Genomic DNA, 60,948 nt, shown 5'->3' on the forward strand with positions numbered 1-60,948 from the left:
ATCAGTTCTGGGTTTGCTTTACACAAGAAGCATAGCCTGATGTGAATGATGCCTTGCACAAAAAAGAGCTTTCAGAAGACCTACGATTAAGAATTGTTGACTTGCATAAAGCTCAAAAGGGTTATAAAAGTATCTAAGCCTTGCTGTTCATTAGTCTACGGTAAGACAAATTGTCTATAAATGGAGAAAGTTCAGCACTGCTGCTACTCTCCCTAGGAGTGGCCGTCCTGTAAAGATGACTGCAAGAGCACAGCGCAGACTGCTCAATGAGGTGAAGAAGAATCCTTACAAAAGTCTCTGGCATATGCTAACATCCCTGTTAGCGAATCTATGATACGTAAAAAACTAAACAAGAATGGATTTCATGGGAGGATACCACCGAGGAAGCCACTGCTGTCCAAAAAAAACATTGCTGCACGTTTACAGTTTGCACAAGAGCACCTGGATGTTCCACAGCAGTACTGGCAAAATATTCTGTGGACAGATGAAACCAAAGTTGAGTTGTTTGGAAGAAACACACAACACTATGTGTGGAGAAAAAGAGGCACAGAACACCAACATCAAAACCTCATCCCAACTGTGAAGTATGGTGGTGGGGGCATCATGGTTTGGGGCTGCTTTGCTGCGTCAGGGACTGAACGGATTGCCATCATCGAAGGAAAAATTTATTCCCAAGTTTATCAAGACATTTTGCAGGAGAACTTAAGGCCATCTGTCCACCAGTTGAAGCTCAACAGAAGATGGATGTTGCAACAGGACAATGACCAAAAGCATAGAAGTAAATCAACAACAGAATGGCTTAAACAGAAGAAAATACACCTTCTGGAGTGGCCCAGTCAGAGTCCTGACCTCAACCCGATTGAGATGCTGTGGTATGACCTCAAGAAAGCGATTCACACCAGACATCCCAAGAATATTGCTGAACTGAAACAGTTCTGTAAAGAGGAATGGTCAAGAATTACTCCTGACCGTTGTGCACGTCTGATCTGCAACTACAGGAAACGTTTGGTTGAAGTTATTGCTGCCAAAAGGAGCTTCAACCAGTTATTAACCCCTTCACGCAACATCACGTACATGTACGTGGGTGAATGTGGTGCCTCACCGCATCCCCACGTGCATGTACGTGATCGGCTTTCTCTGTCAGCGCAGGGAGCGAAGCGCTGAAGGTTCAGTGAAGCCGGCGTGCTGGGGTTGGCAGGCAACCAGAGAAGCCGGCAGGAACTGCATCGGCCGCGATCGCTGCGATTGGTCCAATACTGCAGAGGGACCAATCGCAGCGCATCGGGGCAGGTAAGGGGGGGTTAGGGAGGGACTATGTGCTTCTCCTTCTCTGATCGTCCCAATTCCTGTCAGGGGGGCGATCAGAGAAGGAGAGAGTGTGAAAATCTGCCGTACATTAAAACCCCTTCCCGTCCTATGACGAGTATACACGTCATGGAGCACTGCTACTTAGCGCTCCATGACGAGTATACACGTCATGGCATTAAACTGTCACCATGTCTGCAGACATGGTGACAGCGCTGAGATCCCGGCTGTTACACACAGCCAGGCACCTTGGGTCAATGCCGAGGGGGGTCCTGTGACCCCCCCCCTATCAGCGATCGCTGCAAACCGCAGGTCAATTCAGACCTGCGGTTTACAGCGCTTTCTGCAGTTTCTGATCCCCGCATTCCCTGACCGCGGGGATCAGAAACTTTAGTATGCCCAAAATAAATATTTTTCACCCCCCCTGCACCCCTGAATGATTTTATGCCGGAGGGTGGTGCAGGGGGGGTGTTGCAGGCGGTGCGGCAGGCGGGATCGCGATCCCCCGCCCGCCTCCTCTTGAATAATCATTGGTGGCCAGTGGGTATACCAGGGTGTCAGCACATTGCTGACACTCTGGTATAAACGGCTGACATCTGTGCTGCGATGTCAGCCGTTTAACCCTTTCCATACCACGGTCCGTACGGACCGCTGTATGGAAAAGGTTAACAGTCAGGGAGCTCCCTCCCTCTCCCATCGGAGGGCTGCTGTACCTTTGCAGCCCCCCGATGGGAGAGGGAGGGAGCCCCCAGACATCCCCCCTCCTTCCCAGTCTGCTCAGTTGTGGCAGACGCGGAAGGTTCCCATGGCAACAGGACGCCTTCTCAGGCATCCTGCTGTCCATGGTGCTGAACAGATCTGTGCTAAAGGCATAGATCTGTTCAGACAAAGTGTAAGTAAAATACAGTACAATACACTATATAGTGTACTGTGCTGTATTATACAGACATCAGACCCACTGGATCTTTAAGAACCAAGTGGGTCTGGGTCAAAATTTTTTTTTTAAAAAAGTGAAAAAAGTAAAAGATAAAAAAAAAAACAAAAAAAAAAAACACATTTATCACTGAATTAAAATTTTAAAAATAAAATACACTACACATTAGGTATCGCCGCGTCCATAACGACCTGATCTATAAAACGGTCATGTTACTTTCCTCGCACGGTGAACGCCATAAAAATAAAAAAATAAAAACTATGAGGAAATTGAAATTTTGACCACCTTACTTCCCAAAAAAGGTAATTAAAGTGATCAAAAAAGTCGCATGTACGCCAAAATAGTACCAATCAAACCATCACCTCATCCCGCAAAAAATGAGCCCCTACATGAGACAATGGCCCAAAAAATAAAAAAACTATGGGTCTCAGACTATGGAGACACTAAAACATGATTTTTTTTGTTTCAAAAATGATATTATTGTGTAAAACCTAGATAAATTATAAAAAGGTAGACATATTAGGTATTGCCACGTCCGTAAGAACCTGCTCTATAAAAATACCACATGACCTAACCCCTTAGGTGAACACTGTAAAAAAAAAAAAAAAAAAAAAAAAAAAAAGGTGTCAAAAAAGCTATTTTTTTGTTACCTTACATCACAAAAAGTGTAATAGCAAGCGATCAAAAAATCATATGCACCCCAAAATAGTACCAATCTAACCGTCATCTTATCCCGCAAAATGATACCCAACCTGAGACAATCGCCAAAAAACTGAAAAAACTATGGCTCTCAGACTATGGAGACACTAAAACATGATTTTTTTGGTTTCAAAAATGATATTGTGTAAAACCTGAATAAATAAAAAAGTATACATATTAGGTATCGTCGCGTCCGTAAGAACCTGCTCTATAAAAATAGCACATGATCTAACCTGTCAGATGAACGTTGTAAATAATAAAAAATAAACAGTGCCAAAACAGCTATTTTTTGGCAAATTTTCCATTTTAATCCATTTTTTCCCATAACAAAGCAAGGGTTAACAGCCAAACAAAACTCAATATTTATTGCCCTGATTCTGTAGTTTATAGAAATGCCCCATATGTGGCCGTAAACTGCTGTATGGCCACACGGCAGGGCGCAGAAGGAAAGGAGTGCCATATGGTTTTTGGAAAGCACTTTTTTGGAGTTTCTACTCTAGAGGTGCATCAGGGGGGCTTCAAATGGGACATAGTGTCAAAAAAACCAGTCCTGCAAAATCTGCCTTCCAAAAACCATATGGCATTCCTTTCCTTCTGCGCCCTGCCGTGTGCCCGTACAGCAGTTTGCGACCACATATGGGGTGTTTCTGTAAACTACACAATCAGGGACATAAATAATGAGTTTTGTTTGGCTGTTAACCCTTGCTTTGTTATGGTAAAAAATGGATTAAAATTGTAAATTTGCAAAAAAATGAAGATTACACTTACCGGTAATCGGATTTTCCAGACCCCACGACAGCACCATAGAGAGAGGGATCCACCCCCAGGGACAGGAAACCTACAGAAATAAAAGGGTGGAGCCTCTCCTCCTATTCAGTGGATTACAGAGCAAGAGAGGGACTCCTACGCCATTAATTAGTCTGAGCTTAAACAGCAGATATTCGCATAAACAATACAAATCTTGGAACATAATATATACATATATATATTTTTTTTTTTTTTTTTTGGAAACCACCACCAGGGAGGGAATTAGGAAGGGTGCTGTCGTGGGGTCTGGAAAATCCGATTACCGGTAAGTGTAATCTTCATTTTTCCCCTCCCCCACGACAGCACCATAGAGAGAATTACAGAGGAAGAACCCTTCCTAGGGAGGGACCACCGCTTGCAAAACCTTTCTACCAAAGGAAAGATCAGAAGAAGAGTGCAGATCCAAACGGTAGTGATGGAAAAAAGTAGAGGGAGAAGACCACGTGGCTGCCCTACAAATTTGCTCGATAGAGGCCCCTGACCTTTCAGCCCAAGAAGTGGAAACAGAGCGAGTAGAGTGAGCTTTCACCGAGACTGGAGGAGAAAGACCCTCCTCCAGGTAAGATTGTATAATGCCCAGTCTAAGCCACCTAGACAGGGTACTTTTGGTAGCCTTCTTCCCTTTATTTGGTCCTGAAAAGAGGATGAATAAAGCAGAAGACTTTCTCCATTCTTTTGTAATTTCGAGATACTGAATTAGGCATCTCCGCACATCTAGAGTATGAAATGTCAACTCTCCAGAGTTCTTGGGATGGTCACAAAAGGAGGGAAGAATAATCTCCTGAGACCTATGAAATCTGGACGACACCTTGGGTAAAAAGGCTGGATCGGGCAAAATAATAACTCTATCCTCCATAATTGTAGTGAAAGGGGGGTTAATGGAAATGGCATGTAACTCGCTTATCCTTCTAGCAGTAGTGAGGGCTACTAGCAAGACAAGCTTGAAAGTAAGAAGCTTTATGCTTACAGAATTGATAGGTTCAAAGGGTGCTTTTGTTAAGGAGTTAAGCACAACATTAAGATCCCACGGGGGAACTCTAGGGGATGAAACTGGCGTCATCCTATCTACCGCTTTAAAGAATCTGGTGATCCATGGATTGGAGGCAAAGTTCTGCTCGAATAGAACTGACAGGGCAGAGACTTGTACCTTAAGGGTACTCTTAGCAAGACCTAAGGAAAGGCCTTTTTGTAGAAATTCAAGAACCTGGGAAATAGGGACAGACAAGGGTAAATGTCCTGGGTTCAGATTACTGAATTCAATAAATTTCTTCCAAGTTCTGGCATAGATGGAAATGGTAACAGGCTTTCTGCTTTTAAGCAAGGTCGTAATGAGCTCCTGGGAGAAACCTTTTTTGATCAACAGGCTCCGTTCAAATTCCATGCAGTCAGATGTAGACCACTGACCGCCTGATGAAAAACTGGACCTTGGGACAACAGATCTGGCAGGTCCGGCAGAATCCAGGGTTCTGAGATCGACATCGTCCTGAGCAGGGTGAACCATGCCCTCCTGGGCCAAAAGGGGGCAATAAGGATGACCCTTGCCCTGTCCTTTTTGATCTTTTTCAGGACTGCTGGAATCAACTGGAAGGGGGGAAAAGCATATGCTAGGGGAAAGTCCCATTTCAGTAGAAAGGCATCCACCCCATATGGGGATTCTCTTGGATTCAGGGAACAAAAGACTTCCACCTTCTTGTTCTGGCTCGTGCTGAAGAGATCTATGACTGGCTTGCCCCATGACGCACTGATTCTGGAAAATACTGAGGAGTTCAGGGACCATTCCCCTTGTTTTAGAGGATGTCTGCTGAGAAAATCTGCTTGAATATTCTCCTTTCCCTTTATGTGGAGGGCTGATACGTGACTGACTTCTTTCTCTAGCAGTGCTAACAATTTTCCTGCCTCCCACCTTAGGGACGCTGACCTTGTCCCCCCTTGATGGTTCACATATGCCACCGTCGTTTGATTGTCTGAAAGAATTCTCACGTGGCCTGTGCCTAGTAGTGGCAGAGCTGCTTTTACGGCTAGCCTTACAGCTACCAACTCTTTCCGGTTGGAAGAGAATGATTTTTGGACTGGGGACCAAAGACCCTGAAAATTGTATTGTTGAATGTGGGCTCCCCACCCCCAAGGGCTCGCATCCGTGGTCAGGACCATAGGATCTGGGTAGGACCATGGAATCCCCTGAACTAGATTGTCCCTGTCCAGCCACCAAGATAGACTCCTTCTGGTTGTGTCTGAAATTTTTATCCTGACATTTAACATACCCTTGTGTTTTTTGAAAGCCGTCAAGATCTCCGACTGTAACTGACGGGAATGAAGTTGGGCCCACTCTACTGCCGGGATGCAGGAGGTTAGGGATCCTAGAACCGACATGGCCTTTCGAAGAGTCAGGGATGTGGAAGAGAGGGATCTGACTTGATTCCAGATTTTTGTAATTTTTTCTTCTGGGAGATACACTTTCTGAGTCTCTGAATTTAAAATCAGGCCAAGGAACCGCTGAATTCTGACTGGTTCTAACTTGGATTTTTTGTAATTCACTATCCAACCTAGTTTTTGAAAGGTCTGAATGACAGTCTGAACATTCCTTTCGCAATTCAGCCTGGAACTCGCAATGATCAGAAAGTCGTCCAGATATGGAACTATCAAAATGTCCCTGAGTCTTATGAACGACATCATCTCTGCTACCACTTTTGTAAATATTCTTGGGGCCATGGTCAGGCCAAAGGGCAATGCCTGGAACTGGAATTGCCGAACCTGACCATCCATCGGAATCGCCACTCTCAGGAATTTTTGAAACTGCTGGTGCATTGGTATATGGAAGTAAGCGTCTTTTAAATCCAACACCGCCATGAAACAATGAGGAAAAAGAAGCTGGATCGTATTCCTCATTGTTTCCATCTTGAACTTTTTGAACACCAGAAATTTGTTCAAATCCCTGAGATTGATGATCGTCCTGTGTGTACCATCCGGTTTTGGAACCAGAAACAGGTGGGAGAAAAACCCTTTGAATTGCTCTTCTGGAGGAACAGGAATCAAAACATTTTTCTTGATAAGGTCTGAAACTTCTTTTATTATGGGAAACCGACCTTTTACACAAACGCTTTTTGTAATGGTGAATTTTTGCGGAGGCAAGGAATGGAATTCTGGTTTTAGACCTGAACAAACAATATCTAGAACCCATGGCCCTGCAATCCTTTCCCAGGCTTCCTGAAAGAATTTCAGCCTTCCTCCCACCTCTGGCCTGGCGTCATTGTTGGGGTTGTTTCTTATTAGCAGAGGAAGGATTTCCGAACAAGAATCCTTTGCCCCCAAAATTTCTGGATCGGAATCTCTGATCCTTATCTCTGCTCTGCCTTCTGCCTGCATAACTTCTATAGGGACGAAAGGACTGCCTACCTCGGGAACTAAAGATAGCAGCAGGATTAGGGACTGGAAATCTTTTCTTTCTATCAGCTGCCTTTTCTAATAGATCGTCTAGCTCTGGCCCAAACAAAAATTCTCCCTGACAGGGGATATTACATAACCTCTGTTTGGAGGCCATATCACCCCCATTCCAACTTTTTAACCAAAGAGCCCTACGCGCAGAATTGGTGAGGGAGGCTGACTGTGCGTTAAGTTTAATAGAATCCACCGACGCATCTGTCAGAAAGTCAGCTGCTTTTTGTAAAGTTGGCAATGAGGATAATATTTGATCCCTAGGGGCTCTTTCTTTTAACTGTACTTCTAGCTGCTGTAACCATAGAGCTAGGGTCCTAGCCGTGACTGTAGCCGCTACAGCGGGACAAAAGGACAAGGTAGAGGCCTCCCAAGCACCCCTAAGGAAGCCCTCCGCCTTTTTATCTAAGGGCTCTTTAAGCATGCCCGTATCTTCAAAAGGAAGAGAAGATTTTCTAGACACCTTAGAGATGGCCACATCAATTTTTGGAGCTTTCCCCCAAGAGGAAGAGGCCACTTCTTCAAATGGATATTTCCTTTTAAAGGCCTTAGAGGCAAATACCTTCCTGCCTGGCTTCCGCCATTCTCTTTGAATCAAAGACATAATGCTGCTATGTACAGGAAAACAGCGACCCTTCCTTTCCTGTAACCCCTCAAACAAAGAGTCTGCCACAGATTTATCCTCCTTAACATCCTCAATGTTCATGGTGGATCTTATAATTTTCAGCAATTTGTCTGTATCTTCTGAAGGAAAAAAGGTGTTGGACATAGATTCATCTTCCGATGATGAACCAGACGAGGACGACCCCTGAGGTGTGTCACTGTCGTCTGGAGAGAAGTCCTGAGGCAGGCTAGATTTTGTCTTTTTATCTTTAATCAAAGTCTTTTCCTTCTTGCCTGATTTAAGGGTATTTTTAACCTCCGTCTTAATAAGCGATCTAATGCTTTCCAATAAGGATGGGGATTCGTCCGAAATGGTCCTGTCTATGCATTTTTTGCACAATTTCTTTCCATAGGAAGAGGATAAAGAAGTCCTGCACAGCGCACACTCCTTGTTTTTTCTCTTTACCAGCATTTTCTTTGGTTTAGGCTGGAAAGGAGAGAGCACAAGGCATAACTTTAATAAAAAACCCCAAAAACGGAGCCACTTACCCCCTGAAGATCAAAGAACTACCGGGATGGGATCCACTTCACCCTCAGCAGATTCAGGTCTTCTCTCTTCCTCCATTGTATCAGGATGGAGGAGGCAGGGAGTCTATACACTTATGGAAAAAAAGGTTTATAATTAGACTCTGATCCGTAGCTTTGTTATAACATAACAACTGCCAGGAGGCCCCTACATGTAGATCAGCACAGACCGTCTTGTATAGGCTCACTGACTGGTCTGGCCATCTCTCTTAAATACCCCCGGGCGTTCGCTCATTTGCCGCTTTTGAAAAGCGCGCCCCATCCGGTATCCGAAACCGGAAGTCGCGTAATATGCGTTCCACGCCTCGATGGAGCTCTTCAGGGAAACCGGAAGTGCGTCATGCATTTGTCGCGTACCGGAAGTGACCAATCTCCCCACGTGTCCGGAAGCGCTCCAACAGAAAAACCAGTGGCAGAGCCTTGTATCCAAGGATAACCACTCTCCAGCCGCCCAGATGGCGCTTCCATGGGGCAGAGCTCTCCCTGAGAGTTACCCACATGCCTGCCGCAAGATACGGAGAGCCCCCTGGAGCACCTCCGCATCCTAGGGTCCTTTCAGCCTGCCCAGCAGCGCGATAGACCCCGGCAGCGACCGTCAGCCCTCTAGGAAACTCCTAGGAAACAAAGACCAACGGTAAGACCTAAAGAAAAAGGAAACTGTAGGTCTCCCACTCCAGGGACAGGAAACCACTGAATAGGAGGAGAGGCTCCACCCTTTTATTTCTGTAGGTTTCCTGTCCCTGGGGGTGGATCCCTCTCTCTATGGTGCTGTCGTGGGGGAGGGGAAAAAATTAAATTCTGAAATTTCATCTCCATTTGCAAATAACTCTTGTGGAACACCTAAATGGTTAACAAAGTTTGTAAAATCAGTTTTGAATACTTTGAGGGGTGTAGTTTCCAAAATGGGGTCATTTTTGGGTGGTTTCAATTATGTAAGCCACACAAAGTGACTTACATACAGACCTGAACTGGTCCTTTAAAAAATGGGTTTTTGGAAATTTTCAGAAAAATGCTTCTAAACTTCTAAGCCTTGTAACATCCCCAAAAAATAAAATGTCATTCCCAAAATGATCCAAACATGAAGTAGACATATGGGGAATGTAAAGTAATAACCATTTTTGGAGGTATTACTATGTATTATAGAAGTAGAGAAATTGAAACTTGGAAATTTTCTAATTTTTCCAAATTTTTGGTAAATTTGGTATTTTTTTATAAATAAAAATGATTTTTTTTTTACTCCATTTTACCAGTGTCATAAAGTACAATATGTAACGAAAAAACAATCTCAGAACGGCCTGGATAAGTAAAAGCGTTTTAAAGTTATTCACACATAAACTGACACTGGTCAGATTTGCAAAAAAATAGCCTGGTCCTTAAGGTGAAAAATGGCTTGGTCCTGAAAGGGTTAAATCCAAGGGTTCACATACTTTTTCCACCTGCACTGTGAATGTTAACATGGTGTGTTCAATAAAAACATGGTAACATTTAATTCTTTGTGTGTTATTAGTTTAAGCAGACTGTGATTGTCTATTGTTCTTACTTAGATGAAGATCAGATCACATTTTATGACCAATTTGTGCAGAAATCCATATCATTCCAAAGGGATCACACACTTTTTCTTGCAACTGTATGTATAAATATATCAGGGGTCAGTAGAGAGATCTATCCCATCATCTATTTATCCCCAGGACTGTGACTGTGACGAGGGGACATCCTCTGCGTCTGGAGGTAAGAAGGTTTGTACACAAACATAGAAGAGGATTCTTTACGGTAAGAGCAGTGAGACTATGGAACTCTCTGCCTGAGGAGGTGGTGATGGTGAGTACAATAAAGGAATTCAAGAGGGACCTGGATGTATTTCTGGAGTGTAATAATATTACAGGCTATAGCTACTAGAGGGGTCGTTGATACAGGGAATTACTATGATTGCCTGATTGGAGTTGAGAAATAATTTTTTCCCCTTAAGTGGGGAAAATTGGCTTCTACCTCACAGGTTATTTTTTTGCCTTCCTCTGGATCAACTTGCAGGATAAACAGGCAGAACTGGATGGACAGATGTCTTTTTTCGGCCTTATAAACTATGTTACTTAATAAGATGGATAGTAAATATGGTTCTTTCTGGGACTGATTGTTAAAAACAGACGAAAAACATTTACAAAAAAATTAAACTTTAATGTGCTAAAATATAGAAGCCATTCTTTCGGAACACATTTGGCTTTTATAGTTGCAGCAACGTAAACCAATAAAACATGTTACACGCCATGAAATCTGAATTCTGTTCTGATTTTTTCATTCATTTATTAAGTGCCAGCATATGGACCAGTTATTACAGATGCCAGTATTTGGTGTTCTGCAGACATTTTCATTCTTCCCACACATCGCCGTATTTGTTCTTCTTTACTGGAACACAGAAAATGTCATTTTGTAGTTTGAGGATAAGTGCACTCGCTTGTGTTATAGTGAAAAGTTATAGTATTGAAGCTTCAGCTCAGCAATGGCGACCACTGGCAGAATAAGGCCAGACAATAAAACCAGTTAGGCTGAGGTCACCCGGTGGATTTTGTCTATGGCAAAATATATAGTGGGTAGGGGTGCACCGAAATTCCGGCAGCCGAAAATATCGGCCGAAAATGTACCTAATCCATTTCGGCCGATATTGTTACATATCGGCCGAAAATATGGGGTGTGGGATTTGTCACCCACCAAGTAGCTCACCATCTGCGGGCGGGCGGTTTACTTTAAGTCACTGCATCTTTATTTTACCTTACAATCGTGACGCTCCAGTAACAACTCTGCAGGCAGAGCGGAGAGCGGCGTAACGTCACTTCATTCACTTCATTCATAAAGTGGGCGGAGCAGGTGTGTCACGTGAGTAAGTGACGTTACGCCGCCCTCCGCTCTGCCTGCAGAGTTGTTACTGGAGCGTCACGATTGTAAGGTAAAATAAAGATGCAGTGAGTGATTAGTCTGCTGTGAGCAGCAGGGCCGGGGCTGTTATGGGTAGGGGGATCGGTCTATGGCACTGCTATGGGGAGGGGGGATCTGTGCACTGTTATGCCCATAACAGTGCACATATCCCCCCCCTCCATAACAGCACCACCCACAGATCCCCCTCTCCATAACAGCACCACCCACAGATCCCCCTCTCCATAACAGAGCCACCCACAGATCCCGCTCTCCATAACAGAGCCACCCACAGATCCCGCTCTCCATAACAGAGCCACCCACAGATCCCCCTCTCCATAACAGAGCCACCCACAGATCCCCCTCTCCATAACAGCGCCACCCACAGATCCCCCTCTCCATAACAGCGCCACCCACAGATCCCCCTCTCCATAGCGCCACCCACAGATCCCCCTCTCCATATATAATATGATTTATTAAATTCATGAAAAAGAATTATTAATAAAATCATTAAAAAAAAAAGTATTTTAAAAGCATTTGGGCAAAAAGGCAGTTTCGGTTTCGGTTTTCGGTCAAGGGCATCCAGAATTTTCGGTTTCGGACCAGAATTTTCATTTCGGTGCACCCCTAATAGTGGGGGAGATTTATCAAATCGGTTTAAAGGAAAACCGGCTTAGTGGCTGAACCTGATTAGTTGCTATGGGCAACTAATCCAGTTTGATATATCTCCCCCAGTGTAATCTGCAGTTTTGCACTTTGAATGCAGCGGATACACCCGCGGCTACAGCTCCATTCAATGGGAATAATCTACGAGTGGACACCCACTGCGCTTTACAGCAATGTCCACACAGAAACTGCACCAAGAAAGCTTATGATCTCTCAGCGCAGTCTGGAAAAACACATTGAATAATCTGGGGCTTCATAAACAGCATGGACTCCCATTTTGAATGAAATCCACGCATAAAAATGTCAATGTGAACAGACCCTTTAAATTGTATTAGCTATTGGTTATGGCATTAGCAAGTGTAGATTTTCAATCTGGGGATCTTGGGATATAAACCAAAACCAAAATCTTTGTTTGGCTGGGTGACAGGTCTTTGACTTGACTTAGGTCTGGGGGAATAACTTGGAGACTGCCAAGCTGGCACAGGAGTTGTCTAAGGGCTCTTTCACACCTGCGTTATTGTCTTCCGGCATAGAGTTCCGTCGTCGGGGCTCTATGCCGGAAGAATCCTGATCAGGATTATCCTAATGCATTCTGAATGGAGAGAAATCCGTTCAGGATGCATCAAGATGTCTTCAGTTCCGGAACGGAACGTTTGTTGGCCGGAGAAAATACCGCAGCATGCTGCGCTTTTTGCTCCGGCCAAAAATCCGGAACACTTGCCGCAAGGCCGGATCCGGAATTAATGCCCATTGGAAGGCATTGATCCGGATCCGGCCTTAAGCTAAACGTCGTTTCGGTGCATTGCCGGAGCCGACATTTAGCTTTTTCAGAGTGGTTACCATGGCTTTCAGGACACTAAAGTCCTGACAGCCATGGTAAAGTGTAGCGGGGAGCGGGGGAGCAGCATACTTACCGTCCGTGCGGCTCCCCGGGCGCTCCAGAGTGACGTCAGGGCGCCCCAAGCGCATGGATCACATGGATCACGTCATCCATGCGCATGGGGAGCTCTGACGTCATTCTGGAGCGCCCCGGGAGCCGCACGGACTGTAAGTATACCGCTCCCCTGCTCCCCGCTCCTACTATGGCAACCAGGACTTTAATCGCGTCCTGGGTGCCATAGTAACACTGAAAGCATTTGGAAGACTGTTCCGTCTTCAAATGCTTTCAGTACACTTGCGTTTTTCCGGATCCGGCGGGCACCTCCGGCAACGGAAGTGCATGCCGGATCCCAACAATGCAAGTGTGAAAGAGGCCTAAGCTAGGCAACCTATAGCTGATGGTAATGTTCCACAGACAAATACTTTGTTTGTCAATCCCCAACATCCCCAGTATTGAATATGAGCATTAAATGAGTGATATCAAAGCTGGTGCAAAGGGAAACATTGGAGTAGTCCATGGCAAACCAAACTTCACCTTTCAAAGGCACGAACTGGAAGAAACAACATGACTGGATGTCATAAGGAACTACTCACTTTTTCCTTTGGACCAGTTGGGATTCAGTTCCTACATGTGTTTAAAGTGTACAGATGATCTCTGCTGCCTAAAGCTTCATGCACACATCCGTATTTTATCCCGCAAATCACTAATCTGCAAAATACAGATACTTTCCACATGCATTCTGCATTTTTCTCACTCACAAATAGAAATGGCTATTCTGTCCACAATCTGGACCAGAATAGGACATGTTCTGTAATTTACAGAATGGACATACGGATGCGGACAGCACACTGACTAGATCTATATGCTGTCCGTGTGCTATCTGCAAAAAAGTGGATTGGATGCAAAATACAGTCATGTGCATGAGCCCCGATATAAGAGCAAGATATGTTAGAGAGAGCAGGTTTATATGGTCTGGAGTAGGGTTTCTGAGTAAAAGGTAGAATAAATCCTTAGAGAACTCCTAGGAGAGACCGTGAGAGTCCTTATTTCCCTGTCCACAAAGTATGACCGACAGCTCGCCCAGTATCAATGTGTATAGAGAAGGCAGTGATATCTGTGACAAACAAACCAAACTATGGCACCTTCTTTCCAAGGCTTCTTCTCCTGCACGGGTGCTCTAGAAGACGCTAAACCCGCCTTGTGGTAGGAATCTCTATTCTGGTCCCTCAGCTCATCATATGTCAGTGGTTTCTGTTTAGACGCTTCTTCTAGGAATGGTTCAGGTTCTGTATAATAAACCACATTTAAGTTATGCATTTTGGAAATTGAACCCGAATTTTAATTTTGATAGATGAGGCTAGTTTAGTATAAACCACTTCTCCTGAAGTGAACATTGACAGGTAGATTTTTCTCCATTAAAATTTGTTTAGGGCTGTTTCACACATGGCTTTTCTGGGGGGGGGGGGGGGGGGGGCAATGCGGCAATTTTGTAAGCCAAGACTAGAAGTGGATTCAAAATGTAGGGGAAATATAAACCAAGAACTTTTGCATCCTGCTGGATCCACTCCTTGCTTTGGCAAAAAAAAAAAAAAAAAAAAAAAAAAAAAAAAAAAAAAAAAAACAGACCACCACCAAATAAAAGAGATGTGTGAAATAATCCTTAAAAGGGTTTTTTCCGGACCCAATGGGCCCCAATAACCAAGCTCTATTACTCATAACTCGCCTGTAGAAGAAAGTTTGTAATATACTTACTGTGTCCACAACTTAGGGGAGGCACCATGGGTGGGGCCAAAAATATGTCTCCCTGTCGCAAATGCCTGAATTTACCTCATCTGCGCAATTTCCAGGTAGACAAATAGTTCTGGCCCAGTCCACAGCACGTCTCCTGTCCTGGGCTACAGGAGTAACATCCTGTCCATAGTCCAGGCAACAAACCTGACAAAGAACGTGATGTTAGCAGATGCAGGATTTTCAAAAGAATCCTCACAACTTTACTGGTATATTAGAAACTTTCTTCTATAGGTGACCTATGATTAAAGGTGGGTTTGATTGGGGGGGTCCGTGAAGTCCTGAAAACCCCTTTAACAAAGTAGATAGAAAAACTTTTCTGTACATGCGCCCACCCAAACATTGTGATATCCTTCAGTAGGGCCATTATAACAAACTGTCTTTACCTAAAGAGGTTATGCCATGAAAATTACTTATCGATCCTGAGAACGGAGGGTCTTTGAATCCCCTCTCTGAATGGAGATACTTCTACTGGGGCAACACACAGTGCTCAGAAGTGAATGGAGCGCATTACCACTCTAAACTGAGACCTCTCATTCTCCAGGTTCACAGTATTCCCTGTGGATAGGCGATCATTTTTATGGGATAATCGCTTTAAAATGCCACTCTGTCACAGAGCCTGAGAGATGCAACTGCAGGCTGGAAAGAATAGCTACCGAGGCAACTAAGTGCACTGCATATCATGCAAAGGTCCTATAAAACAGTAGGCATTGTGCACTTGTCTCGGTCAACTTTATCGCCCAGCTACAGTTGTGTTTCTCCGTGTATGATGTCAGATTGTGTGGGAGAGGATGATTGGAGGTACACATCAAGATCATGGGACTAAGACAGACGAGCAGCAGGTATTTGTCTTCTTCATGTACGGTATTTCTTCTTTTGCTTGTATTACTAAACAACACTTACCTTTTAAAACATTATCTCCAATTCCAGTGGGTGAAGACTCACTCATGGATGAGCTAAAAGGCACTTCTACAGCCATGGACTCATGCTTGCTGTTGTACACAGTGGATGGAGGTTTAGCCTCTACTGGGGCAAAAGTCTGCTGTGGGGCTGCGGTCTCAGCATTGTCTGTACGCTTGGAAAATCTGGAAAGTTATTCATAAAACACTAAAGACAAGGTTAAAATGTAGAAATAAAGTAACCAGCTCATTTCCATAGCGGAAACTAGGATTAAAAATAAATAAATAAATAATAAAAATAAATAAAGCTATATTAAATGGAACCGGTCACCTGGATTTTGTGAATAGAGCTGAGGATATGGGCTGCTAGATCGCCGATAGCACATCCACAATACCCAGTCCCCATAGCTCTATGTGCTTTTATTGTGTCCAAAACACGATTTTATAGATATGTAAATTAACCTGAGATGAGTCCAGCATAGAAACATAGAATGTGTCAGCAGATAAGAACCATTTGGCCCATCTAGTCTGCCCAATATATCTGAATCCTATGAATAGTCCCTGGCCCTATCTTATATGAAGGATAGCCTTATGCCTATCCCATGCATGCTTAAAGCGAACCTTTCAAAAGGATTTCACCTAATAAACTATTACCAGTACCTTCTAGATTATGCTCATTCTGTTTAAATGCATTCTTGTCCCGCTTTCCTGGGATGTATATTGATGAAAAAAACGACTTATAAAGTCCTCGTCTCCAGCTCCTGCAGTCACGGTGGAAGTCAAGGGAGTAGCCCTTTCCTCACTCCAGGCTGTACCTCCCCTGCCCTAACCCCTCCTCTAACTAGTGTAACTGACACCCGGCTCAGTCGCCGGGACCGCGCTTGTACTGGCGGCGCATGCGCCGTTGGTCTCAGTAGCAGCGCGATCCCGTCTATCGCGCGACTGAAACGCGATCCTGTAAGTGAATTGCGCATGCGCCGTCCGTCCCCGATGCCTCCCTGTCTTCTATTCAGGCGCGCGCCTGAAGAACAGAAGACAGGGAGGCATCGGGGACGGACGGCGCATGCGCAATTCACTTACAGGATCGCGCTTCAGTCGCGCGATAGACGGGATCGCGCTGCTACTGAGACCAACAGCGCATGCGCCGCCAGTACAAGCGCGGTCCCGGCGACTGAGCCGGGTGTCAGTTACACTAGTTAGAGGAGGGGTTAGGGCAGGGGAGGTACAGCCCGGAGTGAGGGAAGGGCTACCCCCTTGACTTCCACCGTGACTGCAGGAGCTGGAGACGAGGACTTTATAAGTCGTTTTTTTCATCAATATACATCCCAGGAAAGCGGGACAAGAATGCATTTAAACAGAATGAGCATAATCTAGAAGGTACTGGTAATAGTTTATTAGGTGAAATCCTGGTGAAAGGTTCGCTTTAAACCCCTTCACTGTATTTGCAGCTACCACTTCTGCAGGAAGGCTATTCCATGCATCCACTACTCTCTCAGTAAAGTAATACTTCCTTATATTACTTTTAAACCTTTGCCCCTCTAATTTAAAACTATGTCCTCTTGTAGCAGTTTTTCTTCTTTTAAATATGCTCTCCTCCTTTACCGAGTTGATTCCCTTTATGTATTTAAAAGTTTCTATCATATCCCCTCTGTCTCGTCTTTCTTCCAAGCTATACATGTTAAGGTCCTTTAATCTTTCCTGGTAAGTTTTATCCTGCAATCCATGTACTAGTTTAGTAGCTCTTCTCTGAACTCTCTCTAGAGTATCTATATCCTTCTGGAGATATGGCCTCCAGTACTGCGCACAATACTCCAAGTGAGGTCTCACCAGTGTTCTGTACAGCGGCATAAGCACTTCACTCTTTCTACTGCTTATACCTCTCCCTATACATCCAAGCATTCTGCTGGCATTTCGTGCTGCTCTATTACATTGTCTTCCCACCTTTAAGTCTTCTGAAATAATTACTCCTAAATCCCTTTCCTCAGATACCGAGGTCAGGACTGTGTCAAATATTCTATATTCTGCCCTTGGGTTTTTACGCCCCAGGTGCATTATCTTGCACTTATCCACATTAAATTTCAGTTGCCAGAGTTCTGACCATTCTTCTAGTTTTCCTAAATCCTTTTCACCGCCCCGCATACTCCGAATCTCCTCCTTGCTCTCCGTTGTCACAAAGCTAGAGCGCCGTAATCTCGCGATGTGCGAGCTAGCGCATGCGCAGTGTCGTCATAGTGTTCCTTCCCTGTGCTGGCATCAGCCTCAGGGAAGGAACTGCGCATGCGCTAACTCGCGGATTGCGAGATTACGGCGCTCTATCTTTGTGACATCGGGGAGCAAGGAGGAGATTCGGAGTATGCGGGGCGGTGCTGGGCTCCTTCAGTGGCGTGGCTGGGCTCCAGAAACGTTAGTAGCTTCATTTATATTTATATATAAATATATATATATATATATATATATATATATATATATATATATATATATATATATATATATATATATATATATATATATATATATAATTTTTTTTACACATGGTATTGCAGATGTGCTAGCGGCCATCTAGCAGCCCATGTCCTCAGCTCTATACACAAAATCCTGGTGACAGGTTCTATTTAAAGAGATCATAAAAGAAAATGAGCTGTAAAAATCAAGCTTTTATATTAAACTCTTCCCCCTTCCCCCCCCCCAATATCAGCATATAAAAAAAAAGTTCTGAAATCCTGTAGATTTTACACTGGTAACTGAAGCCCATAGTAAACTTCTAGTACTGTTCTGTAGAGATCACTTCTCAGCAGTCATCTCGTCATCACAGGCAGGATTGCATTAAAATACATCACCTATATATGGATCCACCATTCACAGTAGGTGATGCTATCATCTTATCTACTCCTTCCTGACTTCTACAGAGGTCACATAGTAGGTCTAGAAAACTTTCCTACAGAAATTAAAATGTCATGTCTAGACTACAGGCTCCTGCACATGACTGTATTTTGCATCCGATCTGCTTTTTTTTCTTGGTTTTCACAGGGTCCCATTCATTACTAAGGGTCTGCAAAAACTGACAGTACACAGATGAAATACGTGCGCAATCCGCATTCTTACGTCCGTGTCACAGTCCCGTTTCAGATGGTGGCATTTAAACTGCAAGACTGACCACATGCAGTTCTAGCATCCTATGGTAGTCTAAATTTATTTCTACAGTTTAGCAGAGTTAACCTCTTTGCGACACCTGACGTAATACTACGTCAGCGTGGTGCGAGAGGTGTATGGAGCAGCACCATCAGCTCCATATGTGGCAGGCAGGGGCGGATTGGCCATAGACCTTACAGGGAAATCTCTGGTGGGACGATGCCCAGGGGGCCACCTGGGCTCTCCTCACAGCCAGTCAGTGGAAGTTTTTGGGGATGTATTTTGTGCTGCTGGCAGTATTTTGTGATGGACTGAGGTATTTGGCTCTGTTGGGGTGGAATAATGTGCCACAATATGGTATTCCTGGCCCTGCCTTCCATCAATTTGGACTCCATTACAAAACGGGGCCACTTTTAGGCCTCTTTCACACGGGCGTCCCGGATTTGCTCCGGATGCGTCGCGTGTGCATTGCGGGAAACCCACACGAGTGCGCACACAATTTCAGTCAGTTTTGAATGCGATTGTGTTGCGTTCAGTTTTTTCTGCGCGAGTACAATGCAATTTGCACGCGCGTGATAAAAAAACTGAATGTGGTATCTAGACCCAAACTTCACCGAAGTCTGGGTTCGGTGTTGTGTAGATGATATTATTTTCCCTTATAACATGGTTATAGCATTCCTAATACAGAATGATTACTAAAATGTTGATGGAGGAGTTAAAAAATAAAAAATAAATTAACTCGCCTCCATTCACTTGATCGCGCAGCCGGCATAGTCTTCTTTCTTCTTTGAGGACCTGCGACGTAATCGTGCTCACCACGTGGTGATGTCAGCGCAGGTCCTGCTGAATGAAGATAAAAGTTCCTTCTATCTTCATTCAGCAGGACCTGCACTGACGTCAAAATGTCCTTTCGTAGGTCCTCAAAGAAGAAGAAAGAAGACAGTGCCGGCTGCGCGATCAAGTGGATGAGGGGAGTTAATTTTTATTTTATTTTTTAACCCCTCAAGCCACATTTTAGTAATTATTCTGTATTAAGAATGCTATTATTTTCTTTTATAACCATGTTATAAGGGAAAATAATACAGTAAATTGACTTTAATCAATTTACTAACATCATCTCCTAGCAACCATGCGTGAAAATCACATTGTATCTGCACTTGCTTGCAGATGGTTGCGATTTTCACGCATCCCCATTCATTTCTATGGGGCCTGTGTTGCGTGAAAAACACAGAATATAGAACATGCTGCGATTTTCACGCAGCGCACAAGTGATGTGTGAAAATCACTGCTCATCTGCACAGCCCTATTGAAGTTCACCTCACGCATTGCACCTGCGCGGAATTCTCGCCTGTGTGAAAGGGGCCTTAGTGTTTTTTTCCAGGGCCACTTTAAATTCCCAGTCCCCCACTGGTGGCTGGGACCAGCTAAGTAATACAGCCAGCACCTGGCCGCAATGACCAGGAATCAGAGGTAACGCCGATCGATCCCAATTTAACCACTCAGATGCTGCAGTCAATTGCAACCACAGCATCTGACCGGTTACACAGAGGGAGGAGGCTCCCTCTGATCGGAGCCCCCATGAAGAAAGTAAATGGCTCCAATCGGTTGCTGTAACAGGCTGAGGCCTTATGAAGGATTGCATGCCGGTCATAGTGAGCCGCCTGTAAAGCTTAATGTTGCCAAAAATGGCATACCCTGCAAAAATCAAAACCTTTTTTCAGAGTTTTATTTTTTTTAAAGTACTAAACAAAATAAATACTATATAAATTTGGTATCGCCGTAATCGTACTGACCAGCAGAATAAGGCTGTCATGTAATTTTTAGTGCCTAGTAATCACCATAAAAAAAAAAAAAAAAAAAAAAAAAAAAAATTATCCGTCTTAAAGGAAATGTGTCACCAAAAATGTTAAAACCAGATTTATTCTGTTTTCTGAACGATAGCTGTTCTTAACATCATTTAGAAAGAATTAAGAAAATTGCTTTACGGCAGCAACTCATTGACTTCCATGAGTTTTCGGGGCATGCTCTGTGACCTGTGCAGGTTTCATTGTACTAGGTAGGAATAGATAAGCCCCGACAATCACCTATTGTGAATTGAGAACCCTGTCTTATCTGTCATTCTTATTATGCCTCTGTGTGTAGATAAGCAGATAACTGCAGTAAAGTGATCTGTACAGACCAAGAAATGGAGCAGATTATTATTTTTTTTTTTAAATAGATATTAACATGGAAAATTAAAAATATGTTAAAACAAGAAAACATGATTTAAACAATAGGTCATTTTCTGAGGACACATTTCTTTTAAAGGGGAGGTCCCCAAATGCTAAAAGGCAGCCATATTGCAGCCATTGTGAAAGCAAACTTTTACAGAAGAGTCACCAAGTCATAAATTGCAAAACTTTCTTTTGTTTGGTAGAATGACAGATATCTTACTGTGCTGGATTCTTTGGTCCCTGACGAATAATCTCTGCCATCGGGGAATTCTCCAATCTCAGAAATTTCTCCCTACATTCTTTAATGTACGAAATCTTTCCAGCTATGTATCCAAAGACACCAGCAACTTCCAGACAAAAACAAAAACACAATACGGTCACATTGGGTCTTTCAGGCTGATTATAGTCTTGTGAATCTGATAAAGGCTACAGGTATATAACCTATAGTGATACATTTCACTGGATTATTACTGCAACAGGCTTTAGACCCTTTGGAGCATTTATTTTACTTGATTTAGATTAGGGCTGCACGATATGGGAATTTTGTGCGATTGCGATTAGGGCCCTAAAAACTGCGATAACGATATGCGATGCAATATTTTAAGGGAATTGTGCTAGAGGTCTATTTGCACTGCTATGGAGGGGGCGATCTGTGGATGACACTGCTATGGGGGGGGGGGGGATCCGTGGATGACACTGCTATGGAGGGGGGGATCCGTGGCTGACACTGCTATGGAGGGGGGATCCGTGGATGACACTGCTATGGAGGGGGGATCCGTGGATGACACTGCTATGGAGGGGGGATCCGTGGATGACACTGCTATGGAGGGGGGATCCGTGGATGACACTGCTATGGAGGGGGGATCCGTGGATGACACTGCTATGGAGGGGATCTGTGGATGATGCACTGTTATGAAGGGGATCTGTGGATGATGCACTGTTATGGGGGATGTGTGCTATGACACATAGGGCCATGAGGGGGGCCAGCATAAGATGCTATATTTGTGAATGACACACAAAGCATATTATGCTGGTCCCCCTCATGGCCCTATGTGTCAAAGCATTACTTTATTAATGTTCCCTCATGTGTCCTAAACCGCGCACATAACTGTCTTTGTATGCAAAGTCTTTCTTTACTGCTGAAACAATCCCTCTCCTATTGATAAAATCACCAGCCTCTGTACGCACTATGAATGCACTGCAACGAGCGGGCCGGCCGGCGCATGACTAACGTCACTCAGTCAGTCACGCTCCTCCCACTTCATTAATGAAGCAGGAGCGCGACTGACTGAAGTCATGCGCCGGCTGGCCCGCTCGTGGCAGTGCATTCATAGTGAGTACAGAGGCTGGTGATTTTATGAATAGGAGTTTCAATAGGAGAGGGATTGTTTCAGCAGTAAAGAAAGACTTTGCATACAAAGACATTTATGTGCGCGGGGCCCACCACTGCACTGTGCAGCATAGCGGCCGGCGATACATCAGTGTCAGCCGCGTAAAAAGTCAACCATCGCTTTATGAGACGCACAGTGTGTCTTATAAAGCGAAACATAATCGCAGAATTAAACAACGGAACGCAGTCGCAGACAAAACTAACTAAAATTGCGTGCCTACTCTCGCGGGTTTCCCGCAATGCACCCTGAACGCATCCAGCCCTCACCCGTGATTCCCGTGTGAAAGAGGCCTTAGTCTGAGAGGACAGATAAAGAGCAGCTGGGTGACTAGTCAATAGAAGAAAAGCAATCTACTTGCATTGACAGTGTAGAAAAATAAACCAATGAAGTAAAAGGTATCAAAATATCTTTTAGGTTATGTACACATCTCCTAAGGGCTCATTTACATAGCATTTTTTTACACTTCTTCTGATGTGGAAGCCATGTTGGAATCAGCGTGAAAGAAAATGCCTCAAATCAGCCTCACACAGTGACTAGTGCTTGGTTTTTCAGCATGAAAACAAAACTCCTCTTGCTGTGGCCATACACTGATTAGCCCCATCGAATAGGACTAATCAGTGTGCAGACTTTCTATTGCAGGTTCCACAAGTAAAAATAATTGTTAGATTTTTTCAAAGAGTATTTCGCCCTTGTGAACATACCCTTTAAGGTTACCTGCACACGGTACAGGTTCTTGTGTGGGAAAACCGCAGTGTAATATACTAACAGCAAAGTGAATAAGATTACATGAGACTTAGAAATCCGCAGCATGTTTAGGTTTGGGAAATTTGTGCGGATCTTCTGCATGTTTACCTGCACATGGTGAAGATTACGCACGGTCTTTCCATGCGGGTACTTGTGTGGAAAAACCACAGCGTAATACAGTAACAGCAAAGTGTACGAGATGCGTACGTGACCCCATCCATGCAGAAGTTAACAGATGGGGACCAAAAGGTAGGGAGATGGAATGGAGCGGCGGGCTATAGGTGAGTAATGATTTTTACACTTTTTTTTTACATTTGCAAAATAAAAAAATAATAATAATAATAAGAACCTTTAAAGAGCCCCTGATGCAGATGTGAACCTAGCATTCATTATACTGCCAAAAAGATGACAGAAGTATGAAATAAATCCACTTACCGGCTACTTTTGGGAAAGAACCGAATCTGGTGGATGTTGTAAGTATACCTGCAACAAATAAACTGTGTTATCAAATAAAAGTGACATGAAATAATGGAGAGGACAACAGCGCTGCAGATGAATATATGCCCTAAGTATTCTGAAACATGTATATTTGCAAGTGTGATTAGTAAGTTGTCCATGCAATATTAATTATTAAAATGGGTTTTCCAAGTGTTTTTTTTACCGATGACCTATCGTTGAGATAGGTCATCAGTATTTGATAGGTGGGGGTTCGACACCCAGGAACCCCACCGATCAGCTGTTTGAGAAGGCAGCAGTGCTTGCAACAGAGTTGTGGCCTTCTCGCAGTTTTCCCCAGGCCACTGACGTCATGTTCATCGGTCACATGGCCTAGTCCAGGTATCAGCAACCTTCAGCAATCCAGCTGTTGTGAAACTACAATTCCCAGCATGCTCCATTTCTATGAGAGTTCTGAGAAGAGCAGAGCAATTATGCATGCTGGGAGTTGTAGTTTTATAACAAAATAACAAAGATAGGTGCACTCTGCAGTCTCACTAAACCCTCAAACGGATTTTAAAATTGAGAGATTAGTCAACATGTCCTACGGTGTAGAGCATGTCTAAGCCCGGGCACCACGCCAAGGTTTCTCAAGTAGCCCGGGTTTTACAACAGCTAGAGTGCAGGAGGTTGCCCACCCCTGGCCTAGGCACACCTCAGCCCCATAGAAGTAAATGGAGCTGAGCTGCGATACCAAGCACAGCCGCTATACAATGGACGACGTGGTTGGTTTGAAAAGCGAAGGCTGTGGTGCTACTGTGAGCCGATTCCTTCTCAAACAGCTGATCGGCGGGGTCCCAGGTGTCTGACCCCCACTAGATACTGATGACCTATCCTGAGGATAGGTCATCAGTAAAAACAGTTAAAAAAACCTTTTAAATCGTTATTATTCCATATTGACCTGTTGGCTTATTTTTCACCCTCAAAGACATTCACTATAATGCCACAATTCAGATGTAGAGGAATTGTCCCCGACTTTGGAATAAATCAATTTCAAGGGGTACTCCAAGACATTGAAAATGTTCCCCAATGGCGTGCAAATGGTGAAACAGACATAAGCTGAAACTCACCTTCCAATCACACGCCACTGTCATGCCAACGGTACACGGGTCTCCGTTGCACTGCACTTCTTGCTACTGTTTTCAACATGGCAGGAGTGCTACTCACTGGCTACAGCAATGACCAGTAGGAGAACCCCCGCACCGTCTGAAGGGCAGCAGTGGGGAATGAGCCATGTGACTATATTTATTTTATTTATTTTTTTAACTTTGCTGGACATTGGGGAGCATTTTTTATGTGCTGATATGACCCTTTAAAGAAGTTGTCCCATTAAAACATAGGGGGTAAGTTGCCTTAATGGGACAACCCCTTTAAAGAAAATAAATGCACAAGTGTAATAACTGTACCTGTATAGAATGACCCTGAATGTTAAGTAGACAGGTTGTCAATAAGAAATAGCGATCGACCGATTATTGGATTTACCGATATTAACGGCCGATATTCATGATTTTTAAAGTTAACGGTATCGGCATCTAACCTTGCTGCTCGCTTATGAGAAAACATGGCCGTGTTCAGTGGCCAGAGTCAGTGGAGAAGGAGAGAGGGAGGGAATCCCTCCCTTCTATGACGCGACCGCCACAGAGCCCAATAAAATGAGCGGGCTCTGAAGTTGCCCGCACCACTGCCACCAATGAATGTGTTACTAATATTAAAGCAGGAGGAGGGACAGGAGAGGGTTTACCGCTGCGCCATCTTAGCTAGTGTGCTCGGCGAACGGCAGCAGCCTCCTCCTCTTCCTGAGCGTCCTCTCCAGAGTCAAGCAGCCAGCATAGCAGGTGCCTGGCTACTGTGCCACCAATGATAATTTTAATACAAATACAGAAGGCGGGTGCTGGCTGTACCCGCCTCCTGTATCTGTATTAGAAGTGTCAGCTAGCCAAAATAGGCCAATTTCCTATCTTGTCCCAGATAATAAAATATAACTTTTAATAGATGATAGATTAAAAAGCAAACAAGTAAATTCTAATACAAAATACTAACTGAGCACAAACTAGTGAGGTTAAAACTGACTGATAACCATTGAAAGCGCAAAGGTATTGTATGGCTTGCAATTGGCAGCCGGGAGTGCACTTCCCTATGCTGGCTCGCTGCTTATAGCAGAATTTCTACATATACTGTCACTTTAAGCAACTGAAAATACGCACTATTAAAATAGTGACCAGAACTAAAAACCTAACTCATGCCACCCAACATGTCTCGCCAGCTAATCTGGCTTCATCAGGGATAACGGGCAGAGATGAATGAGGACGCCAAACACAATCTTTTAAAGGCTAATGCCTCGTCATTGACAGCTGTACAAACCACTAGGCACTGAGGGGATCAAATAGTAGGTAGACGTCACACACTTGTGACCCATTGCCACTCTGCATGTCCGAATAGTACATACCCACATCTTCCCAAACATGTTAATTAACGACGTGCTGCGTGCTGTTTCGCAGTGCAGACACTTAGCCTAATCCATTGCCGCTTGTGCTCATCGCGGCTGCGCTGAGACTTAGTATTTTTTCCCAGGTAGCGGGCTCAGTGTGTCAGTCTAGTGCGCGCCGCATATCTCCTTCTGCATCTGCGCACAGACTTAAGTCATTTTCATAGGCTTCAACGGCGCTGTGCGCCTGCGCGGATACTTAATATCATTCCTGCAACAGATAGATGACTATGGCTACACTTAAACTTCGTGCCAAATATGGTTGGAACTGTCCTAACATGCCTACACTACCTCAAAAAAGTGATGTTGGTACAAAAAATATATATACTGTCATTGTCAGACCTAAGTAACACTCTCAAGGTGGTATAACAATGTGACTAAATATTGTCACAAAATATTAAATAACTAAATACAGGATGACTCTGACATCTCTTAAAGGAGACGTTAAGTATATATAAAGGAGAAAAGGGACAGATAACTACTCGCTGTTGCAGAGGATACTTAGACTATCGCATTGAAGATGTATATTTTTCTACCATATAACTATGACTTCACTGGTGCCTTAAGTTTTTTCTGTCAATAAATTCAAATTCACATTCAAAGAAAGCGTGTGGCTATTTATTATAGCTTCCTCAAGGCTCACAAAAAGTCAAAGAAAAATATTGTAAAATTATTTAGATGATATATACAAGGTACATTGGTGGTACATCATAAAAAGGATGAAAAAGTGAAGCCTTCATTTAGACTGTCAAGGCGATAAATCCACCTAGTTTCTTCTTGCACAAAGAGATTTTTTAGTTACACCCCAAAATTTAAGACACCTAGCATCTCCATTGTAAAAAAAAAAAAATGACGTGTCGTGAAATTGTAGTGTCAGATTTAGTATTGATACTACTAATGTGCTGGCAAATCCGCCGGCGAAATTCTTGGGATGTCTTTCCAACATACAATTTGGAACAGGGGCATTGAGCAATATAAATAATTACCATAATTTGGAAGTTAATAAACTGCCTGACATCGTACTTTTTGTCATCTACAGGATTAGTGAAATCTTTTGTCTTTTTGATGGAGGGGCAAAAACTACACTTGCCACATGGAAAACTACCCACCACATTTGATTTGAGCCAAGTGTTCTTGGATAGAGTGGTACTATAAAAACTGTGAACAAGTGAGTCTTTTAGATTTTCACCTCTACGGTAAGGCTCCATTCAGACATCCGTAGTGCATTGCAGATCAGCAATACACCCGGCCGGCACTCCCAGAAAAATGCCCATTCTTGTCTGCAATTGGGGACAAGTATAGGACATGCTCTATTTTCTTGTGGAGCTGCGGACCGGAAGATCGGGGCCCGTGCTCTGGAAATGCGGAGAGCACATAGTGTGCTCTCCGCATCCATTCCGTCCCCATAGAGAATGAATGGGTCCGCACAATTGCAGTCCACACTTGCGGACGTGTGAATTGAGCCTTAGTGATACTTGGTTTAGGGTACTTTCCCACTAGCGGTTTTTTTTCCGGCATAGAGTTCCGTCACAGGGGATCTATACCGGAAAAGAACTGATCAGGCATATCCCCATGCATTCTGAATGGAGAGTAATCCCTTCAGGATGCATCAGGATGTCTTCAGTTCAGTCGTTTTGACTGATCCAGGCAAACTGCAGCATGCTACGGTTTTATCTCAGGCGAAAAAAAACTGAAGACATGCCTGAATGCCGGATCCGGCATTTTTTCCCATAGGAATGTATTAGTATCAAAATACCGGAATGCCGAATCCGTCCTTCCGGCCTGCGCATGCGCAGACCGGTAAAAATGTGAAAAAAGATACAAGACGCATGACAAGCGGAGAGACGGATCAGTCCTTGCAATGCATTTGTGAGATGGATCCGCATCCGGATCCGTCTCACAAATGCTTTCAGTCAGCGGCAGATCGGCGGATCCGGCGGGCAGTTCCGACGACGGAACTGCTTGCCGGATCACACTGCCGCAAGTGTGAAAGTAGCCTTAGGAGTCTACACCTCCCTGAGATCGTTGTCATCTTTTAAAATGTGCCAATACCTCTGTAAGATTTGATAGATCCTGCAGTTCTGTACATCAAAAGTACCAATACATCTGATGGTTGAGGGAGTTTTAGTACTTTTTGTTAATTTTGGAGATCACAATGGTTGGTTATTTTGGCCCTAGGGAAAACACTATGTAACGTCCTTTTTGGGTACCCTCTCTGATGAAAACGATGGTACAATGTCTTACATTCCTGGAGGAACCTAGAGTGATCAGAACAGTTTCTACGAGCCCGTATATACTGTCCTATAGGTATTTCGCTCCTTAGCAGCAATGGATGATAACTAGACGTTGGCTTTTGATACACTTCCGTTCTGATGCGGCCACCAGGGTCCACAGAGATTCGAAGATCAAGAAACGTTAGAGTGTGTTGATGTATTGTAAAAGTAAAGTTCATATCCATCTCATTATTATTGAGGCTCTTCACGAACTCATTAAAAAGTGCTGTAGTGCCATCCCATAAAATCAAATCATCATCAATATAACGACCCCAAAAGAAAATGTGCTTAGTGTATTTATCAAAGTGATCCGTGAAGACAATGCAGTTCTCCCACCACCCTAAAAAAAGATTAACATATTTCGGTGCGCATTTACTACCCATTGCGGTACCATTTGTCTGTAAATAAAATTTACCATTAAATAAGAAATAATTGTGTGTAAGTGTGAGTAGAAACTCATTGTGAGAGTGAAATTGCGTGCCCTTGGAGTATAGAAATGAAGCTACTGCCTTAATTCCTAGATCATGTATGATACTGGTATAAAGTGCTTCAATGTCAAGACTGGCAAGCTGAGTGTGCTCAGTAACCTGATCTCCTGACGTCTGGTAACCGCATCCTTGGTGTCTTTAATATAGGACGGTAAAGAAGAGACAAAAGGCAAAATAAACTCATCCACATATTAACTATTATTAATATTTTCTGTCAAACTGTTATTTCTTTCCAGACACTGTATCTGTATTATTTGTCAATTGTTTTTATTGTCATTTTCAAGAAAAGGTAATACAGGAACATATATTTCGCCATACATTTCTGTTTTACAATATAGATCAAATAATACATAAACAAAGGATAAAGGGGGAAGGGGAATACATAGAGGGGGGGGGGGGAGAAGGGGTGTAGGAGTTAGGGTTTCCTGTATGGTGAGAATATACGAAAGACGTTGCATATCCTGGCAGTACATTATCACATTACATTTCCCAAGTCATTGCTATAAGGCCTGAATGTGGGTGTCATAACTCGCAGTAGAACACTGATGTGTTAACCCGCCTAAGTATCCTAAATATTATTGGCTAGGACCATGCTCTGATAGGGTTCTTGCCCGCTCCTGTATAATATCCCATTTTGCCCACTCTATCTCATACTTGCTAGTTCTAGCGTCCTTATATGCCATCATTTTTTCGTAAACCGAAGTAGTTGCCACTAATTCAATTATTTCAGAGAGGGACGGTATTCTCCTACTTTTCCAGTAGGTCACTATTCGTAGTTTTGTAGCTAGGAAAATGTGCAAGCTTATCACTCTAGCTTCTCTGGGAATCTCGTTTAACCTTAAAAATAACAGGGCTAGAGCAGGATCAGGCGAAATTGGGGCTTTAGTCAGAAGCGAAATAGTTTGAAAAATTTGGGCCCATAATTCTTTGAGGTTGGGACAGTCCCAAAGGATATGAAACAAGGATCCTTTCCCTCCGCATCCCCTCCAGCAGGTATGTGATACCCCCGGATAAATTTGCCTAAGTCTGAGAGGAGTATAGTACCATCTCAACAACGTTTTCATATATGATTCCAAATGAGTAGTACAGTGCAGGTGGGACGAGGCTATACCAATGGCATTAGTCCATTGGGCAAGAGTATATGGTTGTCCTAGTTCCTTCTCCCAGGCTATGAATGGAGCAGTTTTAACGAAGGATAATTTGTTTCCTAGGAGGGAGTAAGTAGCCTTAATTCCTGAAGAGGATGAGTTGGGAAGGCTCCAATGCTTCAACATTTGTAAGACCCCATTGCCCATTGTCATAGGAGTATCATTAAGTATGTGTTTGATCCTTAGGTATCTAAATATTTCCCCATTCGGAATGCTATAGGCCTGTTGCAATTCCGCAAAGGGTTTGGTCTGCGAATTTATCAATAGCTCATCCACAGTAAGCACTCCTCTCTCTTTCCATACTGCCAGTTGCAGATCAGGGGTGAGCAGAGATAAATACTCTATTGGGGCTAAATGCGAAAATGATACCTGGCTACTTGCCACTTTGGTTGTATATGTTTTCCACAAGACTAGTGAAGATGAGACGAAATATGATTGAGTCGGGATGAGGGATTTCTTGCTTATATATGCTAACAGTAAGGCTTTAAGATTATGTGAGGGAGCTTGGGATTGCTCTATGTGAACCCAGTTTATAGACTCATCTCCCACCAACCACGCCTTTAGTAGGCTGATTGTAGAGGCTATATAATAGTCAAAGATGTTTGGTAGACTAAGACCTCCTTTCTTCCTATGTCTATTCATTATACCCCTAGCAATTCTTGGTGGACCCTTCTGCCATATGAACCTATTTAGCATTTTATTGGATAGCTTAAAAAAGGAGTTTGGAATGGGGATGGTCCGAAACAGATATAGCATTTTTGGGAGAATATGCTGTTGGAACGCAGCAATTCGTCCTATCCATGATATCTCCGTTTTTGCTATATTGTTAAGTTCAGATTGAAGTGTTGGTATTAACTGGGAAAAGTTAGCTTAAAAAAGATTATGAGGGGAGGAGCAAAGACGGATTCCTAAGTATGAGATGTCATCCGCTCTCCAATCTAGGGGAAACTTTCTCTGCAGGTGAGTTAGTTCGTCTGAAGGTAATCCCAGCGGGAGGACCTGTGACTTAGTCTCATTGACTTTATAATAAGACAGGGCACCAAACTCGCGTATTATCTTCATCGCCGATGATAGTGATTTATCAGGGTTAGTGAGTGTCAGTAGAATGTCGTCTGCATACAAAGATATGCGGTGTTGTCTATCGCCTATTTGAATGCCCGTTATCTCTGGGGACCTCCTTATCGCCTGGGCTAAAGGCTCTATGGATAAAATAAAAATAATTGGGGAGAGAGGACATCCCTGTCTCGTGCCGTTAGACAGAGCAAAGGAATCTGATCAAGTGCCATTAGCTAATACCCTTGCCGAGGGATCTTTATATAACGCCCCTATTGCTCTCATCATCTGGTGTGGGAAACCCATTTTCTCTAGCACCGAAAAGACAAACGACCAATTGACCCGGTCGAATGCCTTCTCAGCGTCCAGGGTGATGAAGAGTGCTGGTTTAGCAGTTCTATTTGCGTAATCAATTGAGTTAAGGACTCTCCTTGAGTTTTCCGTAATTTGTCTCCTTTGTACAAAGCCCACTTGGTCTGGATTAATTAAGGTCAGAATAATAGGGGCTAGTCTATTCGCCATCAATTTCGCATATATTTTGAGATCCACATTTAAGAGTGATATTGGGCGAAAATTTTGTGGAGTATCTGGTTCTTTCCCCGGTTTTGGTAGGGTCACTATGATAGCTTCTAACATCTCCCTTGGCATCCTTCCATCCAATGCGGCACGAGACAGGGAGGCTTGGAGGTGGGGAGCTAATGTTGGGGCATACAGTTTATAGTACATATTAGATAGGCCGTCAGGACCTGGACTTTTGTGGCTCGGGAGGTGGCGGATTATACAGAGGTTATGGGAGAAGTGAGAGATTTTTTACTTTCTATGTCAATAGTGGGAAGGGACAGCGCATCCAAAAATTTATCTATATCCGAGGAAGAAGGAGGGGTGATGAGGGGGTCCTGTTCCAGATTATATAGGTGAGAATAAAATTCACTAAATCGATTGGCAATGTGTTTAGGGTCATATATTTTTTGGGATTTGGCAGAGTTCCATAAAAAGGCTATGCAGGATTTAGAGGCTCTTGCTTTTATTCTGTTTGCCAGTAATCTACCTGCCTTATTAGCTTGGGAGTAGTATCTAGCTTTAGTTTTCTTCAGGGCATGTTCGTAAGAATGTAAAAGGAGTTCCCTTAGTTTCAATCTGAGAGACCTCAGGGTATGTGATGTATTCACGTTTGGGGCAGCTTTATTAGTTTTTTCTAACTGTTCTATTTGGGACAGTAAATCCCTCTGTATCTGTATTAAAGGGTAATTATCATTGGTGGCAGTGGCCACAGGGTTCCCTCTCCTCCTCATTGGTGGGAGTTCTGATCGGAGCCCCAGCAGTGTAATCCTGGGGCTCCGATTGGTTACCATGGCAGCCAGGACGCTACTGAAGCCCTGGCTGCCATGGTAACATCCCTGCTGCTGTGTGTACTATGCACAGGGCAGCAGGCAGAGTGTAAAGTCCTATTCACCCTGATAGAGCTCTATTAGGGTGAATAGGGAATATCAGTATAAGTTATCGGCCTGAATGTTCACAGATTATCGGTATTGGCTCTAAAAAAAAAATATATCGGTCGATCCCTAATAAGAAATACTGTACACAAATGCAACTGAATTATTAGCAGTCCACGCAGTGAAGAAGAAGGAGCCTACCTCTGCGGATGAGGGTCTGTGTAGCCAGCATGCTAACAACGGAAAAGGGGACAGCTGAAATACAAGAATATAACATTACACAAAAGCTACATTTAGGCTGGATTCACATTTTGCTTTGATTTTTGGAGCATTTGTAAAACTTTTATGTTTTTTTCATGTGAACCGGAGCGGAGCTGCAGTACCCCAGCATGGACACCACACCAGGGATGGCCAATCTGTGGCTATCCAGCTGTTGTAAGACTACAACTCCCACCATGCCCTGCTGTAGGCTGAATGCTGAAGGCAGTCTAGGCATGCAGGGAGTTGTAGTTTTGCAACAGCTGAAGAGCCGCAGGTTTGCCATCCCTGCACTACACAGTAGATCAGGCTTCTGCTTCCTGCTCCATCCACTGTCCGGTCTCCAGAGCTTCTGACCTCCTCAAACAGCTGATTGGCCCTCCACAAATCGGATATTCATGACCCATCAACAATATCTAGAAGAGTCCTTTAAGACTATCACTAGAATCCAAGGATGCTACAGACTACTTACATCTGTACCAAAAGCTCTCAGAATTACATTCTCTCAAGACTCTCTTCTCCTCTTCAGTGGGAGTGTAGCCACCCTGAAAAACAGAAGAAAAGTCCATGTTTATACAGAATGCTGCCATGTCACCACTTCTGGACGCCAGCGCTGGAGGGAAGATGAAAGAGTAGTTAGGAGGATGGGTCCTACTTTGGTTACATAAATGGACAGGTTTATATTATTTTAATTCCAGTTCCTTATTCTGCAGGCCCCAGAGGGACGGACATCAGGCTCTGTTCACACTTCACTTCAGCGTATATATTCTTGGGACGCTCATATCCATAGGGCACTACTGACTCCTATCAGGATTCAGCAACCTCCGGCACTCCGGCTGCTGGGAAAATACAACTCCCAACATGCTCCATTCATTTCTATGGGAGTTTCGAGTACAGCCAAGCAAGTGTGCATGCTGGGTGTTGTGGTTTCCCCACAACTATAGTGTGGGGGGGTTGCGGATCCCTGCACTACAAAATAAAACAGTGGGCCACATTTACTATAGTGTCCGCGCCTGTTTTTAGGCCTAAAAATACTGTTTTAGACTGTCTTATTATTTTAGTCTCATTTACTACTGAAACTGCATATGTTTTGGAGGCATTTGTGCCTCGTTTGTCTGTTTTGATGTTTTAGACTAGGGCCTTAATGCACACGAAAGGGATTTGGTTTCTGCATCCATTCTGGGTTTTTATGTGGACCGTATGCGGAACCATTCATTTCAACGAGTCCGAAAAAAAAAAAGGAAGTTACTCCGTGTGCATTCCCCGTTTAGGTATGTCCTATTATTGTAAGCATTACGGAAAAGGATAATACTGTTCTACTAGGGACCAGCTGTTCTGTTCCACAAAATACGAAATGCACACGGATGTCATCTGTATTTTTTAGCGGATTCGTGTTTTGCAGACCGCAAAATACCAACAGTTGTGTGCATGAGGCCTAATTCAGAGGTTTTCTAATGTTTGCACCTCTTTTCCAACCTATTTACGGTGTGTAGGTCTCAAAAACTCTCTAATTTCTACTCCACTCCAGGGATCGTGTACTTTTCTACGGCTACTTTCACATCTGCGTTGTGCTGTCCGGTTTTGAGATCCGGCAGAGGGTCTCAAAACCAAAGCACAAAGCTTCAGTTTTGTCCCAATTCATTGCTATGGGGAGAAAACTCAACAAACCGGAACGGAGTGCACCAAAACACATTCCTTTCTGGTTTGTTGCGTTCCCATGCCAGACGCAAAATTGCTGCAAGGACGAGGGAGTTCCACACATTGGACTTGCAGCGTCTGTCAGCGACAGCACCAGTCCTGACGTGGTCGCATAGCATTATATTAATTTATGATGCTATGTAACCCTTAGGCCCCTTTCACACGGGCGAGTATTCCGCGCGGATGCGATGCGTGAGTTGAACGCATTGCACCCGCACTGAATCCCGACCCATTCATTTCTATGGGGCTGTTCCCTTATAACCCCTTAGTGACCAAGCCTGTTTGGGCCTTAATGACCAAGCCAAATGTCACGGATGGTGTACAGGAAACAAGACAATACCATATAAACAATGTCTCTCTCTGGATCCACAACTAAGGAACAAAGGGAGACCCCTGCAATAGAGCTGCCGCTCTCCCTCACTGCTCAGCCTATGCGAACACCCCAAAGGTGGATGGCCGCATATCCACGTTCCTCGGCTATCTATTACCTGAAGACCCTACAATAGTGAAGGGACACGACCACCGGCTCCCTACACTGACACGGAGGGAGTCAGGGTCACCTGGATCCAGAAAAGACAAAATCATAAATACATAAACAGCACTTATCTGCAGACGACTGACGACTTGGAACTGGGAACAGCATGCACACACTCCAGGAAGTTGTATCAGCCGCACACTACTGCATTATGGGGAGGAACTTAAAGGGTAGCGATCAGTCCAACTGCATGACAGCTGAGATAGACTAACGAGATGAGAAACTAAACCAAAACAAAGAAATTCAAGGAGGAGGATCTGAGAAGCTCCTGTGAGCGCTTCTCAGCTGTCTGGCTGTGACAGTACCCCTCCCTCTAGGAGTGGACTCCAGACACTCAGAGCCCACCTTCTCAGGATGGGACCTATGGAAAGCCCTGATGAGACGAGAGGCCTTAATGTCCGTCACTGGGACCCACATCCTCTCCTCAGGACCATAACCCTCCCAATGAACGAGGTACTGGAGGGAACCGCGGACAAAGACGAGAATCCACAATCCTAGAGACCTGAAATTCAAGATTTCCATCAACCATAATCGGAGGAGGAGGCAAAGGCGAGGGTACAATAGGTTGAACATAAGGTTTCAATAAGGACTTATGAAAAACATTATGGATCTTCCAAGTCTGAGGAAGATCAAGACGGTAGGCAACAGGATTGATGACAGACAGGATCTTGTAAGGCCCAATAAACCTAGGACCCAACTTCCAGGAGGGAACCTTCAATTTGATATTCTTGGTAGACAACCACACCAGATCACCAACATTCAGGTCCGGACCAGGCACACGTCTCTTATCCGCCACACGCTTATATCTCTCACTCATGCTCTTTAGATTATCCTGAATCTTTTGCCAAATAGATGACAAAGACGAGGAGAATCTGTCCTCATCAGGCAAACCAGAAGAGCCCTCTCCCGAGAAAGTCCCAAACTGCGGATGGAACCCATATGCACCAAAAAATGGTGACTTATCAGAGGACTCCTGACGACGGTTATTTAAAGCAAACTCAGCAAGGGACAAAAAAGAACACCAATCCTCCTGATTCTCCGCCACAAAACAGCGCAGATATGTCTCCAGATTCTGATTGACGCGCTCCGTCTGGCCATTCGACTGCGGATGGAAAGCAGAAGAGAATGACAACCGAACCCCCAAGCGAGAACAGAAAGCCTTCCAGAATCTGGAAACAAATTGCGTGCCCCTATCAGAGACTATGTCTGAAGGAATCCCATGCAATTTGACAATGTGGTCAATAAATGCCTGCGCCAGCGTCTTAGCATTGGGCAAACCAGGGAAAGGGATAAAATGCACCATTTTGCTAAAACGGTCCACCACCACCAGAATCACAGACTTCCCCGAGGAACGAGGCAAGTCCGTTATGAAGTCCATGGACAGATGTGTCCAAGGACGGGAAGGAATGGGCAAAGGAAGGAGAGGACCTGATGGCCGTGAATGAGGGACCTTGGCACGAGCGCAAGTCTCGCAAGCTGCCACAAAACCCTCAACCGACTTACGAAGCGCAGGCCACCAGAATCTCCGAGCGATGAGATCCAGTGTGGCTCTTGCCCCCGGGTGCCCAGCAAGGACCGTGTCGTGGTGTTCTTTAAAAATCTTGTGTCTCAAAGCGAGAGGCACAAACAACCTCCCAGGAGGACAAAGATCAGGAGCTTCTGACTGGGCTGCCTGCACCTCTGCCTCCAATTCAGGAAAAAGAGCAGAGACCACCACACCTTCAGCCAAAATGGGACCCGGGTCTTCAAAATTCCCACCTCCCGGAAAACAACGTGACAGGGCATCTGCCTTCACATTCTTAACCCCAGGGCGGAACGTAACAACAAAATTAAACCTTGAAAAGAACAAAGACCATCTGGCCTATCTCGGGTTCAGACGCTTGGCTGACTCCAAATAGGCCAGATTTTTATGGTCAGTAAACACGGTAATAGGGTGTCTGGCTCCCTCTAGGCAATGGCGCCATTCCTCAAAAGCGAACTTGATGGCCAACAATTCCCTATCTCCCACATCATAATTTCTCTCTGCGGAGGAGAGTTTCTTTGAGAAAAAGGCACACGGTTGCCATTTGGCAGGAGAGGAACCCTGAGACAAGATCGCACCCACCCCTACCTCAGAAGCATCAACCTCAACTATGAAGGGTAACGAAATATCAGGTTGTACTAGGATGGGAGCGGAAGCAAAACTCTCCTTGATATTAGAAAAGGCCTTACGCGCCTCTACCGACCAGGAAGAAAAATCTACCCCCTTTCTGGTCATATCAGTGAGTGGTTTAACAACAGAGGAATAATTCAAAATAAATTTCCTGTAATAATTGGCAAAGCCCAAAAAACGCATCAGCGCCTTCTGGTTCTCAGGAAGCTCCCACTCAAGCACAGCGCGGACCTTCTCAGGGTCCATGCGAAAACCAGAAGCGGAGAGAAGAAACCCCAGAAATTGGATTTCTGGAACCGCAAACACACATTTTTCCAGTTTCGCATATAATTTATTCTCCCGCAGAATGAGCAAGACCTGACGTAAGTGTTCCTTATGAGTCTTGAAATCAGGAGAAAAAAATCAAAATGTCATCCAAATACACTAATACAAATTTACCCATTAAATGATAAAAAATGCTGTTGACGAAATGCTGAAAAACGGCTGGGGCATTCATCAAACCAAAAGGCATAACCAAATTCTCAAAATGGCCCTCAGGGGTATTGAAAGCCGTCTTCCATTCGTCTCCTTCTCTGACCCTAACCAGGTTGTATGCCCCTCTTAGGTCTAATTTGGAAAAGACTTTAGCCCCAACAACCTGGTTAAACAGGTCCGGGATCAGAGGAAGCGGATAAGGATCACGAATAGGAATACTGTTCAGCTCCCTGAAATCCAGACAAGGTCTTAAAGAACCATCTTTTTTCTTAACAAAGAAAAAACCAGCGGCAACAGGTGACTTTGAGGGTCGTATGTGTCCTTTTCTCAAACTCTCAGAGATATAAGCCCGCATAGCGACCCTCTCAGGTTGGGAAAGATTGTATAAACGAGATTTAGGCAGCTTGGCGCCTGGGATGAGATTAATAGGGCAATCATACTCCCTGTGCGGAGGCAAACCCTGAACTCCACTCTCAGAGAAGACATCCAAAAATTCAGAGAGGAAAGGTGGTACAGTCTTAGTAGAAACCTCAGAAACAGATGTTATGAGGCAATTCTCTCTGCAAAAGTTACTCCAACCATTTATTTGCCTCGCTTGCCAATCAATGGTGGGGTTATGTTTAGTGAGCCAGGGTAGCCCCAACACTAGAGGAGTAGGCAAACCGCTAAGGACGAAACATGACACATCCTCAACATGAGTATCACTCACAATTAAACGGATATTGTGAACAATGCCCTTTAATGATCTCTGAGAAAGTGGAGCTGAATCAATAGCAAAAACAGGAATATCCCTTCCCAAAGTGCATACCTGGAAACCATGAGTTATTGCAAATTGATTATCAATGAGGTTGACAGCTGCTCCACTATCCACAAAAATCTCACAAAAAATGCTCTTGCTCTCTAGCGCCACCCTAGCAGGCAGGACAAAACGGGAACTACAAGCAAACGGAAAACCTTCAATTTCCGCCTCAACCCTGCCAATAGTAACAGACGGAACATTTTTAAAAGATTTTTTCCTTTTTGTCTCTTTATTACTCTCAGAAAACTGCCTGAATCTCCTTGAGGGACAAACATTTGCCAAATGATTTATACCTCCACAACAAAAACAAACCCTCCCATGCGGGCTGAATCTTCTATTGTCAGAGGCAATCAACCCCAGCTGCATGGGCTCCTGCTCAGAAGGGGCTGACAGCGACTATGACTCCTGCGCACAGAATGAGACCGCTGCACTGTTCTGAGACTGAGTAGGACAGGAAGGAGAGATCTCTCGTCTCTCTCTAAGACGCCTGTCAATATGAACGGCCTGAGACATAGCAGAGTCCAAGGAGATAGGCCTCTCATGAAAGGAAAATGCATCTTTCAATCCCTCTGAAAGACCATGGCAAAATTGACTTCGGAGTGCAGCATCATTCCAACCAGTATCAGCTGCCCATCTCCGAAATTCGGAGCAGTATATCTCTGCGGATTGTTTACCCTGGCATAACAGACGTAGTCTAGACTCAGCCAGAGCAATACGATCCGGATCATCATATATCTGACCCAGGGTTAAAAAGAATTCCTCCACTGAGCGGAGGGGCCGTGCCCCCTCCGGTAGAGAAAAGGCCCAAGACTGAGCGTTACCCCTGAGCAGCGATACAATGATCCCCACCCTCCGTTCTTCATCACCAGAAGAATGGGGAAGAAGGCGAAAATGGAGTTTGCAAGCCTCTTTAAAACGCACAAAATTCTCACTACCCCCAGAGAACGTATCTGGGAGCGAGATCTTGGGCTCAGCACAAACTCCATGAACGCAAGCTGAACCGGTCACTTGAAACTGAGAAAAAATCCTACGGAGATCAGCTACCTCCAATGAAAGACCCTGGAGGCGTTCAGCCAAAAGTGAAACCGGATCCATGCTTGAGACGGTTTTGGCGGCTGATAATGTCACGGATGGTGTACAGGAAACAAGACAATACCATATAAACAATGTCTCTCTCTGGATCCACAACTAAGGAACAAAGGGAGACCCCTGCAATAGAGCTGCCGCTCTCCCTCACTGCTCAGCCTATGCGAACACCCCAAAGGTGGATGGCCGCATATCCACGTTCCTCGGCTATCTATTACCTGAAGACCCTACAATAGTGAAGGGACACGACCACCGGCTCCCTACACTGACACGGAGGGAGTCAGGGTCACCTGGATCCAGAAAAGACAAAATCATAAATACATAAACAGCACTTATCTGCAGACGACTGGGAACTGGGAACAGCATGCACACACACTCCAGGAAGTTGTATCAGCCGCACACTACTGCATTATGGGGAGGAACTTAAAGGGTAGCGATCAGTCCAACTGCATGACAGCTGAGATAGACTAACGAGATGAGAAACTAAACCAAAACAAAGAAATTCAAGGAGGAGGATCTGAGAAGCTCCTGTGAGCGCTTCTCAGCTGTCTGGCTGTGACACCAAATTTTGGAAATCTGACGTGTCATTTTATCTTAGAATAACTTTGTAACGGTTTTGCACATCAAAAGTAATTCTGACATTGTTTTCTCGTCACATATTGTACTTTACTTAGGTGGTAAAATTCTACCGATAAAATACTGTATGCGTATCTTACTAAAAAAGTGAAAATTTATGAAAATTTGTAAACATTGGCACATTTTCCTATTTTCAACTGCAATATTTCACATACATACATACTATTCAATATTTTTATCAGAAATATATTTCCACATCTTTACTTTATTTTGGCTGCACTTACAAATAATGTTAACTTTTTAATTTTATTTAGGAGACTTAACATTTTAATATAAATGTAAAAATTTTTGAAGTACATATTTTTTCCTGCAACAAGCAAAGTTTGCAGAGGCTTATAAGTGTCAGAATAATAGAACCCCCCAAAAGTGAACCCATTTTAAAAACTAGGCACCTTAACGTATTTATCTATGGGTGTAATGAGTTTTTTGACCCACTAGTTTTTTAAAGAAATTAATGCCAAGAAGGTGAAAAAAAATTTAATTTTCAGCCGACTGACTGACACCCACCAACTCACTGACACCCACCCACTGACCGCCAGAAACAGACGGACACAGGGTCCCTAATAAAGATAATTGACCGTCACTAATAGACGTCTAATGACGGACGCCTAATCACGGACACCCACTGACCGCCAGTTACTGTTGGACAGTTTATAATTTGATTTTTTTCTTTCACAGTATGTAATCACAGAGCCAGGACAGAAGTCTGATCTCTCTCTCTCCTCACAGAACAACTGCGCTGAGGGGTCTGTCCTGGGTCTGTTTTGTAAATATAATGGATGTGATCTCCATGATAGGTTTATCATTAAGACCACATGATCAGGGACCATTATTATTGGTCCCTGATGGTTACTGTACTGAAGGCAGATCTTCAGCACAGTAACCAGTGCGCATGTCTGCGCCGTTTATATATATTCTTTTTATTAGATGTGGGGGGGCGCCCTAATAACTTTATTTTAACATATCTGGGGGCCATATTGCCCCGATCGGTGCTGGGGGACCCGATCGGGGCATAATTTGAACTTCTCTCTCCTCTCCTGAGGAGAGGGACCTTACTCAGAGCAGCAGTGAGCGGCGCCGGCGGGCTTTCAGTCTGCGCATGCGCCTGGCCGCCGCTGCTATCTTTCTTGAGGGTAAGGGTGGGTGGGGGGTGAGGATCGGGACCCATCTTAGGGCCAAAAGCGCTGGGGGACACGATCGCTGCACCAGAGACTTTCTCCCTCCTCTCTTACATGAGAGGAGGGAGAAAGTTTAGTGTGGGCAGCTCCGCTGCCGGCATTTTCTGTGATCGCCGTGATAAAGTGTATCACGGCGATCACGTGATCAGAGACCGCTTGTCACGGTCTCCGATCACTGCCCCGAGCCCTCAGCTACCTCCGGTAGCTGCGGGCACGGAGCTACAGCGCTTTTTTTTTCCGCTAACTTGGGCTGAAGTGCCGCCGTAAAAAGGCGGAAACTCCAGCCCAAGGCCCCTTAGTAACCGCCGTAAAAACACGTATGGGTGGTCACAAAGGGGTTAAGGGACCAAAAGTAATGGGACAATTGGCTTCTCAGCTGTTCCATGGCCAGGTGTGTGTTATTCCCTCGTTCTCCTTTTATTTATTTTTCAAGAATCAGCCTGATGAGGGGCGCAATATGTAAAGCCTGAAACGTTGCTTTTTTTCAAAATGATGTAAAGTCCGGCTGAATAAAAACACTTATTGCATTGAAAAAAATCTCTATTGGTGTGCTGTCTCACATTTTGATTGATTGTGTGTGTTAGTCCCTCATTATCCCAATTACAATGAGCAGATAAAAGGTCCAGAGTTCAGTTCAAGTGTGCTATTTGCATTTGGAATCTGTTGCTGTCAACTCTCAAGATGAGATCCAAACAGCTGTCACTATCAGTGAAGCAAGCCATCATTAGGCTGAAAAAACAAGACAACTCCATCAGAGAGATAGCAAAAACATTAGGCGCAGCCAAAACAACTGTTTGGAACATTCTTAAAAAGAAGGAACGCACTGGTGAGCTCAGCAACACCAAAAGACCCGGAATACCACGGAAAACAACTGTGGTGGATGACCGAAGAATTCTTTCCCTGGTGAAGAAAACACCCTTCACAACAGTTGGCCAGATCAAGAACACTCTCCAGGAGGTAGGTGTATGTGTGTCAAAGTCAACAATCAAGAGAAGACTTCACCAGAGTGAATACAGAGGGTTCACCACAAGATGTAAACCATTGGTGAGCCTCAAAAACAGGAAGTCCAGATTAGAGTTTGCCAAACGACATCTAAAAAAGCCTTCACAGTTCTGGAACAACATCCTATGGACAGATGAGACCAAGATCAACTTGTATCAGAGTGATGGGAAGAGAAGAGTATGGAGAAGGAAAGGAACTGCTCATGATCCTAAGCATACCACCTCATCAGTGAAGCATGGTGGTGGTAGTGTCATGGCGTGGGCATGTATGGCTGCCAATGGAACTGGTTCTCTTGTATTTATTGATGATGTGACTGCTGACAAAAAGCAGCAGGATGAATTCTGAAGTGTTTCAGGCAATATTATCTGCTCATATTCAGCCAAATGCTTCAGAACTCATTGGACGGCGCTTCACAGTGCAGATGGACAATGACCCAAAGCATACTGCAAAAGCAACTAAAGAGTTTAAGGGAAAGAAGTGGAATGTTATGCAATGGCCAAGTCAATCACCTGACCTGAATCCGATTGAGCATGCATTTCACTTGCTGAAGACAAAACTGAAGGGAAAATGCCCCAAGAACAAGCAGGACCTGAAGACAGTTGCAGTATAGGCCTGGCAGAGCATCACCAGGGATGAAACCCAGCGTATGGTGAGGTCTATGCGTTCCAGACTTCAGGCTGTAATTGACTGCAAAGGATTTGCAACCAAGTATTAACAAGTGAAAGTTTGATTTAGGATTATTATTCTGTCCCATTACTTTTGGTCGCTTAGCAAGTAGGAGGCACATATGCAAACTGTTGTAATTCCTGCACCGTTCACCTGATTTGGATGTAAATACCCTCAAATTAAAGCTGACAGTCTGCAGTTAAAGCACATCTTGTTTGTTTCATTTCAAATCCATTGTGGTGGTGTATAGAGCCAAAAATGTTAGAATTGTATAGATGTCCCAATAATTATAGACCTGACTGTATATGCATCAGGAAATCATCCGGGCGTCTGACGGAAGGCATTATGTGTGAACAGATCCTTACAGATGATTGCATAAATGATATCATAGGGAGGATATCCACACCTTTCAGAAGTTGAACAAGAATGAAGGACCTCAAATTTGCAGGAGAGACTGTCAGTGTGCTCCTCTACACCCTGCAGTGTACAGACAGGACACTATGGGGATGGGCCCTGTACAGCACCGTACCTGTATTCTCCTGTGTATATAGCAGACATGTCAGTGTACACACAGGACACTATGGTGATGGGCCCTGTACAGCAATTCTAACATTTTTGGCTCTATACACCACCACAATAGATTTGAAATGAAACGAACAAGATGTGCTTTAACTGCAGACTGTCAGCTTTAATTTGAGGGGATTTACATCCAAATCAGGTGATCGGTGTAGGAATTACAGCAGTTTGCATATGTGACTCCCACTTGTTAAGGGACCACAAGTAAAGGGACAGAATAATAATCATAAATCAAACTTTCACTTTTTAATACTTGGTTGCAAATCCTTTGCAGTCAATTACAGCCTGAAGTCTGGAACGCATAGACATCACCAGACGCTGGGTTTCATCCCTGGTAATGCTCTGCCAGGCCTCTACTGCAACTGTCTTCAGTTCCTGCTTGTTCTTGGGGCATTTTCCCTTCAGTTTTGTCTTCAGCAAGTGAAATGCATGCTCAATCGGATTCAGGTCAGGTGATTGACTTGGCCATTGCATAACATTCCACTTCTTTCCCTTAATAAACTCTTTGGTTGCTTTTGCAGTATGCTTTGGGTCATTGTCCATCTGCACTGTGAAGCGCTGTCCAATGAGTTCTGAAGCATTTGGCTGAATATGAGCAGATAATATTGCCCGAAACACTTCAGAATTCATCCTGCTGCTTTTGTCAGCAGTCACATCATCAATAAATTCAAGAGAACCAGTTCCATTGGCAGCCATACATGCCCACGCCATGACACTACCACCACCATGCTTCACTGATGAGGTGGTATGCTTAGGATCATGAGCAGTTCCTTTCCTTCTCCATACTCTTCTCTTCCCATCACTCTGATACAAGTTGATCTTGGTCTCATCTGTCCATAGGATGTTGTTCCAGAACTGTGAAGGCTTTTTTAGATGTCCTTTGGCAAACTCTAATCTGGCCTTCCTGTTTTTGAGGCTCACCAATGGTTTACATCTTGTGGTGAACCCTCTGTATTCACTCTGGTGAAGTCTTCTCTTGATTGTTGACTTTGACACACATACACCTACCTCCTGGAGAGTGTTCTTGATCTGGCCAACTGTTGTGAAGGGTGTTTTCTTCACCAGGGAAAGAATTCTTCGGTCATCCACCACAGTTGTTTTCCGTGGTATTCCGGGTCTTTTGGTGTTGCTGAGCTCACCAGTGCGTTGCTTCTTTTTAAGAATGTTCCAAACAGTTGTTTTGGCCGCGCCTAATGTTTTTGCTATCTCTCTGATGGAGTTGTCTTGTTTTTTCAGCCTAATGATGGCTTGCTTCACTGATAGTGACAGCTCTTTGGATCTCATCTTGAGAGTTGACAGCAACAGATTCCAAATGCAAATAGCACACTTGAACTGAACTCTGGACCTTTTATCTGCTCATTGTAATTGGGATAATGAGGGAATAACACACACCTGGCCATGGAACAGCTGAGAAGCCAATTGTCCCATTACTTTTGGTCCTTTAACCCCTTAAGGACACAGCCTTTTTACACCTTAGGACCAGGCCATTTTTTGCAAATCTGACCAGAGTCCCTTTAAGTGCTGATAACTTTAAAACGCTTTGACTTATCCAGGCCGTTCTGAGATTGTTTTTTCGTCACATATTGTACTTCATGACACTGGTAAAATGAAGTCAAAAAATTATTTTTTTTTGCACCAAAAAATACCTAATTTAACAAAAATTTGGAAAAATTTAGCAAATTTCAAAGTTTCAGTTTCTCTACTTCTGTAATACATAGTAATACCCCCAAAAATTGTGATGACTTTACATTCCCCATATGTCTACTTCATGTGTGAATTGTTTTGGGAATGATATTTTATTTTTTGGGGATGTTATAAGGCTTAGAAGTTTAGAAGCAAATCTTGAAATTTTTCAGAAATTTACAAAAACTCAATTTTTAGGGACCAGTTCAGGTCTGAAGTCACTTTGCGAGGCTTACATTATAGAAACCACCCAAAAATGACCCCATCTAAGAAACTACACCCCTCAAGGTATTCAAAACTGATTTTGCATACGTTGTTAACCCTTTAGGTGTTGCACAAGAGTTATTGGCAAATGGGGAGCAAATTTGAGAATTTCATTTTTTTGTCTAATTTTTCATTTTAACCCATTTTTTCCACTAACAAACCAAGGGTTAACAGCCAAACAAGACTGTATCTTTATTGCCCTGACTCTGCCGTTTACAGAAACACCCAATATGTGGCCGTAAACTACTGTACGGCCACACAGCGGGGCGTAGAGGGAAAGGTGCGCCGTATGGTTTTTGGAAGGCTGATTTTTATGGACTGGTTTATTTACACCATGTCCCATTTGAAGTCCCCCTGATGCACCCCTAGAGGAGAAACTCCCTAAAAGTGACCCCATCTAAGAAACTACACCCCTCAAGGTATTCAAAACTGATTTTACATACGTCGTTAACCCTTTAGGTGTTGCACAAGAGTTATTGGCAAATGGCGATGAAATTTGAGAATTTCATTTTGTTGCCTAATTTTCCATTTTAACCCATTTTTTCCACTAACAAAGCAAGGGTTAACAGCCAAACAAGACTGTATCTTTATTGCCCTGACTCTGCTGTTTACAGAAACACCCAATATGTGGCCGTAAACTACTGTACGGGCACACAGCGGGGCGTAGAGTGAAAGGTGCGCCGTTTGGTTTTTGGAGGGATGATTTTACTAGACTGTTTTTTTGGCACCATGTCCCATTTGAAGCCCCCCGATGCACCCCTAGATTATAAACTCCATAAAAGTGACCCCATCTAAGAAACTACACCCCTCAAGGTATTCAAAACTGATTTTACAAACTTTGTTAACCCTTTAGGTGTTGCACAAGATTTAATGGAAAATAGAGATACAATTTCAAAATTGCACTTTTTTGGCAGATTTTCCATTTTAATATTTTTTTTCCAGTTACAAAGCAAGGGTTAACAGCCAAACAAAACTCATTATTTATGGCCCTAATTCTGTAGTTTACAGAAACACCCCATATGTGTTCGTAAACCGCTGTACGGGCACACGGCAGGGCGCAGAAGGAAAGGAACACCATATGGTTTTTGGAAGGCAGGTTTTGCTGGACTGTTTTTTTTGACACCATGTCCCAGTTGAAGCCCCCCTGATGCACCCCTAGAGTAGAAACTCCAAAAAAGTGACCCCATTTTAGAAACTACGGGATAGGGTGGCAGTTTTGTTGGTACTAGTTTAGGGTACATATGATTTTTGGTTGCTCTATATTACACTTTTTGTGCGGCAAGGTAACAAGAAATAGCTTTTTTGGCACCGTTTTTTTTTTTGTTATTTACAACATTCATCTGACAGGTTAGATCATGTGGTAATTTTATAGAGCAGGTTGTCACGGACGCGGCGATACCTAATATGTATACAATTTTTTTTATTTATGTAAGTTTTACACAATGATTTCATTTTTAAAACCAAAAAAATGTTTTAGTGTCTCCATAGTCTAAGAGCCATAGTTTTTTCAGTTTTTAGGCTATTATCTTAAGTAGGGTCTCATTTTTTGCGGGATGAGATGACGGTTTGATTGGCATCTATTTTGGGGTGCATATGACTTTTTGATTGCTTGCTATTACACTTTTTGTGACGTAAGATGACAAAAAATGGCTTTTTTTACACCGTTTTTATTTTTTTACGGTGGTCATCTGAGGGGTTAGATCATGTGATATTTTTATAGAGCCGGGCGATACGGACGCGGCGATACCTAATATGTATACTTTTTTTTTATTTATGTAAGTTTTACACAATGATTTCATTTTTGAAACAAAAAAAATGATGTTTTAGTGTCTCCATAGTCTAAGAGCCATAGTTTTTTCAGTTTTTGGGCGATTATCTTGGGTAGGGTATGATTTTTGCGGGATGAGATGACGGTTTGATTGTTACAATTTTGGCGTACATGCGACTTTTTTGATCACTTTTATTACCTTTTTTGGGAAGTAAGGTGGGCAAAATTTCAATTTCATCATAGTTTTTTATTTTTTATTTTTATGGTGTTCACCGTTCGGGTAAAGTAACATGACCGTTTTATAGATCAGGTCGTTACGGACGCGGCGATACCAAACATGTGTAGGGAATTTTATTTTTTTCATTTTTTATCAGTGATAAATGTGTTTTTTGATTTTTACTTTTTTTTTCACTTTTATTCACTTTTTTTTGACCCAGACCCACTTGGTTCTTGAAGATCCAGTGGGTCTGATGTCTGTATAATACAGTACAGTACAATATATATTGTTCTGTACTGTATTTTACTTACACTGAAACGATCTATGCTTTCAGCATAGATCTGTTCAGCACCATGGACAGCAGGACGCCTGAGAGGCGTCCTGTTGCCATGGGAACCTTCCCCGTCTGCTCAGAACTTCGCAGACGGGGAAGGGTAAGGAGGGGATCTCTCGGGGGGCTGTCTGGGGGCTCTCTCCCTCTCCATCGGGGGGCTGCAAAGGCACAGCAGCCCCCCGATGGGAGAGGGAGGGAGCTCCCTGCGCTGTTAACCTTTTCCATACAGCGGTCCGTACGGACCGCTGTATGGAAAGGGTTAAACGGCTGACATCGCATCGCAGATGTCAGCCGTTTATACCAGGGTGCCAGCAATGTGCTGGCACCCTGGTATACCCACTGAACACCAATGAATTTTCAAGGGGAGGCGGGCGGGGGATCGCGATCCCGCCTGCCGCACCGTCCGCCTCCTGCACCGCCCGCAACCCTCCCCCTGCACCTCCCACCGGGCTAAAATCGCTCGGGGGTGCAGGGGGAGGGATACAGATCTATTTTAGGAATACTAAAGTTTCTGATCTCCGCGGTCAGGGACCGCGGGGACCAGAAACTGCAGAAATCGCAGCAAACCGCAGGTCTGAATTGACCTGCGGTTTGCCGCGATCGCCGACATGGGGGGGTCACGGGACCCCCCCGCGCATTTAGCCTAGGTGCCTGCTCAATGATTTGAGCAGGCACCGGGTTCCGATCACTGTCGGCCGGGCGGCAGTGATCGGAACAACACATGACGTACCGGTACGTCATGTGTCCTTAAGTACCAGGACATCATGACGTACCGGTACGTCATGTGTCCTTAAGAGGTTAACAAGTGGGAGGCACATATGAAATCTGTTGTAATTCCTACACCGTTCACCTGATTTGGATGTAAATACCCCCAAATTAAAGCTGACAATCTGCAGTTAAAGCACATCTTGTTCGTTTCATTTTAAATCTATTGTGGTGGTGTATAGAGCCAAAAATGTTACAATTGTGTCGATGTCCCCAAATTTATGGACCTGACTGACACGTCTGCTATATACAGTGTACAGACAGGACACTATGGTGATGGGCCCTGTACAGCGCCGTACCTGTATTCTCCTGTATATATAGCAGACATGTCAATGTACAGACAGGACACTATGGTGATGGGCCCCTGTACAGCACCGTACCTGTATTCTCCTGTATATATAGCTGTTGAGGAAGGGTTGAGACACATGCATATATATATACATATATGCATGCAAACACGTGCATGCATATATGATATATATGCATGCATTAATGGTCACTCTATAGGGTGATGTGCGCAGATGTGCCATGCATCTGCGCACATCTGCCCTTAGTGGCCCACAGGGGCTCATGTTGGGCCCTGTGGGAAATATGTGGTCCCTGGTTGATCTGTGCCCCCTGATAGATAGATAGATATATATGGGATGTGTGTAAGCAGTGCATACATCTATATATGTGTATCTGCCATGGCTCTCCCCCAGGTATGTGTGTGTATATATATATATATATATATATATATATATATATATATATACACACATACATATACACACACACACACACACTGCTCAAAAAAATAAAGGGAACACAAAAATAACACATCCTAGATCTGAATTAATTAAATATTCTTCTGAAATACTTTGTTCTTTACATAGTTGAATGTGCTGACAACAAAATCACACAAAAAAAAAAAAAAATGTAAATCAAATTTTTTAAACCATGGAGGTCTGGATTTGGAGTCACCCTCAAAATTAAAGTGGAAAAACACACTACAGGCTGATCCAACTTTGATGTAATGTCCTTAAAACAAGTCAAAATGAGGCTCAGTACTGTGTGTGGCCTCCACGTGCCTGTATGACCTCCCTACAACGCCTGTGCATGCTCCTGATGAGGTGGCGGACAGTCTCCTGAGGGATCTCCTCCCAGACCTGAACTAAAGCATCTGCCAACTCCTGGACAGTCTGTGGTGCAACGTGACGTTGGTGGATAGAGCGAGACGTGATGTCCCAGATGTGCTCAATTGGATTCAGGTCTGGGGAACGGGCGGGCCAGTCCATAGCATCAATGCCTTCGTCTTGCAGGAACTGCTGACACACTCCAGCCACATGAGGTCTAGCATTGTCTTGCATTAGGAGGAACCCAGGGCCAACCGCACCAGCATATGGTCTCACAAGGGGTCTGAGGATCTCTTCTCGGTACCTAATGGCAGTCAGGCTACCTCTGGCGAGCACATGGAGGGCTGTGCGGCCCTCCAAAGAAATGCCATCCCACACCATTACTGACCTAATGCCAAACCGGTCATGCTGGAGGGTGTTGCAGGCAGCAGAACGTTCTCCATAGCGTCTCCAGACTCTGTCACGTCTGTCACATGTGCTCAGTGTGAACCTGCTTTCATCTGTGAAGAGCACAGGACGCCAGTGGCGAATTTGCCAATCTTGGTGTTTTCTGGCAAATGCCAAACGTCCTGCACGGTGTTGGGCTGCAAGCACAACCCCCACCTGTGGACGTCGGGCCCTCATATCACCCTCATGGAGTCTGTTTCTGACCGTTTGAGCAGACACATGCACATTTGTGGCCTGCTGGAGGTCATTTTGCAGGGCTCTGGCAGTGCTCCTCCTGTTCCTCCTTGCACAAAGGCGGAGGTAGCGGTCCTGCTGCTGGGTTGTTGCCCTCCTACGGCCTCCTCCACGTCTCCTGATGTACTGGCCTGTCTCCTGGTAGCGCCTCCATGCTCTGGACACTACGCTGACAGACACAGCAAACCTTCTTGCCACAGCTCGCATTGATGTGCCATCCTGCATAAGCTGCACTACCTGAGCCACTTGTGTAGGTTGTAGACTCCGTCTCATGCTACCACTAGAGTGAAAGCACCGCCAGCATTCAAAAGTGACCAAAACATCAGCCAGGAAGCATAGGAACTGAGAAGTGGTCAGGTCACCACCTGCAGAACCACTCCTTTATTGGGGGTGTCTTGCTAATTGCCTATAATGTCCACCTGTTGTCTATCCCATTTGCACAACAGCATGTGAAATTGATCGCCACTCAGTGTTGCTTCCTAAGTGGACAGTTTGATTTCACAGAAGTGTGATTGACTTGGAGTTACATTGTGTTGTTTAAGTGTTCCCTTTATTTTTTTGAGCAGTGTAAAATATATATATATATATATAGAAAAAAATTACCAGCAGCACCACCAAGCCAGAAAACAAGTAGAGAGGGTGCACTGTCCGAGTATGGTAACTGGTGCTTACCCACTAATACGGAACATAGAAATTGGACTGCACTCCAGTTGTATCTTCAATGAAAAAAGGTTTATTCACCCATAGGTGGCACAAGCGACGTTTCGGCTCGCAATGAGCCTTTCTCTGACGTCACGATAACGCGGGATCACGGGATTCGGCTGATGGGAATGGTAAATCGCTGGTGGAACCTGTAGTTGTCTCCTGTATCCTAGAGTGGTATTGGTGCAATTGATTATCGCATGGCCATGCAATATCTTTCATCCAGATCCAAAAGATTATTTTAATATATCTAAAAACACCTTAATAATCCTAAAAATATAAATTAACATACAATCATACAAATTTTCATTACAACCATACAAATACCCATATTATGTCGGCTGAAAGGTAAATTGATCGAGAGCATATATATATTCATAGTAGAGAGTCTGGAGACCACATAAGTTGGACTAAAAACGTTTTTAGTCCAACTTATGTGGTCTCCAGACTCTCTACTATGAATATATGTATGCTCTCGATCAATTTACCTTTCAGCCGACATAATATGGGTATTTGTATGGTTGTAATGAAAATTTGTATGATTGTATGTTAATTTATATTTTTAGGATTATTAAGGTGTTTTTAGATATATTAAAATAATCTTTTTAACTTATGATCGGGGTATTTGCCAATCTTACAGCGGTTTTCACCTAATTTATGTAAAAACGCAACTAGGTGAAAAAAACCGCAATGATACCGCATGAAAACCGCAATGGAGCTCCAAAACCCAGCTTTTCCGGAATACCGAAAGGACTATAAAAGGTGGAGAAGGAGGACTTGCGCTTCTACCACTGAGGAAGGGGTGTAGACGCCCCGAAACGCGTCTGGTGACTGGAAGAGAAGCGCCCACCTAACCCACTGGATCTGGATGAAAGATATTGCATGGCCATGCGATAATCAATTGCACCAATACCACTCTAGGATACAGGAGACAACTACAGGTTCCACCAGCGATTTACCATTCCCATCAGCCGAATCCCGTGATCCCGCGTTATCGTGACGTCAGCAGCCCGAGATTTGCTACGTGAGACGCCGAAGCGGCCGGCATCACTCGCTTCTCGTGGCAGGAGGCTCAGCGCGGTGATTTGGTACAACTGTGGATAAGGTAGGAACCTGTACTTTACATTGAGTGGCTTTATTCACAGCCCTTTGCGGCTATATCGGACCAACTGTGGAGAGACTTTTGCATCGGAACGTCTATTAATAATTAAGAGGACACTTGAGTACTAACTGGGAGTTAGATTCACTCCGGATTGGGACATTTGAACTGCTGACCGCGGTGTGCGGTCCAAGTGCTATTACTAAGCACGCAAAGATTGTGCAAATTTTCATCTGCCAGTGTTTAACTAATTATATTTACCAGTGTGATTTTATGTTGGCGCCAACCATCATTTTATGAAATTTTAGATTTGAATGTGTTGAGATGTATTTGCATACCATTTATTAAATATTGCACCTTATGGTCCAGATGGTGTGAGTGCTCACTCCTTTCTTTTTCTGCAATTTACTTACCTTTTTGGGTTCGGGCACCCAAGTTGTGAGTTAGTAGCACCTGCCCATAGCCACCTTAGTGTGAGCCAACCACCAATCTATTACTATTTTAAGGAATTAATTGATCTGAGGCCTTTTGTTCAGTTTATCAGCCTAGTTACTTATGTTTGGGACATGGCTGGGCGTGTGGTGCTGCTAGCCTCAGGGGGCCAACTGGCTGTTCTGAGGGCAGGCATACGTCACAGTGAGACTATGATGTCACATCCCTGAGGAGGGGGGAGGTGGGCTGTTTCTGAGGCTGATATAGGAGCCTGAAACCAGGAACAGGGGTCTCTTGGAATCTGGACTACAATCAGAGACATATGGGATGGGAACAGCTCCCTGAAGGAAGAGAGGCCACATGGGGCCACATGCTCCTGGAAATGGCTGAGTACCAACCATCCCCTAACCCCTGGCTGCTGACTTCATGTCTCAGCATTAATCCCTGATGAGCCTGTACCCTGGAAGCAGCCCAGTCACCCTCTGTATAACCCTTGGTTACACTTAACCTCTCCTGCCCTGAGTCCCCCTATAATCCTAATATCCCCTGTGTTCCCCCAGGATTGTAGATCCCTCATATCCCCTGTTCCGTAATAACCCCTGGTTATTCCCCGTAGGGATAGTATAGTGTCAGGATTGGGTGGGCTGCTGGTAAAGTGTATGCATGTGTATTATTACAATTGTAGTTAGATGTTGGGGAGGACTTGGGACTGTGTTAGTGTAGTTAGTACCGTAATAGTGTATTGTTATAGCGTGTGTACTTATATTGTTGTGTGCTGCTATAAATATATATATCTATTCCATTGATATAGATATATATAATTATAAGCAAATATTAGACTGTGACATATAGTGTGTGAATAAATCCCTGCAGAGCATTAACCTCTGCATTGCCCTGTCCCTGCAGAGTCCTGACCATTAACCCCTTCAATGCCTGATCCCTGCTACCGCTGCCCTGATAACTCATTACCCTGTGTTCCTTGGCCTGCAGGTATTAACCAATAATAGTAAAAGTCCAGCTCACCTGCATCAGCAGTTTCAAGAGTGCACGGATGGGATGAGACCCAAACAAATGAACTTGAAGGAAAAGAAAATCCAGCACCTTGTTTTTCTTGCTTGACGGTATTTATTCCACAAACCAAGTGTACAGCGGTAACGGAACCCTCAAAGTATAAGCCCCAATGCGGTCTACATGTTTCGAACCAGATGGTTCTTAATCATGGTTCGAAACATGTAGACCGCATTGGGGCTTATACTTTGAGGGTTCCGTTACCGCTGTACACTTGGTTTGTGGAATAAATACCGTCAAGCAAGAAAAACAAGGTGCTGGATTTTCTTTTCCTTCAAGTTCACCTGCAGGTATTAACCCCTGCAGTGCCACAATTGTGTGATTAACCCTCTTGTACCCCCATAGGGACAGTGAGTAGCCAGGCGGGTGGGTTACCGATAATTGTATGTATGAAAGTGTATTATTGTAAGTATAGCTAGTGTGTGGGGTGGAATATGGGATTGTGCTGTGTAGTGTAGTTAGGTTTGTATTGTGTTTATTGTAGTACCGTTTCTATACTGCAGTGTGTACTTCTATATGTATATATATTCATATCCATTGATCTATGAATATATATATATATATATATATATATATAGCGTATTGTTAGACTTGTATAATTGTATTGTGTAATAAATATTCCTTATTGTTCATAATACAGTGTTTGGTGTTTTTACTAGTCGCCGCCCTAGTATAGTGATAGTAAGTCGCACGTAGTGTAGTTCAGTGTAGTGTATATGCAATCTGAGGTAATCAGTAGTGTTTGTTGTTTATTTAGGTATAAATAGGCGGAGTCATCACTAGACGACTCACGCCTATTTATGAATATTAATTATTGAGATTTGCATAAATATCAATAATTAATATCCCCTTTACAATAGCAGACATGTCAGTGTACAGACAGGACACTATGGTGATGGGCCCTGTACAGCACCGTACCTGTATATATAGCAGACATGTCAGTGTACAGACAGGACACTATGGTGATGGGCCCTGTACAGCACCGTACCTGTATATATAGCAGACATGTCAGTGTACAGACAGGACACTATGGTGATGGGCCCTGTACAGCACCGTACCTGTATATATAGCAGACATGTCAGTGTACAGACAGGACACTATGGTGATGGCCCCTGTACAGCACCGTACCTGTATATATAGCAGACATGTCAGTGTACAGACAGGACACTATGGTGATGGCCCCTGTACAGCACCGTACCTGTATATATAGCAGACATGTCAGTGTACAGACAGGACACTATGGTGATGGGCCCTGTACAGCGCCGTACCTGTATATATAGCAGACATGTCAGTGTACAGACAGGACACTATGGGGATGGGCCCCTGTACAGCACCGTACCTGTATTCTCCTGTATATATAGCAGACATGTCAGTGTACAGACAGGACACTATGGGGATGGGCCCTGTACAGCACCGTACCTGTATTCTCCTGTATATATAGCAGACATGTCAGTGTACAGACAGGACACTATGGTGATGGGCCCTGTACAGCACCGTACCTGTATTCTCCTGTGTATATAGCAGACATGTCAGTGTACAGACAGACGGAAAATGCAAATGTGATCGCACACTACATCCAGCACTCTGCCCTCCATGCTGGATGAGACATTGGTTTATATTTTGGCCAAAGCACAGTAAGCCACTCACCGCGTCAAGGTCGTCTCATGAGTGGTCCCTAACTCTTGTTCCTACCTGTTCATGGGCCATGACAGCCACATAAAATCCAGGGAATGCAGGTCAGCATGCAAGCCAAGTACACTTTGCTTGTAACCCCGTCCGGTGCCATTACAGCTTTCATCGGATCCAGGGATGCAAGTACCAACATGCATGCTGAACCCACCACACACTTCTCCTGTACAGCACCGTACCTGTATTCTCCTGTGTATATAGCAGACATGTCAGTGTACAGACAGGACACTATGGTGATGGGCCCTGTACAGCACCGTACCTGTATTCTCCTGTGTATATAGCAGACATGTCAGTGTACAGACAGGACACTATGGTGATGGGCCTGTACAGCACCGTACCTGCATTCTCCTGTATATATAGCAGACATGTCAGTGTACAGACAGGACACTATGGTGATGGGCCTGTACAGCACCGTACCTGTATTCTCCTGTATATATAGCAGACATGTCAGTGTACAGACAGGACACTATGGTGATGGGCCCTGTACAGCACCGTACCTGTATTCTCCTGTGTATATAGCAGACATGTCAGTGTACAGACAGCACACTATGGTGATGGGCCCTGTACAGCACCGTACCTGTATTCTCCTGTATATATAGCAGACATGTCAGTGTACAGACAGCACACTATGGTGATGGGCCCCTGTACAGCGCCGTACCTGCATTCTCCTGTATATATAGCAGACATGTCAGTGTACAGACAGGACACTATAGTGATGGGCCTGTACAGCACCGTACCTGTATTCTCCTGTATATATAGCAGACATGTCAGTGTACAGACAGGACACTATGGTGATGGGCCCCTGTACAGCACCGTACCTGTATTCTCCTGTATATATAGCAGACATGTCAGTGTACAGACAGGACACTATGGTGATGGCCCCTGTACAGCACCGTACCTGTATTCTCCTGTATATATAGCAGACATGTCAGTGTACAGACAGGACACTATGGTGATGGGCCCCTGTACAGCACCGTACCTGTATTCTCCTGTATATATAGCAGACATGTCAGTGTACAGACAGCACACTATGGTGATGGGCCCCTGTACAGCGCCGTACCTGCATTCTCCTGTATATATAGCAGACATGTCAGTGTACAGACAGGACACTATGGTGATGGGCCCTGTACAGCACCGTACCTGTATTCTCCTGTATATATAGCAGACATGTCAGTGTACAGACAGGACACTATGGTGATGGCCCCTGTACAGCGCCGTACCTGTATTCTCCTGTGTATATATAGCAGACATGTCAGTGTACAGACAGGACACTATGGTGATGGGCCCCTGTACAGCACCGTACCTGTATTCTCCTGTATATATAGCAGACATGTCAGTGTACAGACAGGACACTATGGTGATGGCCCCTGTACAGCGCCGTACCTGCATTCTCCTGTATATATAGCAGACATGTCAGTGTACAGACAGGACACTATGGTGATGGGCCTGTACAGCACCGTACCTGCATTCTCCTGTATATATAGCAGACATGTCAGTGTACAGACAGGACACTATGGTGATGGGCCTGTACAGCACCGTACCTGCATTCTCCTGTATATATAGCAGACATGTCAGTGTACAGACAGGACACTATGGTGATGGGCCTGTACAGCGCCGTACCTGTATTCTCCTGTGTATATAGCAGACATGTCAGTGTACAGACAGGACACTATGGTGATGGGCCCTGTACAGCACCGTACCTGTATTCTCCTGTATATATAGCAGACATGTCAGTGTACAGACAGGACACTATGGTGATGGCCCCTGTACAGCGCCGTACCTGTATTCTCCTGTATATATAGCAGACATGTCAGTGTACAGACAGGACACTATAGTGATGGGCCTGTACAGCACCGTACCTGTATTCTCCTGTATATATAGCAGACATGTCAGTGTACAGACAGGACACTATGGTGATGGCCCCTGTACAGCGCCGTACCTGCATTCTCCTGTATATATAGCAGACATGTCAGTGTACAGACAGCACACTATGGTGATGGGCCCCTGTACAGCACCGTACCTGTATTCTCCTGTGTATATAGCAGACATGTCAGTGTACAGACAGGACACTATGGTGATGGGCCTGTACAGCACCGTACCTGTATTCTCCTGTATATATAGCAGACATGTCAGTGTACAGACAGGACACTATGGTGATGGGCCCTGTACAGCGCCGTACCTGTATTCTCCTGTATATATAGCAGACATGTCAGTGTACAGACAGCACACTATGGTGATGGGCCCCTGTACAGCACCGTACCTGTATTCTCCTGTATATATAGCAGACATGTCAGTGTACAGACAGGATACCATGGTGATGGGCCCCTGTACAGCACCGTACCTGTATATATAGCAGACATGTCAGTGTACAGACAGGACACTATGGTGATGGGCCCTGTAAAGCGCCGTACCTGCATTCTCCTGTGCGGCGGCTGCTGCTCGCTGAGGTCTGCCTGAGGAGAGCTCATGTCCATGCACAGCTGTAACAACCATCAGCTTTATTTGTCCTGTACAGCGCCGTGACCTCTGCTTCCCCCTCCTACATGTACAGCAGACAGCCCGGAAATTCCGCCTGTACCCGGAAGCGATAGTCTGGCTGCCGCCCTCCACCACACACAGAACTTAGGTGTCACTGACTAGCGGTGTTATAGAGGGACGGTCTGCCAGGCAGAACTACAAGGGAACACCCGGCACTGTCAGTCATATCTCTCCATCCTGTCATACTAAGGAAGCACCGTCTCCATGGCCCCAGGGGCTGGTGAATAGTTATCACATGTCCCATACACAGACGGTGCTGATATTCTGATGGATTCATATCACTACAACATTCCAGGTGGTCAGGTGCCAGTGCCGACATCCCTAATGGTAGAGGCGCCAGAATCCCCAGTGTCTAGGGTTATGATGGTGTAAAACCCAAAGGTAGAGGCTTATGTTTTTAGGTGCGCATAAGCTGCGTGGTAATGTGCACACACTCACCAGATATTACAGTTGGTTGGTATATGATAGGTAAATGGTGGTAAAAGCCAAATCAAAATAGCGATAATAGGCAAATATAAAATCAAAATTTTAGTGACTCACTTCACCCAGGAGGGTAATGTGGGATAAAGCTCAAGACACCCACACCACACCTCCTGCGCCTGGATCGCCAGTAGAGTCTCAGACACGAACAGTGATCACTCAGGAGTCCTTGTTCTTTCTTTTAGTCTTTTATTCCAAAGCCAGGGTGGGGGAGTGAGAAGCTCGACGCGTTTCGGGGCCTCTTAGTGGGTCCCCTTCATCAGGAGCATATATCATATATCCCTAATAGTGTCAGGTGACAGTGCCAACATCCCTAATTGTACCAGGTGTCAGTGCCGACATCTTTAATGGTGTCAGTGCTGACATTACTAATGGTGCCAGGTGTCAGTGCCGACATCCCTAATAGTGTCAGGTGTCAGTGTCGACATTCCTAATTGTACCAGGTGTCAGTGTCGACATCCCTAATTGTACCAGGTGTCAGTGCCGACATCCCTAATGGTGTCAGTGCTGACATCCCTAATGGTGCCAGGTGTCAGTGCCGACATCCCTAATAGTGTCAGGTGTCAGTGCCGACATCCCTAATAGTGTCATGTGTCAGTGCCGACATCCCTAATAGTGTCAGGTGTCAGTGCCGACATCCCTAATGGTGTCAGGTGACAGTGCCGACATCCCTAATGGTGTTAGTGCCAACATCCCTAATGGTACCAGGTGTCAGTTCCCACATCCCTAATTGTGTCAGTACTGACATCCCTAATGGTCTCAGTCAGATGTCAGTGCCGACATCCCTAATAGTGTGAGGTGTCAGTGCTGACATCCCTAATGGTGTCAGTACAGGTGTCAGTGTCGACATCCCTAATTGTACCAGGTGTCAGTGTCGACATCGCTAATTGTACCAGGTGTCAGTGCCGACATCCCTAATGGGGGGGTGATCAATGACAGGGGGGTGATCAATGACAGGGGGGTGATCACCCCATATAGACTCCCTGATCACCCCCCTGTCATTGAACACCCCCCTGTAAGGCTCCATTCAGACGTCCGTATGTGTTTTACGGATCCATGGATCTGATCCGCAAAACACGTACGGACGTCTGAATGGAGCCTTACAGGGGGGTGACCGCCCCATATAGACTCCCTGATCACCCCCCTGTAAAGCTCCATTCAGAGGTCCGTAGGCTCCATTCGGATCCGCAAAACACATACAGACGTCTGAATGGAGCCTTACAGGGGGGGGTGATCACCCCATATAGACTCCCTGATCACCCCCCTTTGATTGATCACCCCCCCTGTAAGGCGCCCTTCAGACGTCCATATGTGTTTTGCGGATCCGATCCGTGGATACGCAAAACACATACGGACCTCTGAATGGAGCCTTACAGGAGGGTGATCAATAACAGGGGGGTAATCAGGGAGTCTATATGGGGTGATCACCCCCCCGTCATTGATCACCCCCCTGTAAGGCTCCATTCAGACGTCCGTATGTGTTTTGTGGATCCGCAAAACATGCCCCTCATTGAATACCTTGGGGTGTCTTCTTTCCAAAATGGGGTCACATGTGGGGTATTTATACTGCCCTGGCATTTTAGGGGCCCTAAAGCGTGAGAAGAAGTCTGGGATCCAAATGTCTAAAAATGCCCTCCTAAAAGGAATTTGGGCCCCTTTGCGCATCTAGGCTGCAAAAAAGTGTCACACATGTGGTATCGCCGTACTCAGGAGAAGTTGGGCAATGTGTTTTGGGGTGTCATTTTACATATACCCATGCTGGGTGAGATAAATATCTTGGTCAAATGCCAACTTTGTATAAAAAAAATGGGAAAAGTTGTCTTTTAGAGAGATATTTCTCTCACCCAGCATGGGTATATGTAAAAAGACACCCCAAAACACATTGCCCAACTTCTCCTGAGTACAGCGATACCACATGTGTGACACTTTTTTGCAGCCTAGGTGGGCAAAGGGGCCCACATTCCAAAGAGCACCTTTAGCATTTACAGGGCATTTTTTACACATTTTGATTTCAAACTACTTCTCACACATTAGGTCCCCTAAAATGCCAGGGCAGTATAAATACCCCACAAGTGACCCCATTTTGGAAAGAAGACACCCAAGGTATTCCGTGAGGGGCATGGCGAGTTCCTAGAATTTTTTATTTTTTGTCACAAGTTAGCGGAAAATGATGATTTATTTATTTTTATTTTTTCTTACAAAGTCTCATATTCCACTAACTTGTGACAAAAAATAAAAACTTCCATGAACTCACTAGGCCCATCACGAAATACCTTGGGGTGTCTTCTTTCCAAAATGGGGTCACTTGTGGGGTAGTTATACTGCCCTGGCATTTTAGGGGCCCTAATGCGTGAGAAGTAGTTTGAAATCAAAATGTGTAAAAAATGCCCTGTGAAATCCTAAAGGTGCTCTTTGGAATGTGGGCCCCTTTGCCCACCTAGGCTGCAAAAAAGTGTCACACATGTGTTATCGCCGTACTCAGGAAATGTTGGGCAATGTGTTTTGGGGTGTCTTTTTACAATACCCATGCTGGGTGAGAGAAATATGTCTCTAAAAGACAACTTCTCCCATTTTTTTATACAAAGTTGTCATTTGACAGAGATATTTATCTCACCCAGCATGGGCATGTGTAAAAAGACACCCCAAAACACATTCCTCAACTTCTCCTGAGTACAGCGATACCACATGTGTAACACTTT

At 44.4% G+C, this 60,948-nt stretch overlaps 1 protein-coding gene across 1 annotated transcript; it reads right to left on the reverse strand.

The window, feature by feature from the left end:
- Positions 1–10,516: 10,516 nt before the first annotated feature.
- On the reverse strand, positions 10,517–57,809 carry OCIAD1 (OCIA domain containing 1). The gene is made up of 8 exons (XM_040418882.1): positions 57,643–57,809; positions 33,085–33,157; positions 32,556–32,609; positions 23,415–23,462; positions 21,065–21,191; positions 15,507–15,688; positions 13,958–14,101; positions 10,517–10,765 (listed from the first exon to the last, which is right to left on the reverse strand). Exons 1-8 carry the CDS (start codon positions 57,703–57,705, stop codon positions 10,728–10,730), a joined length of 729 nt encoding a protein of 242 aa, XP_040274816.1. The 5' UTR covers positions 57,706–57,809; the 3' UTR covers positions 10,517–10,727.
- Between the last annotated feature and the right edge of the window lie 3,139 nt (positions 57,810–60,948).

Source organism: Bufo bufo, chromosome 2, assembly GCF_905171765.1.
Source record: "Bufo bufo chromosome 2, aBufBuf1.1, whole genome shotgun sequence".
In the NCBI taxonomy this organism is placed as follows: Eukaryota; Metazoa; Chordata; class Amphibia; order Anura; family Bufonidae; genus Bufo; species Bufo bufo.

Excerpts from the sequence above, each read along its gene's own strand:
- OCIAD1 (XM_040418882.1), bottom strand. The coding sequence starts at position 57,705 with ATGGACATGAGCTCTCCTCAGGCAGACCTCAGCGAGCAGCAGCCGCCG. Across the intron at positions 33,158-57,642 it reads CGCCGCACAGGAGAATGCAG|GGTGGCTACACTCCCACTGA; the intron begins GTACGGCGCTTT and ends TCTGTTTTTCAG. Across the intron at positions 15,689-21,064 it reads GGACCAAAGAATCCAGCACA|ATTTTCCAAGCGTACAGACA; the intron begins GTAAGATATCTG and ends ATAACTTTCCAG.